The sequence below is a fragment of the Vulpes vulpes genome, chromosome 12, assembly GCF_048418805.1.
Source record: "Vulpes vulpes isolate BD-2025 chromosome 12, VulVul3, whole genome shotgun sequence".
In the NCBI taxonomy this organism is placed as follows: Eukaryota; Metazoa; Chordata; class Mammalia; order Carnivora; family Canidae; genus Vulpes; species Vulpes vulpes.
In genome coordinates this window covers 130,093,740-130,153,780 of record NC_132791.1, presented here as the reverse complement: position 1 = coordinate 130,153,780, position 60,041 = coordinate 130,093,740, and the positions used below count along the sequence as shown (strand labels likewise).

Sequence of the window (60,041 nt, the reverse complement as noted above, 5' to 3'; positions counted from 1 at the left end):
GCATCTTCTGCTCAGCAATTTCTATAGGAGAGGTTAATTAGTAAACAGACATCGTATGAGACATCTTAAGATGGCTTTAACAGAAGTCCATATAAAGCTGCTCATATTAGTTTTGACAGAAGGTTCTGGGGGAGAAGAGACTGTAGAACTGGTCGAAGCCTGTATTTCCTGACCTTCATTAATTCTCCTACCTCCATCATCATTTTTGCCAAATCCAGTGCCACCTTCTAGTTTTATTTTTGTATTTTTCTTGAAATTTACAAGTTTTGCCTCATAGCAGGCTATCCTGTCTGTAAAATCATAGTGTTTTTTTTGTATGCATGTTAAAATAAATACGTGGCCATGTAATGAAAATTGTACATTATGCAACTGTGCTCTATATTAAAGTGTATTGTGGGGGTGTCCTTTCTACCCTTGGTGAGAAAAGATGATGTTAATCTGTGGCTTCCTCTACCCACTTTCCTTCCTGAAAAGTGTTAATGAGACAAGACCCTGAGAGCCACTTGCCTACATTTTCCCCCTTCAGCACCTAACAGGACGTTCTGCCTCTCCCACCTGTCAGGCCAGCTTTCTCGGGACTTTCTCACCTCACCAACTTCTGTTTCCCTTGCCATACAAAAAACAACATCTTGCGCATAAATATTGCTTCAGTGTATTTTGGATTGATGTGAAAGAGCTCATTTCCTCCCTAATTATCTAACCACAATTTCCTCATTTAAGTGGAGTACTTCGTGAGTTCAAGCAGTAAGAGGAATTACAAGAAATTCTCATGAAGTTGAAACTCTCTCCTTTGCAGGGCATCAGATGGAAGATGGGGCCAGGACCACAGAACAGCAGCCACTGAACTGACTTTAGTGCAGGCAAGGGGAATCCTGAAAGAGTCTCTGAGATAAAGTCAAGGAACGACAGACACACCCTGACTCTTGGGGAATCTGGTCAGTGTGAAGAGGATGCATCCCACTCCACTGGGCAGTGGGAATCATGGTCACTGGGTTAACTCAGAACATGTGACCAGCTGGGGCTGGGCAAGGAATTACAGAGGCATCACCTGGGAAGTCTCTTAAAACATTCAATGTGGCAAAAGTTTACATATCTTATGGTCTATAAATTTTCCAACTTTTATAAACTACTATACCCTTTAGACAAAATCCCTCTGGAAATCCAACTTATAAAGCAGATGAAAGCAGAAGTGTCCTGATGGAAGTGGGAAACAGGGCCTGAGAGCCTCACTTCCCTCCTTCCCTCCCTCCCACTTGGTCCCCTGTTTTCTCTCCTCCAGAGAAGTCTTTGACTTTTATGCAACAGTGATGATTCACTTGCGATGAAGCTCAGAAACCATGGGTCTAGCCCAGCACCCTGATTTTCCAGATGAAGAGACTGGAGAGAAGGTCTGCGGTCACACCCCTGCAGGGATAGGGGGACATGGTCGGGGAGGGTACATACAGCTTGGACTTAATCTTCTGCTCCTGGTTTGAATGCAGAGTTCTTGACCTAAAAGCCATAAGTGTTCCATGACAACTTCAGGATGCTGGCGTGGATTGCAAACTGGTCACTAAACTTGCTTGTTGTTAAATTTCTTCTCAAAATAACAAAGAATTTTAAATTAAGTTTTGTTGGGCAGTCAGCCTCAAAGATTCACATGGTCCTGAATCTCGAAATTAATAGGCAAATATTCATAGCAGAACACATGTAACTCCCTGGTTAGTGCTGGCATATGATATGTTGGAGAGTGGAAAAGAAAACATAAAAAACTATACCAGAAAGCTAGGGATTAAATCCCACCAAAATCCTAGCAATGCCTGAACATGGCACATTTCCAAGAAGCTCAAGACATGATAGGATTTTATTGTTTTTCACCTTTGAATGTTTTTTCGCTGGGAGCTGCTTCTTTCCTGATAACCCTCGCTTGGATGTAGTTTTGTGGAAATTATTCCTCTACTGTATCCCTGGAGAACAGTAGATGGAAATGGACTCTAGTGAGGGTGGCTGCATCAACTGGCTCCTGACTATTTCCAAGCAGGCAAACTGTTTCCAAGGTTTCCTTGGTCACTTCATGCCTGCTGCTCTTTGGAAGGAGAGCATGTTTGTGTTTTTCCATATCAAACTCAGTCTTGGAATATCAACCTTGCTTCATATGCTTGGAAATTCAGCCTTTTTAATTTTATAATTCTATTTGAGTGTCAGATAATTTTTTATAGTTTTTTAGTCCCATGAGTCTTGAAATGACCTTTAGCCAGAACCTTTAAAAATAATTCATGCTGTTTTTGTTTTGGGAGTAACATGAGGGAAAGCTTTGCCCCAGCTGGTATGTTCTCCCTACATATGGCCCTAGGTAGCTTTGTGGACAGCAGGTGTGTGCCCAACACTTAACAGACTCTGCGCACCTGCTGATTGCCTCAGTCGACATGGCTACCTTCTGGCTAGAAATGATTGACACACCAGCCTGGAGACGCTTACCGCCATGTGTCTGTGCAACTCCAGTCCACCAGCCTTGTGGTGTGCTGTCACCAGACATGACCCACACGCTCTGGGTGTGGAGGTTCTGCCTCCCTATCAGAGGAAGTGTTGTGAGACATGAGGCTGGATCCATTAGTTCTCTCATGTCCATAATAATGTCTCCATGCCACTACCCTGTCCCTCAGGCCTGAAAGGATCCTAACTGAATCCTGCAGACATCTCTATATGTCTAACCCTGGAATGCATCTCTTCGTCCTAACAGGGAATTGTTGTGGAAAAGCCAGTGAAAGAGTGTGGAGGAGTCCCTCTGGGTGTAAGCTGATGTCTTCCCCTGGGATTTCAACCCTTCTGTTTTCCCGTAAGCATCTCCTTTGGTACAAATTCCTGTGAACTTGTCTGCCCTGTGGAACAGATTGATGACCACAACCTCTCAACCACCTCTTTGCTCTTTACCATCAACTTTACAGTTTGAGCTTGATCTTGGCTTTGACCCCTTGTACTGGGCTCTCAGCAGACTGCTAACTTCCACCACCAGGTCAAATGGCTTTTCCTCAGTTCGTGTTGCCACTGACACTCTCTGGCATTGTTTTGGAGATCTTTCTTTCCTTGGCGTGGGAGTCTCTGCACTTCGCTTTTTCTCCCTATGCTTTTTGATTACTCCCTCATCTTTGCTGGCATCTCTTCCTTTTCCCCCTCTTGAATCTGTCCATTCACTCAGGCCCTGCTCTGAGTCCTCACCTCTCATCTCTGACCACTTATGATCCCAGGACAGTGTTTTCTTCTCTTGTAACTTCAGCCTTCAACCTCACAAAATTTCCTCCCTGAACGCGGACTGGGTCTTTTCCTGGACTCCTATCTCAGCTTCACCTGCCGTGGGGACAGCACCACCTGGAGCTGCAGTGTTATTTCCTTCCAAAGTGAGACTCGTAATCTTCACTGTTTTAACTTCTTACTTGGAACAGAGTTTCAAACTAAACCACAGACCAGAATTCAAACATCAGCAGAGCCCTGACCACATAGCCTATTACTCGGTCTTTTTATGTCTTTTTTTTTAGTTTCAGAGGTAGAATTAGTGATTTATCAATTGTGTATAACACCCAGTGTTCATCACATCATGTGCCCTCCTTAATGCCTGTCACCCAGTTACCCCATCTCCCTACCCTCTCCCCTCCAGCGACCCTCAGTTTGTTTCCTAGAGTCAAGAGTCTCTTATGGGATTGACATTCCTCTCAATTTTCATCTTACCAGTCTTTTTATGTCTTGATTTTCTCCCCTAAAAACTGGAAAAAAACAGTGCCTCAGACAGGTTTCTGAGATGGAGAAACACATGTAGGGTATCCTAGTCTAGTGGCTGGGACATGATGTGCAGTAAATACAAAAGCCTCATAATTCTGTTTTATGAATAAAATCCTTCCGTGATTTCCTTTATTGACCAAAGAGGATGGCAGCGTGGGAGACCTGCTGAGCTCAGGCCTGGAGTGACTTCCCACTTCCACCCCCCGCCCCTGCACAAATTGTTTCCACTGTTTCCCAGACCTGCCCTGCCCTTGATCCAACTCGACTTCTATCTGTTTCCCTCTGTGCCTACTTTACAGACTTCTGCCCATCCTTCTGGGCTTGTGTAAGCACTACTTCATCCACAACGTTTTCTGTCTCCTCCTTAGTCTGAGTTTTCACAAAACGTTACATTTTCTTAAAGCACTTTTCATATTTTCCTTACCTGGACTTGACTGTCCTAATGGATGGTAATTTTTTTAAAAGAGAGCTGTTATTTTATATGTGTTTGCTTTTCTCTCCATTTTCCAGGGCAAAAATAATTGGATACTGATTTTTGCTCTCAGAAGTTAATTCTCTCATAAAATGGATACAGCCTGATTATTGTATAATCATTTCTTGAAGTAGCTGTCAAAAATTTTAAATGTAATTTGTATTACTCCAATGAATATTTATGTAGGCACGTATCTCCAAAATTTTTATGGAAGACAAAAAGAAAAACAAGATTTAAAACACAAAGATGTACTTTATAGACAATTTACCCAGAAATCCACTTAATGACCAAAACAAATTCAATCAAAGTCTCTTTTTTGCATCCCTCTTTTAGTTCTGTACTTAGTTCTTAGAACCTAGCCCTGGTAACACATCTTGTCATGTTGGTGCAAGTAGCATCAGTTGGGTGTTCTTGGAGAGGCAGGCGGAGGGGGTCTTATTGCAGCTGCATTGTTAGATGTTGATTTGGACTACCTTCCAATGAGCTCCTTGGAGGGTCATTTGTTGGATCCCAGGCACCTGATGAGAGTGAAGAGCTCCCAAGCCATTGTGCACACTAAACCATGAGCAAGTATCAGGATTTGGTGCAGCAGGAAGGACATGCAGCTAGTCGATTTCAGAGTTATGTATCGCATTGCAGAGAATTTCAGAGATTCACTCCATGATAGAAAGGGGGCAAATTTGCCAAGTCTTTCAATTGCCTCATGACATAACTTAATCTTAGAGATCAGTTGAAAAGGTCATCAACTTCTGCTTCCCTAATTTTATGTTAGGTGGCAACATAACATATGTTATGTTGGGGTAGCATAATATTATTTTCTAAATATATGCACCGTACCTGGCACCGTATAACTGAGTAAGTACTAAGGAAGAGTTAGCTTCACTGTTTTTATTATTAGGTGTTCTTTACCAATTAAGTCCAATATAAGGTACAGAGGTACCTGTAGCCTATTATTTTTAGCCAGATTCTGTGGGGGCCTGAGCCTTGCACAGGCTCCATGCAGAAGGTCTCAGAAGGCAGTGACTTCCTCTTAGGCATGTGGTTCCCCTCCATGGTTTTGGGAAAGGAAGCTAGGTTCCCAGGCCATACAGCTCTTGAAAGTAGCAGGAGAATGTGTACAGATATAGTCAATAGGGCATAAGGGTTTTTAGAGAAGTCTACCCCAAAGAGAAAAGCCAGGAGCCCTATCCTAAAAGCTACACAACTAGAACATTGGGGTGTTTTCTTCCCTGGTCTCAGAGTTCAGCCTGAGCCTTCTCAAATCCTCAGAGTCCTGCTTCTCCTCCAGCCCAGGATCTGCTTTCTGGGTCATAAGAGCAAATCTGTACCCTCGTTTATGCTGAGGGGTTAGCACAGGCTCCATGTAAAGGGGACAAATATGTGTTGCATTATAATATATATATATATAGAGAGAGATATAGATATAGATATAGATATAGATATAGATATATAGATATATAGATATAGATATAGATATAGATATAGATATATAGATATAGATATAGATATAGATATAGATATATAGATATATAGATATAGATATAGATATAGATATAGATATAGATATAGATATAGATATAGATATATGTTGACCTTCAGGACTCAAAATCTATAAATATGCATATCTAATGAACTTCATATATACATAACACAGTGAGAGAATACACACACACAGTTCTATGGAGAATAAATGTCATGGGCTAACATATTGGGATGTCAATTTTATGTTTTGTCCCATAATTTCCCCTGACCTTGCCAAGAACTCAGTGTTCCTAGTTCAGGGGCGTCTTCAGGACTATAGTCAAAAGGTACCTGATTAAAAGCAGTATTTTTCCAACTTCGGGGAAAGTCTAATATCATTTGGGGAGGTTGTGCCAGGTGTCTTTAACTAAGAAGGGAAAGGAAAGTTTTGAGGGAAGCATGAGAGAGAGCAGTTTCCATAAACTGGAAAAGGGAACATTTGGGCTGTCTCCAGCAGCCTACAGACCCCCACTCTGCTTCCTGCTCCTTGGGAGCTCCTGGGGGTGGCCATGGGGTGGGTGTGTGGAGGCTAGGCCCCTTAGAGCTGAATGCTTCCATGACTGGGCGAGGAGAAATGCAAACACACATTGTCTTCTCCACAAACCGGGAGGTGGCACAGTGGGGATTTAAGCCCAGGGCTCTCCATTTCCCAAGTCACTGTATGTTCCTGGACTAGTGTTTGCTCACAAACCAGTGGCTCTAATTGTAGCTAGTGGGGTTGGTTATCCTGTACATGGGGAGAGGATGCATAAGAGAATTTGCCTTCAGGTACTGTCCAAAAGGCGTGGTAGGAAAAGCACAGAATTTTGAGTCAAATGACATGGGTTTGAATCACAGCTGAGCAATTTCGGCTGTTATCTTCTGCAAAAAGGAGATTATAATGCCTAACCCACGTATTTATGATAGGATCGAACTAGCAGGTATCTTGTAAATGGAATGACTGTATATGGTGATTGTCCTTACCTCCTGACCTTTACGACCATCTCCATGATCAGGTGCTCCACAGCAGTGCAAGATAACCCGAGTTCACAGACAGGAAACTAATTTTCTGGGTCTGTAGTTAGCATTTTCTTGAAATAAAAAGACAAATTTGCCCTTAGAATATTAACCAAAATACTGTACATGCATTACAAATGAACTGACTCCCATTGATTGATACTCCAGACAGCATTATTGCAAAGCAGACTTATTATGGATGTACACAGAAACAGAACACAGAACCAGATGCAGCATTCTGAACATGGAAGAAATCTAATTTTTCTGTAAAGCAGATTTGAACTCATACTTCGATTTTGCAGGTTTTTAGACTTGTAAACTTCAACATGTTAATCTTTCTGATCTCTCATTTTCTCACATATAAAATGCAAATAATAATATCAAGATTTTCCATGATAGCTTTAGGACTACTTGAATCCCCAAATGCAAAAATACATCATGCTTGTCACATAGTAGCTGCTCAATGAGTGTCTATTCCTTGTAGAGGAGAAAGACTCCTAAAATCATCTACGTTAGCCATACAACATTGGACGTGAGAAAATCAAGGTCTTAGATTTTCATTTGTTTTATTTCTTAGAAGTAAAACTCTTGCAACTATGAGTCCTGATGAGAACATGTCAATATGCCAAATATTGCTAGTGAAAAACTATCAATAATGTAAATTTATCACGATTCTCGAAGAAATTGTTATTATGCAGTGATGTACAGCAAGTCAACGTCAATATAGTTTTTGGCTAAAATGCCCATCATAAGCTAACACAGTGAGTTACTCCTTGATTAACTTCAGAGGCCCACCCAAGAAGCAGCCAAACTATGAGACGGATCTCCGGCTGCATGTGCCTCTAACACTAAATGTCGAGGTGGCAGATTTCTCAGTTGCATAAATCATTGCCAGGAAGTCATGTAACAAACATACTCACCTTCAGTTTTATCTTGGGAAAGTGAAACAGCTTCCTCTTACTCATGCTGAGGAGCTTTTATTGATAAGTACAGTTGCGTTATGAATCAGCTGTTGTGGTGTGGCCTGTCACTTCTCGGGACGTACCTCAGGGTGGGACTCCCCCCTAAACTCCCTCACCTCCTCTGAAGCGGCTTTTCCCTACTGACTAACGAGGGTTTAAAGGACTCTGTGGATTCTCTGGTAAATCCGGAAGGCCGGGGCACTTATCCCATGAATGCTGTGCCCCTGTCTGAGGCCTGTTTGATCTACTTCAGAAATGCTAAAGACGTGCTATGTGTGCAGGAGGTAATGCTCAGTCAAGTTACCAGTTCAATTTATTGTATGAAGCCTGATGACTTCCCAAATGGATTTACTGCTGAGTTGTGCATGGACCCAATTAATTAATATGTTTCAGGGAGTGTCTTCTCAGTTGTTACATTTATTAATGGAAATGTAATGTATTTGGTTATGTAATAGCAAGTTGAATTTTTGGTATTCTCTTTACAATAGGATTCAGAAAAAAAATATCTTTTCTTCACTGTAGTCAAGGCAACTCCTTGTGATTCTCCCAAATTGTGTTATCTCTCACATCTTCACACCACTGCACATGCTGTTCCCTCACACTCCACATGCAAGCCTGCTAGACTCTTACTGGTTAAAGAACATTGAGGATCAAGCACTGTTTCCTTCCTAAACTCATCCATCCACCCATCCATCCTCCATCTATCCATTCAATAACAGCTTAATAAGCAACAGTTAAGAGGCAGAGCTGTGCTGGGCCCTGGTGGCAGTCCAATGTAGGACACAGTCGAGAACAGTTACAGCACACATGGATGAATGGATGTACATAAGAGGGAGATTGCACACAGCCAGAGGCAGGGTGGGGAGATGTCAAAAACACACTGTTAAACACAGACAGTAACGGAACAGCCACTGTTCTGCTCACCGACTGTTGGCTTCACTGAGACATAACACTTTCCTCTGCCCTGCTGGGACCCCGCAGCCAAACCCACACATTCTCTGAGGTTCTGGGTTTGTCAACCCGCTTCCAACATAGGCCTAAGCCAAGAGTCATTTTGTTGGGAGGTCAGTTAGAGTAGATTTATAATAAGGAACTTGGGTGAATCTCAGGACAGCCATCCTGAGAAGTGAGAAGATCACAGGCTCTCTCTGTCTCTGTCTTTGTCTCTCACTCTTGTTCTTAGCCTGAGCCTGAGAATTTGCTGGTTTTCCCTTTTCTGCAGACCAGTTTTGCTCCAAGGATGATGCCTCCCTGTAAACAAGCTCATGCAGAACTTTGAGAGACCATGGTCCTAATTCTGATTTCAAGCCTAGGTGACCTTACAGATCCTATCCCCGCCATGGGGACAGGTGGGCTGGAGGAGGCAGAACTGGCTTATGGACAGAACTTCAGGTGGCTCCATGTACCTGGCATCAGCTCAGGGTGTGACGTCATGAGCGATGACATACAGAAGCAAGCAGGTGGCATAAAGATGCCCTGCTTGGGAGCTGGAGCGATTAAAAAGCCAAGTTGTGGAAACACTTCGTATATGTTATGCCGGAGGAGACATTCATGCTCTTCCCCTTTGCTTAGTAAGTATTTGCTGTGTGGGTTTCAGCTTAGCTGTGTCTCCTCTGAAGTCCTGCCTCAACCTCCCCAAACAGGGCTAGCCACGTATGTCTCCCTCCTCTGTGTGCTTGCTGACACTGCTCGTGGCCCACCCTGCATTCCAAGTACCTGTTCACTTTCTGTCTCTTTTGCTAGAATATAAGAGGGAAATCTTATAATCTTATGTACCTTTCTCCCGGCACAGGGCCTGGCAGTCTTAGCATCCAGTAAATATTTGTTTAAGTAATGGATAAATCAATGAATGAATAATCAATGAGCGAATAAATCGATGAATGAATGAGAGAAAGAGATAAGTCAAGCCACAGCCATATCCCTTTCCTTGCTTGAGAGGCCAAGGCCAGCTTTGCTTCTCAGACCAGCTGGAGTATTCTCGAGCCCTAGTCAGTGAGGAATGAACCCCCCCTCCCCCCCGCTGGTCTCAGGCCTCAGCCCTGGGATCCGGATGAAAGTTCTCTTCAGACACCTCTCTCCTCCTTGTACCCCACCCACTTCCTACGTGACCACTCTAGATCACTTTCTTCATGTGATTCCCTGTTCTGTCATCTTAATCCTTTCCCTTCTTCACTCCCTTCTCCCTAATTTCCTCCCTTGACTTGTAGAAATGCTTCCTTACCCACATTCTCATCATTGTATCATCTATGAAGGTTTCTGCACTCCCACCCCGAAGTGTCCATGGCACCCCCATACCACGTTCTACCCTCTGTGTCAGGCACTCTGTGTACATATGATAATCCTGGGCTCCTACAAATAGCAAGAAGAGGCAATCTGTCATTACAGATTCTGAGACACCCTGCTATTCTGCTTTATTTTACTGACGACCATGATGCTCCTGGTCAGTACCACGATGAAGATGGACATCTCAGATATGCAACACGGCTGAAGGTGAGCCTCTGCTCTGCCCACAGCCTGATGGTTTCTCAGGCAGTGCTGACCCGGCAGCCTCATGCTTCCAGCTGCTGTGTCCTTCTCAACCCTTCTCTTGTTCTCACATTTCCCTGGTGGAAGGCATGGCCGTCTCCTGCTGGAGCCCTGCAGGACCTCCTGACCAGAATCTGTGCTCCCCTGGAATCCAATGCAGCAGAACACCCAGACGCTCTTCCGGTCCATACCTTCCACTGGCTCCTCCGTTTCACTCAACAGTAAAAACCAGTTTTACACTGGCCTCCATAACTCCACGTGATCTGTTCCCACCTCAGCCCTTACCTCTCTGGCTGTATCTTCTAGACCTTCCACCCCACCCACTCATTTCATGGCCTCAAGAAGCCCTGCAAACCAAGGACCGTGGGTTCACTCCTTGCTGAGTCATAGGTAGAAATGACATCAGGTAGAGTTGTCGCACAAAGGAAGCTTTATTTGCAGTGAGTAAAGAGATCATGGAGAATGGCTTCCGGAGCTGGGGCTCCCAAGTGGGGGCAAGTGGGTTTCTTTTATTTAGGTTGGATACAGAAGTGGGTGTAAGGTCTGGTACACACAGGAAACATGTGTATACCCATGTCGTATGTTCATGAGGCTCATGTGCTGCTCCAGGGGCCGAGACTTGGGCACTATAATGAGGAAGAGGTAACTGTCAGATACTCCATGGCCCCTCCCTGCAGTTGTGAGTTGGTGGTCCAGCCCCGATGGCTGCAGGGACTCTACCTGGGTTTTGCCTCAGAAAGATAAGGTTAGCATTCCTGTGATGAAGAGGGAGGACCAGGGGGAGTCCTGCTGGTGACACTTTCCATCTCAAGAGCCCTATGGGGCCTGGTCTCAATCCTGCAAAAACAACTCAAGAATGTGCATTAGGTCAGTCTTTACTTTTGAAACAGCGCTGAGGTTTGACCACTGATTATTGTCTCTGATGTTGTTTAGGCTATTTGCTGGCCCAGCAGAGACTGATCATTTTTGGACTCCCTTTGTTTTTGTTTTTGTTTTTTGTTTTTGTTTTTGTTTTTGTTTTTGTTTTACAATACTTAATGACTGGGGTTTTCACATTCCTTTGTTCTAACAGCTCCTAGGAAGCTCTGCAAGTAGTGTGCTGGACGAGTAGAGCTGGTCAGGCACAGATCACAGAGAATAGCTGGGGATCGAAAGTGACTTGCTATATTCTGAAAGCTGTGTCCTGTCTTTCTGTTTCTGGGGAAAAAAGCTCACACTGACCATGTAAATTATGCTGCAACCCACCACCACTCTCAGCCTCCTTCATTTGGATTCCCTTAACTCTATGTTTTTTCCATCGACAGATGAATGGATAAAGAAGCTGTGGTCTATGTATACAATGGAATATTCCTCAGCCATTAGAAACGACAAATACCCATCATTTGCTTTGATGTGGAGGGAACTGGAGGGTATTATGCTGAGTGAAGTAAGTCAATTGGAGGACAAACATTAGATGGTCTCATTCATTTGGGGAATATAAAAAATAGTGAAAGAGAATAAAGGGGAAAGGAGAGAAAATGAGTGGGAAATACCAGAGAAGGTGACAGAACATGAGAGACTCCTAACCCTGGGAAATGAACTAGGGGGGTGGAAGGGGAGGTGGGCGGGGGTTGGGGGTGACTGGGTGGCAGGCACTGAGAGGGGCACTTGATGGGATGAACACCGGGTGTTATGCTATATGTTGGCAAATTGAACTCCAATAAAAAAATAATAATTAAAAAAAAAAAACTCTACGGTAGCCCCAGTGGCGCAGCAGTTTAGTGCCACCTGCAGCCCTGGGTGTGATCCTGGAGACCCGGGATGGAGTCCCACGTCGGGCTCCCTGCATGGAGCCTGCCTCTCCCTCTGCCTGTGTCTCTGCCTCTCCCTCTCTCTGAATAAATAAATAAATCTTAAAAAAAAACCTCTCCAATTGACTTCCTTCACTCAGCAGAATACCCTCCAGTTCCATCCACGTTGAAGCAAATGGTGGGTATTTGTCGTTTCTAATGGCTGAGGAATATTCCATTGTATACATAGAGCACAGCTTCTTTATCCATTCATCTTTCGATGGACACCGAGGCTCCTTCCACAGTCTGGCTATTGTGGACATTGCTGCTAGAAACATCGGGGTGCAGGTGGACCTGGAGGGTATTATGCTGAGTGAAGTAATCAATCGGAGAAGGACAAACATTATATGGTCTCATTCATTTGGGGAATATAAATAATAGTGAAAGGGAATAGAAGGGAAGGGAGAAGAAATGCGTAGGAAATATCAGAAAGGGAGACAGAACATGAAGACTCCTAACTCTGGGAAACGAACTAGGGGTGGTGGAAGGGGAGGAGGGTGGGGGGTGGGGGTGACTGGGTGACGGGCACTGAGGGGGGCACTTGACAGGATGAGCACTGGGTGTTATTCTGTATGTTGGTAAATTGAACAACAATAAAAAATAAATTTATTAAAAAATAATAAAAAATAGGAAAAAACCATTAATATCTATAAATAGGTGTTAAATAAATTATAGTGCATTAATAAAATGCAACACCTTTAATCTAGTTAAAAATGATATTGCAGATAAATATCCATTAGCATTGATAGATATTTATGATGTATGGTTAAGTAAAAAATTCAAGTTACTAAGCAGAATATAATATTGACACTAATATATATGATGGAAAAATGTGTGGAAATAAGTTTGTGAAAGTATTAACAGTAGTTCTCTTTAAGAGGTGTGCTTGTGGGAGATTTTAAATTTATTTCACCTTTGACTTATCTGTAGATTCTCATTTTTCTATGGTCAAAATGTATTGTCTTTGTAATAATTAAAAAAAAAAGATAAACAAAAAAAAAACTCTACGTTTTTTCTTCTTTCCAGAGCATGTATCCCCATCTCACATACAGTACAGTCTATTTATAGTCTATAATTCTAATTCTTATCTGCCTGCCTCATGAATGTAAGTCCTAAGAAGACAAAGATCTGTGTCTGTTCTGTTCTCTGGTGAGTGCAAGCTCTCAGCAGCGTGCTTACGTGTAGGGACGGCCTGGGAGGTATTGCTAAGAGTGAGTGAGCAAAGAAACTAGTGAACGTCTCCTACCGTGTCCGCCCTTTATGCTATCTCCGAATCAGTGGTACCTTCCCCAGACTGTGAGCCCCAGAAGGGTAGGCAACATTTCTGTCCTCTCCTAGCAGAGCAAATTTTGACCTCAGTTTCTGCAAACTGTAGTCTTGTGGCTGTGACTCCCTTTATGCATTTATCACTCACTCACAGGGATGTCATTTGAGCCTGATTAGTCACAAGATGGCTGTGGGCTGAGAACGCTGACAAAAGATGCTCTGCTTCACATTATATGGTGACAAATTAGGGCTTTGTGGGAAAAGAAATTCAAAACAAGTGAACATACAAAAAAGTTTAAGGGTTACATTGTCATTGTCAGATGCAGAACTTGAATGAGGTTCTGTGACAAGTCTACAAAATATTCTCATGCCTTCAGAAACCTCCTTGTGGTCTCGCTAGTCACATGTCACCTCAGTCCCTCAGGAGGGGCTCCACACTGTGCATTTGTGAGTCACCACGCCACTCCCTGTGGTATCGGGTTTTGCAGTGATTTCTTAATGAATTAATCCCATTGGTAAATCATCAGATTTTCTTGAATTATGACATGACTACTTTATTAATAACAGATCTTATTCCTATTCACTGAGATGCACATGAAATATTCTAGTACATGCTTAACATTCCTCATCTAAATGGAAAAAACAGCACTTACAGGAGCTTCTCAAGCAATAAGTCTTTGACTTTTGAATGTCTGTATCATGCAGCCCCTTGTCAGTCAGGTCAACTGACCTGCTGTCCACCACCAGCCCCTTCCTCTCTCTTTTTCAGCTTCTGCCCTATTTCCCCTGTAGGTCTTTGCTTTGCTCCTCATCTTCCATCCTTGCCATTAATCACTTTGATCAATTCATGCCAACATTCAGAGTAGGGGACAGCAGAGAGCACCAAACCCCAGAGTGGGGTCAGGAGCTCTGGCTCTGCCACTTCTCTGCATGACCTTGAGGATGAGACCCAGTCTTTCTGAGTGGCAGCAATCCTATTTGTAAAACTGGTTTAGTAAACGCTGGGACACCTGCACCCCGATGTTTATAGCAGCAATGTCCACAATAGCCAAACTGTGGAAGGAGCCTCGGTGTCCATCGAAAGATGAATGGATAAAGAAGATGTGCTCTATGTATACAATGGAATATTCCTCAGCCATTAGAAATGACAAATACCCACCATTTGCTTCGACGTGGATGGAACTGGAGGGTATTATGCTGAGTGAAGTAAGTCAATCGGAGAAGGACAAACATTGTATGGTCTCATTCATTTGGGGAATATAAATAATAGTGAAAGGGAATAGAAGGGAAGGGAGAAGAAATAGGTAGGAAATATCAGAAAGAGAGACAGAACATAAAGACTCCTAACTCTGGGAAATGAACAAGGGGTGGTGGAAGGGGAGGAGGGCGGGGGGTGGGGGTGACTGTGTGACGGGCACTGAGGGGGGCACTTGACGGGATGAGCACTGGTGTTATTCTGTATGTTGGCAAATTGAACACCAATAAAAAATAAATTTATTATTTAAAAAAAATAAAATAAAATCTAGAAAAAAATGGTTTAGTAATACCTACCTTGTAAATGAGAATTAAAAGACATATTATACGTAGGGATGTCTGGATGGCTCAACGGTTGCGCCTCTGCCTTTGGCTCAGGTCGTGATCCCAGGATCCAGGATAGAGTGCGCATTGGGCTCCCTGCGAGGAGTCTGCTTCTCCCTCTGCCTGTTTCTTTGCCTCTTTCTCTCAGTCTGTATCTCTCATGAATAAATAAAATAAATCTTAAAAAAAGACATAATATATGTAAAGTATTTGTTTCTTTTCTGCATTAAAATAGGACTGGAAATATATGACAAGCTTTCAGTTGGATTTGTTAATGCCTGAACACAGCTTGTTTTGCATGCCTATTAGTACAGTTTTACTTGCATCGTAATTAACATTCAATTCATAAAAAAATAAATCTTAAGGTTTCTTAAGACTTTAAAGTCAACATTCTAATCTTGTTATTCTGTTTTTTAATCTAGGAAATGTGTTTAACATAATTATAATCACTTTCATTAGCTTTTTGATGGATAGTTGATGGATTCGTATGGTTAAAATTTTCAAATATCTTAAACATTTAATGCTATTTGCATTCATAAATATTTTCATCAACACTTCAAATTACGATTATGATATTAAAATAGCTGATTCTTCCAAATAATCCAAATCTATCTGTGCAGACTTAAAATCAGAGTATTTCTAAGTGTTTAAGAAATTCTTATTAATAAAGGGAAGAATTGAATTAATTCTAATCTGAAATCCAGGTTAACACTTTCTTATAATTAATGCCTGCCAATGTCTTCAATTGTACAGAAAATTGTTTTCATAAATTATTCATGCAGCATTGTAATAGTTTCAGCATGCTCTTCCCACTGTTTCTTCTCATGATAGGGGTCACAACTGATTTCCATGTCACTTCTGAGACAGCAACCCATCTGTAAGAAAGGGAGAGATTCTGTACCCTCTTTACTCTTTATTTTCTTGTGGGTGTTAAATCCAAGTACTCATCTAATTCCCAGCTCCTGCTTTTCCCCCTCACCCTCCAATCTAGCATCACTTCCTGCAATGCAGATGTACTCTACAGTCCTAAGGCAAGAGAAATCAAGCCAGTTCTTGAACAGCATCCTGGGATTCAGCATCACGTCACCATCAGGGCTGGACTTGTCCTAACACGGGTTACAAGCCTGGTCCCTAGCACTTGGCCTCTACTTGGTGTCAAGAAACAAGGGTGGATGGCTTGTCAGCATACAAACATAACTCCAGGCCTTCAGGAACAAGATTGCTTGGGGAAACGTATACAGGAGAATGGTAGCAGGTAGGAGATTCCCCATGGTTTTTTATAATTTAGGATGGCTCAGGGGAATTGAGAGAGAACAGATCTCAGAAACGATGCAAGAACCTTGGCCCCTGGGCTGGAAATTTTAAATGCAGGATTGAGGAAGAATCAACTTCCTCTCCTTGGGGTCATGCAATACGGTATAGCACAACCTCTAGCTCTGAAACAGAGTCAAAACTAAGTGAGATAAGGCCATCCAGGCTGATTTATTGCCTGTTATTCTAGACAAAGTAAGAACATGATCTTTGGAACCAGGAAGGAATGAAATCAGATCCTGACTCTGCTAATTTGCATGTCCCCATGGCAGAGTCCCCAAGTCACTCTGAACTTCTACTTCTGCATGATGGAAACAAGCCACTGAGACAACAGCCCTTCCAAGGACTAAGCGAACACTTCGCCTCAAGCCCCTCATGTAGGGCCTGGCGAAAACCATGTATTCAGCCAATAAACAGTTGTTTGCTGCCATTTCCCCAACCAGGAAAAGACATAAAGAGAAACCAGGAATCGAGTCTGTCAGTACCAGGAATGTGTGTGTACTGCTTCCTTCATGCCTAGCCCAACTCCTCCAAAGAATTATCTGCACCTAGTACTTCCCCTTTGCCACCTGTCCAAACATCTTTGTGGAGGACAGACAGGGCTTTCTGCCTCAGTATCCACCCCCGCCCCACTGTAACACATCTGGGTGACATGACTTCTCTTTGTTTTCCAGAATGCCCCAGGATGTGACTGTTCTAGGATGCTCCCTCAATGACAGACAATCCAAACAGGTGGCTCACAGTGTGGTTTGCGGTTGCACAGTGGCCTCCATAGGCGTGATGCCTGGAACTGCTGGAGGTGGCATGCTGCAGTGGGGACAGCCCCCCTGAGGCTCAGCTCCCACACGGGGAAGGGCCAGGCCAGAGGACGGTAAGGCAGCCAGAGCCACGGCCCCCCACAGCTACACCTGCATCATTACTGTGCTTTTAACTAATATCAATCAGCCAACTCCTATATTGTTATTTTCATTGTTTTGGTTTTTAAAATTTTTCCAGCTTTATGGAGGTATGATTGACAAATAAAAATTGTATATTTTGAGAGTGTCCAGTATGGTGTTTTGATATGTGAACACATGCAATGATTACTACAGTCAAGCCACTTAGTACATCTGCCACCACACATAGTAACCTTTTCTCCTGCGGGTGAGTGGGGAGAATATTTAACATCTCCCCTCAGCAAAATTCAAGTCTACAATACAGATTTAGTGACTGTGGTCACCATGCTGTGCATTACCTCTCTAGAACTTATCATCTTAACCTAAATTCTCTATCCTATCGCCAACATCTTCCCAATTCTTACCTTTCCTCACAAAGCTGTGTGTCTCCAAGTCATCCCCCAGCTCAGCAAATGCTGCCATCATTTGTGACATTTGTCCTTCTGCTCTGGGAAGCTGGAAATTATATGGCCTCTTCCCTCTTCCTTCTCCCCCGTAGAGTCCTGCCATCTTGCGTATACTCATCAGGCTAGGCAGTGTGACTGCGTTAGTCCAAGCACGATCCCTTCCCCCATGTCTACACCTTCCCTCAAAACCCCCTCCACTGCCATTCCCTCTAAAGTTCTAAGACAACCCAGGGAAGGGTAGGTCCTCTTGTTATTATATTGAAGACATTGATGGTTTTCCTTTATGATTCTTTTTTTTAATATTTTATTTATTTATTCATGAGAGACATAGAGAGAGAGAGGCAGAGACACAGGTAGAGGGAGAAGCAGGCTTCATGCAGGGAGCCCGACATAGGACTCAATCATGGGACTCCAGGATCAGGCCCTGGGCCAAAGGCAGGCCCTAAACTGCTAAGTCACCCAGGGATGCCCTTCCTTTATGATTCTTATTAAATTTAGAGTTGCATGTATGTATTTGTGGTTATTTGCACATACTTTTTCTTGCTGAGTTATAATCTTGATGAAGGCAGGGGCTGTGTCATGCTCCTATGCATACAACCCAGCACAATGCCTGGCACGTGGAATATGAATACGATTAATTTCTTATTCTCAAATGAATGAAAAGTTAGAGTGCGAATGAGCTCTTACTACATAGAGGATATTGTGCTAGACAAGTTAGTTAGGGGAGATATATCTTAGGATAAGCATTTGCTCATGGACTTTTAGCATGGACAAATACAAAATGAGTGCAAGAGGATATTTTCACATGTGCAGTGGACATGAGCAAACCTATTTGTGAGGGCAGGCAAAGGAGTCTACTGGGGGTATAAAAGTAGAAGGAAAAGATAAAGAACAGGTTTGATTTTCTCCACTTGAAAAATGAAGTATGTGAACCAGGTGATTGATGATAATTCTGAAATGCTGCTTCCCAGTTTTTCCTAGAGCCTGCCCTGCAAGGTGACAACTTCCCTAGGTCTTTCTCCTAGAGTATATTAGGAGCACACATGATGGCTGAATGGTGGAAATAGGGACACTTGTTTGCAGGGTGCTTGGTAAGGGCACATATACATTGTCTTCAGGTCTGGACGAGCCCATTGTGAGGCTTCAGCCATAGAGACCCAAGTCCTAACACCACTGGTCAATGATCTTGGGCTGTCTGCTGTCTAGTCCACACTGAACCCAGGTTTCTTTTCTTTCTTTTTTTTTTATTTACTTATGATAGTCACACACACAGAGAGAGAGAGAGAGGCAGAGACACAGGCAGAGGGAGAAGCAGGCTCCATGCACTGGGAGCCCGATGTGGGACTTGATCCCGGGTCTCCAGGATCGCGCCCTGGGCCAAAGGCAGGTGCTAAACCGCTGCGCCACCCAGGGATCCCTGAACCCAGGTTTCTGAGGACAACTTGTTCTTGAAACAAAACGATAAAATAACTGACCAATTCTCTTTATTAAATAACAAGTAAATAGTCTATATACAGTCACTGGTCTTGCACATGAGTGCTTCCCCTTCTGTGGAAGTTATCCCATGTGATCAAAGCACCAGCTCAGCAGCATGCTCAAATGTCCAATAATAATGTGAATTGGCCAGCAAGACACGCAGGTGACCCTCATACTGTCAGTCACCATACATGCAGGAGAAAACAAACCAGCTCAATTCACAAAGATTTAGGTAAAGACTTATTAGCTTCATTTCAAATGACTGTGTTGTGCATCTCAGCAGCTCAACAATTCAACCAGCTGTTGCTCTTCAAAACATGTGTCACTTTCTTTGCATTTGGGTCAAACTCCAACTGTGAAGATCCATTGAAGAAATAGTAAAACCCTGGAAACATGGACAAGGGAAATGAGATATTTTTTCCAAGAAATAAATTTGGCAACATATAAAACTCAGAATAATAGATAATTAAAATTGCTAAGTGATTAGAGTTTTACTATGTGCAGGGACAATGATAAGCATTTTATATGATTGTCTTTTCATTTCTTTCTGCAATAACCCTATGAGGGAAGCATATCTAACTCCATTCTACAGATAAGCAAGTGGAGAGTCAACTTATGTTTGCCCAAGGTCACTCAGTGAGCAAAGGCTGGAGACAGCCTCCCAGCACTGCCTAAAGGCAAAGCCAGGCTCAACTTACTAGGTTATTCTGCTTTCAATCAGACAAAACTCTGCTTCTTTGGATACTATGATCTCTTTATTTTCTTTTCCCCAATAGTCCTCCTCCCCTTTCCTCACATTACAGCCTGAGGGTCATTTCTGGTCCCAGAGAAGCATGGAAACTCCTTCAGAACACCAGAAAGCCATTTATGGCTCTGCCATTATGGTGCTTGGGTTACCTTTCAATAAGGATCACCAGCTTCCAGCCTTGAGCAGGAAAAAAATATAAATTTTTCATTTTTATTTTTTTGAAAGATTTATTTATTTATTTTAGAGAGAGAGAGAGAGAGAGCATGAGTGGGAGAAGCAGAGGGAGAGGGAGAGAAAGAATCTCAAGTAGACTCCCCACTGAGCACAGAGCCGCTGTAGGGCTCCATTCCACGATGCTGAAATCATGACCTGAGCTGAAACCTAGAGTCAGATACTCAATCTGCTGTGCCACCTAGGTGCCCCCCAAAATTACTTTTTTCAAACTTTGGGTGCATGAAGAAGCAATTATTTACAACTGACCAGTGTGGGCAATGACTGACCACTCAGGGCAATCTCCCTGGGAATGAGTAGTTATAGCAAGATGGAGTGGAAGGGAAAGCCAGCCAGTGTGAAACCTAGCCACACCACTTGAGGGGATTTTTTTTTTTTCACTTGAGGGGATTTTTATACCTGCTTGGTAATTTGAAAAGTCTAGATGTAAGGAAGTGACACTTGAGCACTTCAGGTTTTTTCTGCATATTCAAAATAGAGATTTGTGTTAATTGTCTTTATAATTCAAATCAATGTATTATATGAAGTGGTCATATAACTGGTATGGAATTAGCAAGTTGAAATCTGGGAGAGAGGAAGGAACTGATTAAAGAAAATCTGTCATTACATGGGCCGCGTGGGTGGCTCAGTCTCTTAAGCGTCCGACTCGATTTTGGCTCAGATCTTGATTTCCAGGTCATGAGATCAAGCCCTGCATTGGGCCCTGCGCTCATTGGGAAGTCTGCTTGAGTTTCTCTCCCTCTGCCTCTTCCTCAGTCATTCTCTGTCTCAACTAAATAAATAAATCTTAAAAAGAGAAACTCTGTCTTACAAATTAATCCAATTGTCCCTCTGCTACCATACAATGTTTCAAGCAACCCATTGCCAACAAAACAATGTCCTCTTACCAAATGCTTCAAATGCAGCATCGACCTTCGAGTCAACCCCTGGAAAGTCTTCTGCTATTTGCTTGGGAAAGCCTGGCTCCATGGATTGTCTCTTCTCATCATATCTGCATCCAGTAAAAGAAACACAGCACAGCATCACACAGAGGCCAAGTTAACGAAATTCTTTTTTTTTTTTTTTAGAAATTTTTTAAAAGATTCATTTATTTATTTATGATAGACACAGAGAGAGAGAGAGAGAGAGAGGCAGAGACACAGGCAGAGGGAGAAGCAGGCTCCATGCCGGAAGCCCAACAGGGACTCGATCCCAGGACTCCAGGATCACGCCCTGGGCCAAAGGCAGGTGCCAAACCGCTGAGCCACCCAGGGATTCCCAAGTTACTGAAATTCTTAAGTCATGTTTGGTTTAATGTAGAATTCTAGTAAGCTTCCCAAGCACCACAAATAAATGTCAAACATGTTAAGTATTACAGAAATATGTGCCTTTAATGGTATTGCAAACTTATTTCTGAGAACTGTATCTCCACCAGGAGCAGAGGTAACATCCTGATCCAGCAGATGCTGTCTATTATCATACATCTAAGTCTGGACAGAAAGAACATTAGTTATCTTTCTATTGCAAAGACATGAAGGTATGAACAGATGAATTGGCTCATTCATCTCAAATACAGATTTCAAGTTCTCTACCACACTTAGCTCATATATGTCCTCTGTACCCTGCACATCTGGATTTCCTATGGCAGCCTCTTAGGAAAAGGCAGAGATAAGGAAAGCACAGTGAATGTATTTCAGACTCACTGACTGGACATTGGTTCGTCCACCCAGTCGTCTGGGCAGATGGCCCAGGAATTAGCCTCTGTGAGTCTTGGGTTCTAGCCATAAAACTGGACCACTCTTGCTCATCATCCTCTGAAACAGGCAGCACTAATGAGAGCATGAGGTTAAGGGAAGCCCTGAAGAATCATCTAGTAAAGTGGGGAAGATGAGGCAAATACCCACAGAGATGATGAGTCCATGGGAAAAGAATGTTAACTTGTGGCCTGGATTCTTGAGGCTTCTTTCAAAAAAAATCCAAGCCCATCTAGGTTTGGAGTCCAGGAACAGAGCTCCACAGGGTGGTGGGATCTGAGGCAGGTCTTGAAAGGTGAGTGGGTTGGTGGGGGTGGATTTGTGGGGACTGGGGGCAGAGGAGAGAAGAGGCCCTCCAGGCAGGTGGGGCAGTTCCAGCAGGAAGCTCCTGCCTGCTGCTCACAGGCTTAAGGCAGAAGTGAGGCAGAGGCCTCTGTGACCAGTGCTGCTGCCTTTGAAAGCAAGTGTGACCCCATCCTTCATACTGGAAGGGAGGTCACGCTGAGAGTGACCTGCAGGTTTCCTCCCGGGTGGGGGGGGGAAGAGAAGATAATTTCCCTAATGGGGTTCATACAAAGCCATTCCAACCACATCTTACCGCCAGTATTTGTCTCCTACGAAGAAGTACGTTTTCTTTTTTTCCTTATCAAAAACAGCTGCATCAATTTTCCTCACGGTTGGAGGGAAACCCAGGGTGTGGATGCCTTTTGGATAACCGGCTTGTACCTCAGTTCCTCTCATGGCCCAGAACTGATTTCCTGTTAAGAAAATAATTCAGAGTCACAATGAATTTATAACAGTCGAGTCTGAGTTTTAGAAAATACTTGTCAGCACCTTTGTTTTCATAGTGAAGATTTAATCCCCAGCTCAAAGTGGGCTTCTAACAAAAATTTGCAGATTGAATTAATGAACACAAATCAAAGGAGGGAATTTACAACTTTGAGTGATTTGTATTCCTATGTGCATTTTTATTATCTGTAAAATATAAATAAAATCATACCAGACCCAGATGTTTTTCACTGTCTTAGAATAATGAAGGAGACACAATTCGTCAAAGTAGAGAAAATTCAAGTCCTATTCAGTTTTCCTGTGAAAGCATTTATTTCAACAAGTTAAAGAAATTATTTAATAATTACCTTTAAAAATGAAAACAATATCCTTGCTAGTCTCTTCATATGCAGCATCCAAGCCTGAAGGAAGGGATGGCCAAAATGAAGAGATTAAATAGAACCCAGGTTCAAGTGTCCTGAGGGATTTTCGCCAAAAATGTCTGAAATACATAAAAAGGGAAATGAAGATTGAAAAACAGATTTTCACCTTTAGCATATTTTTCTCATTGTCTTCCTCACCCATCTTCCTCCCCCCTTTGTGTTCTAGGCTCGAAGGCAGGCAGAAATTAGGGATATCGCCAATGGGAAAATATCTTCTTTTTCTTGGGAAGCCTGCACTGGACCTCCAGCCAGAGTATTCCAAACCAGCTTCTTCTAAAGAGAAGGCGACCCAACTGTGCAATAATTAGCAATTCATGCAAACCAATGTAGCTGTCCTCACATCGTTTACAGATTCAAATAGGTAGATGGTGTGTGTACATGCATATGTATATGTCGGTATTTCTGGGGTGATTCTGGAAGTATGTACAGAGTCCTTAGCAGTTGATGGGTGGGGGGATGCCTGGGGAACCCAGTGCCAGAGCAGTGAGGGCTTGCCTTTCACTTTCTTCCTATTTGTGCAGCTTGAGTGTGTTATCATGGGCATATTTATCCAGCTGTGAGTAAACTAATTGATTAAATGTAATGCTGTTCTGATGCCATTTTTAAAGGAGACCAAGATAAAATTCTGATTCTGATGTTCAACTTGAGCCGTTGAAGAGCAAGCCCGGCTTATAGTGACTAGAAACAACAATAAGAGGACAGGAATCAAATCAAGTCTTTGAAAAAGAGCTTGACACTTTTAGGAGAATGTGGAGGGCGAAACACTAGATCTCAATGATTTCAAGCTCAGAGAAAACATTTTTGCTTTCAATATTTAAAAATCTTTATTAAGTCTCTGTTCTCCTTTCTAAACATTGTACATCAAAAGAATAGATAGAGAAATGTAATTTTCTGGTCTGACCTGTCTTTGAAGAACAGGATCTCTCCCCTCAGGGTGCTGATTGCGTCGAAGGACAAAGTGGGGTCACATGCAGCTGGTGTCCCAGGTCCTGGAGGCACAGATTCCGTGGGCACCACGGGGTCACTGGAGGAATCAGAGGGAGGTCCTAAAAGGAACAGATGTGGGGTGCAAACAGAAGGAGAAATGTGATGACAGCCACCCATACACTCTCAGGGTGCTTTGAAATGCATTGCAAATGCTTTATGCAGCATTTTAAAGCTTTCCTGAAGACTATCACTGCAAAGCTACCATGCTTGATTTTTCCAGCATCACTTACCACCATACAGGGACTGGATGCCATTCACATCATCTTGAGAAAGATGGAAGCGGGCCAGATCTGTCAATACATTGTAGACTGGGTACATCAGAGCGCTAGGGTTGGCCGAGTGAAAGAGACCCAGGGAATGGCCAAGCTCATGAGCAGCAACGAGGAATAAATTGGTTCCTAAGTAGGAAATAATAAATAATAGTTACTTCATCCTTAAACACGTGTATATCCCCTAAGTCCTCTATGTATTATACTAGTTTACTTCCTGGAAGTACACAGGGTTTTCTTTGCCTTATTTTTTGGTTAACTGATCAGCTGATTATACACTTCATGGAAAGCCAAGTGTTCTTCAAGGCTCATTCTTGAAATCAATCTTTGAGACAAAATATCCAGCCATGTCCAATCTACCCCCCACTCCTGCCCCAGGCTCTTATTTACTTCCTGAGAACCAGGTCCCTTTTCTTATATTCTGGAAGGGAACCAAACCACTTGTTTAGCACATCCATAAATATTTCTCTTCATTTGTCAACGAAAAGCTAAACACTGTTTCAGCATATTAATGTTTGCCAGTTATGGTCTCAGTTAAATGAATCACAATTTATTCATCTCAATTCTGAAATCCTTAAACAACCATATGCCTATTATTTTCCATTGGACTATTGCCTGCATAATTTTTCCACCTCAAGATTATTATTAAGCATATAGTGGGTCTGGAAATATTAGTAATGATAATTGTCATAGAGTTTTCAAGATTGGCCTAAAACATAGCATGCCTAATCACGCCTAGCATTTGTCACAAAAGAGATTTTGGCCATACAAACACTAGCTGTATTCATATTTTTCCTTCATATTATTTAAACCCCCCCTCCAAAAAAAATTAAAAAAATAAAAATAAATAAGTAAACCCAGAATGCTCAAAATTGGAAGTTATTGGATAATTATGTTTGACATGCTAAGTTTACTTTTGTAAGCATTATACCTGTAACTTGTGATCCTAGAAAGTCCTCATTAGAGACTTTGCAGTAAGAAGTTGTTGAGTTAAAACAAAGAAATATATCCAACACTAATGTCACATTCATACTGTCTACAGAGATTCTATTTGTGTTTTGATTATAAATCCCAATAAATTTCAGAAGTTATATTATTTCTTTTAGCCAATTGTTTTAAAACTTTGGAAGCCAATCCTCAAAGTATACAGTTAAGAACTGAGAAATGTTCTACTATCTAAAAAATTTGGACATTGTATTTGGGGGCTAGTGCTTTATTTCAGAACAAGTCCATTGAAACTCTTGTTAACCTAGAGACAGTAAAATGCTGATTTACCAGAAAAACCCAAACAGGAAAACTCAGCTTCTGACATTTAATTCTCATCTCCATTTTGAAGAGTAAAGAAGAAATTTCCCCCAGTGGGATACAAGTGGTATCAAGCACCTGTATTAGTGCAGAATTAATGCAATGCACCATCCCTTGGATGTCTGTAATTTGATATAATGAGAAAATACTCTTAATGATGTTCCTAACCCACACTAGAGCTGTGGTCATCAAAGAAGTACCTAATGATGTTTCCATACTGTGCTGATCAAGACAGAGAATAAACTTTTTAGATATCTGAAAAATGGTTAAAACAAAAATATATTCTACTAACTCTTGAGCCATTTGGAAAATCTGGGAAGCCTGCTTCTTAAAGATTCTTAGCTATTAAGAATTTTCTAAATCTAAAAAAATCACCCACCAAAATCATTCTGAGAGCTGTGTAACTAACCTGATGTATCTCTTGTCCATTGTTCATCATCGTCAAAGTGGGCATCTCCATAAATGCCAGGCCCAGGTGGGTAGGCATGACCCAAAACATTTCCAGGTCCATCAAAAGGGTTAAAGTCTCCATGATCTAACAGAGAAAATGTTTTTATTGGAAAGATAGATAATTAGGATCTCTTTGGAACATCCCCCACCCTCCCGCTCCCTCAACAACGGCAGCTAAATGGACGCGTTTCATGTTTTATTTGTTTTTGTTCCTCTACCTCTAACTGCAAAAGAAATCTTTATGTCAGCCTCTCCTTCATCAGTCCTGGAGAAAGTAAGTGGAGTCACCTCCTTCCAGACATTCAGAGCTTTCTCAATGGCAGAATCAACAGCATCTCTTGGCAAATCTGGTGTATAATTCATAATTCTTTAAGAAAAAAATGGAATGGGTTATTATTTTCTCCTGTGGTCATAATTTTTAAAATGTCGTTATTATGTGAAAACCTTTGTGGACCCATTACCTGTAAGTAAGGTGAGTTTTCCTCCACTTGGGCATGCCAGGGAAGGTGGTGAAGTCACCGACGTCAGGAACGCCACACCTGGGCCTGCGCATCATCGCCAGGGTGTCCGAGTCCACCTTCCCTGTCACCTCCAACCCGAGGAACTTCTGCATTTCTCGGATTTTTTCAACGACAGGACCACTGTCCCTTCTTCTGACAAATGGTTTCACATCTTTCCCAAGGTTGTAGTAGTTTTCTAGGTATTGCTAATAGGATAATAAGTAGAGTTTTTAGGTCATACTTCTGATTTTTATGTATTTTATAGTAAATGGCAACTGCTGACTTAATCTGTCTACAGTATTCCTCTGGTTTACTGAAATCAAAATAAATGTCATATTCTGTTCAATTCTTCAGTAACAGACTCCTCCTCACTTCTGTTTTATCTTTGTAACCAGAACTTAGTCTACTCCCAAAGCAACGAAAATGAAGCAGAAAATCAAGATAAGTATCTAGTAAACTTAAAGGAGGAGCACAGAGCAAATAGGCTTCTTTGGGCATAATTGTGTATCCCAAGCGCATTTATTCAACTCCCTTGGCTTTCTACTTTATGTGTCTCATGGGGACCTGGCTTAAGGAAAAATGTTGGACAAATCCCTGCCTGCGTCTAAACACGACCCTAGCAATATAAATATCTAGCTAAACTTTCGTTGGGTTAAAATGCCTCAAGAAGTTCCAACCAAGGTATGTTTAATGATGCTCTGCACCTGTTACTCCTGCACCTCAAGCCCCCGTGCCACTGCCGCCACAGTGGTTCCAATCTTAAATAAACACCTAATATTTCTGGCCTTTTTTGTTCCTGTGTGAGAGGAGGCTGCACGGTGGGATAGAAGACTGTCCACATCCCTTACCCTATAGCCCTCGGTCCCTGAACGGCTCCTACACAGTCAGCCTCAAGCATCCCGAGTGTTGGGTGAATGGAAAGCAGAGATGGTTTTCCCACTGCCATGTAGGGATGTGTCCATCACTTACCTGGATGAGTTCCATGCTGTTGTTCTTATCCCCTGCAGCTCTGTCCACTGGATAGGCTGAGCACACAACCCCACAGAAGAGCAGTAGAGCTGGAAGATTCTGCATTTCCACAGTCTCTTCTTGGCTCTATGACGTCTTAGTAGTGCCTTGCTCCCTGCCTACCTTCTTCTGGATGCACTCTCTGGAGCCCTGACTTTTATAGGGCGACAGTGTTGGTTTAGGTCACCCGCAGCTTGACTCATGATTGCTTTCATCCGAGTGGCAGCAGGACCATGTCCAAAATTCCAAATCCAAAGTAGGATGATACAACCTACTTTACTAATTTCTCTCAACCTTTCCAATTTTGCAAATCATAACAGTGATTAAGCTCCAGGAAATGCTTCCTGTCTTTGTAAGAAGAAAACTGGGGCATTTTTTTTTATTATGGAAAAAAAAGTGACCAGAATTTACTAGAAAATTTATGTTTGTATGTTTGAGAGAAGAGGAAACCTGAGTTGGTAAAAAGTCAGAATAGGTTAGAAGATTTAAACGCAGTTTTATTTTAAGGAAAATATGCTTAAAATCAAATGTAATGAGATGTAAGTAAATGAAAAGCTGTGCTTACATAGCTCAAGTCTATACTATTAGATTCTGTTAAAACAGAAGAAATACATCTAGAATAAAATTGGAAGGAAGAGTTTATTTTTTGATTCCTTGATTTGAAATATATGCTATTAGTTTCTGGTTGGATTTGTTAGTTGTTGAGGAGGGAAAGCTTATGGACAGAAGGAAGATTGTGAAGGGGAGGAGGTGTAACCTTTCTCTTCTGGTTTGTCTTCATTCTGTGCCCAATTTATGAGCAGGTGGCAGATCTCTGATGGCCGCCTGGAAATTACTGGTGGAGTTGACATGAAGTGCATCATGCATAGGACCAAAACTCTCTTTCAATCTCTTTCCTTCATCCCTCAGTTCAAATTTGTAGATACTTTGAATTTTATTTTTTTTAAGATTTTATTTATTTATTTGAGAGAGAGAAAGAGAGTAAGCAGGTGGAGCGGCAGAGGGAGAGGGAGAAGCAGACTCCCCGCTGAGCAGGGAGCCCAATGTGGGCTTCATCCCAGGACCCCAGGATCATGACCTGAGCTGAAGGCAGACACTTCACCAACTGAGCCCCCCAGGCACCCCTACTTTGAACTTAAAAAAAAAAAACCCACCCTGAATTATCTCCCAGAGTGCTTATCTGTTTTCTCTTCTCTCTTTCCTTTTACTCCCTTCTCGTCCCCTTCCTCCCCTTTCCCTCCTGTCTCTTGCCCAGCAGAACGTCGCTCCCCACCCCCACGCCCCAACTGAGGAACAAATGCTTGTGGGGAAGACTGGAGACATCCCCAGGGGAAGGGAGTTGGTTGAATGTTTTAGCATCCTCTTGCCGCCTGCCACCCGCCCCTCCCTCGCTTGCCTGGCCTCCCTTAACCAGAAAAAGAGAAAGAAATGCAAATTGGAAAGAGCAAAGCTTGCAATTATTAAATGTCCACCAAGTGAACATTTTTTATTTGCCGCCACACTCAGGTTTTTCTTTCTTTGCTTATTTCTTTGCTGAGGAGCAGAACACCCAGGAATGAGAAACTCAGTGAAATGGTTAATAAAAATGAACAGTTAACAAATGCAAGTTTTGCTCACTGCCTTTGCATTTCTTGTGCATTTTCCTTTTGTTGCTGTATTTTTGTATGTTTCTGAATGAACTCTGGAAAGGTCTCCTCCAACATGTGTCAGAGAAGTAGTAAGACCCCTGTACCTGGCAGCGTCCAGTTATCTGCTGGCTACTTGCCAGGGGTTGAGCATCAAGTGTAAGCATCTGTTTTTAGACTAGATTCTACCTAAAGACATTCGTTCCTTTAGGGGAAAGAATGTGGATCTTGCCTTGATTGAAATCGGGGAAGTGCTCATCCACACTGATGTCTGGATAGCTAAGGGGGCTGAGTCTGGGGAAGGCTCCATAGAGTGAGGCAGAAGTTGTTACCCTCTAAACAGAAGAACCCTAGCAGCCACACCTCTCCATTCCTTCTGGATTAAGGTTGTTTTTGTGTAAATTTTCTCTAGGATCATAACTTGTAAAACATATTTCAAGTTTAGAGGGAAACCTAACAGATACCATGTTTATTTTTCCAGTTGTCTAAACACAGTCAGCAAAGTGGGCCATGTTGTTGCTCCTGAAATGGATGCATTAGTCTGTTCAGACAGTGTCATCTGGTAAAATGATTTCAGAGACTTCTCCAGAAGTCTCAAGCCTCAGAAAGAGTTCACTATCTGTTTTTCAGTGGACCTTGGACTCACCTCTCTTGTAGACTGTCCATGCTGGGCTAGAGTGGGATGGTGTAAACCATGCCACCTTCCATCACTGTAAATTCTCATTTCCCTCTGCACCCCTAATGGTGAACTGGGTGCCCAGGATAAAACAGACACCCTAAGATTGCTTAAAAAATTAATAATATATTTATTATGAATGAAAGGTTCAAAGGAAGAGTCAAAGAGATGAATGAATAGTAAAAAAAAACCTCATGAATCATGCAGATATTTCTAAATCCCCAGATCTTATGTGTCATATTTACCAAGTACCCTATTGACTAAATTTTTTTTGTTTTATTGTCTTTGAAATCTAATAAAGAATAAATTGAAGACTTGTATACTCTTATTCTTCATTCCTATGTCTGTAAAATATTAAACCCGTGCAGCATCTAGGGGTTTCTGACAATGTGTGAGAGTTGATTTGCATCTGGTAGATTAAATTTTAAAAGGCAATGCATTAATGAGGAATAGGTAGATCACAGAGCAACAGAGTGGAAAAAAAAAGGAAGAGAATGAGAACAAGAATAAATCCACTAAGTGTAGAGGGGGTCTGTGAACACTAGAAAAAAAGGTGGGCTTTTCCAGCACAGAAATGAAAATGACTGTTCCACAGAATGATTATTTGTTTTACGGCTAAAAACGTACATCAGATAAGGGCTTGCTGCAAAAGCTGACCTGCAGAGCTCAGAGGACTGGCAGCAAACTTAAATTCAATCTGATTCAGAGTTGGACTCAAAAACTGGCAGACAGTCCCAGTCACATCCTCCCTGATAACTTCTCGCATTTGTCTCCATTCATCATTCTTCTCCAGGACTGATCAGACAAGATAATACATGAACCTGCTTCTCCCTCTCCCTCCCCCTGCTCGTGCTCTCCCTCTCACTCTCTTTCTCAATTAAATAAATAAAATCTTAAAAAAAAATACATGATGTTCGTTACTGCCAGCTGAATCATTTTTTCAGAGATATGTTCATTTATGACACGTCTGAGTCTCCATCTTAAATGCCTCAGAACCCCCAACTGAGAGTGCACATTTGGAGATCACAAGTAACAGAGAAGCTTTGAGAAAACGTGACCAAATGAGCAATTTAAAGATAAGAAGGAAGGAGGGGAGGACAAAATGCAGAGATGAAGGAAGGAAGAAAGGAAGGACATGATCCAGCAGAGCAGGTGGTTCCTGCAGAAGCACTTCTCGGGAGTATAAGAGCAGTTGGAACAGGCCCTGTGCAGAAGGAAGGCGTCTGCTGCAGGAAAAGCCACAGGGCAGTGGACGCAGAGGAAACGCCGGGAACAGAATGAATACCTATGCAGAGTCAAGAAAGCTGAACATCTCTTTGGAAAAATAGTAGAATTATTATTATTATTATTTTAAATAAAAAGTGCCTGAAAGGTAGTGACAAAAAAATGAAAAACGAGGCTATGGGCAAACAGGTTGGAGCTTTTTTGTGAAAACCCATTAGTCTCTGGCTAAAATGTTTATACTGTTTGTGATGGAAAGTCATATTTCTACAGATCTTTTAAATAAAGTTTTATATATTTCAATAAAATTTCATATTTTTATTATAATAAAATACAGAATACAGAAAAATGTGGAAAGTAGAAAGGAGATCACAAGCAGTCATGCCACAAGGAGAAAAACATGATTAACACTTCACTGTGCTTCCTTCTAATTTTTCATTTTTTTATATCATGGTGATTAGGTGAGATTTATAAAATTGTATCTGTTTTTTCCACAATTCTGAAACTCTCCAGCCAGGGAGAAATGCTAATAAGTACTTTTAATTTGAATTATAGGATCTTATTTGAATTATAGGAAAAATATGTTTCTTACAGGTTTAATATATGTTTTTCATAGTTAGAATTTGACTCCAGGGCACCTGGGTGGCTCAGCCAGTTAAGCATCTGCCTACAGCTCAGGTCATGATCTCAGGGGTCCTGGGCTCCTGCTGGCATCAGGCTCCCTGCTCAGCAGTGTCTGCTTCTCCCTCCTCCTCTGTCCCTCCCCTTGCTCGTGCTCTCTCTCTCTCTCTCTCTCTCTCAAATAAATACATAAAATCTTAAAAAAAAAAAAAGAAAGAAATTTGACCTCATACACTAATCTTCATGACTATTTGCTGCAGAAACATCCAAACATTTTAGTTGGAAGGTAAATTGAAAAAGAAAAGGAAATTAGGAACAGATAATACAAGCACGTGGATGGTCAGGTTTCTTTTCATTTATGAAAGCATAATGACTCAGATCACTCAACATGAGTGATAAAAATGTCGAAACCCATCACTGACATTCCTTGGTGGTAGCAACCGGCTTTGTGTGGCTCTGGGCAACTCCGATATTATGGAAAGAAGGAGGGTGTTTTGTAATATTCTTGGCAGAAGTATTCCAATTGTGCAAACAGAATAACACGAATTAAAGTTCCTAGTGGTACTCTAACAGGCAGCATGCTCCATCTAATTATAAAAAGTGTTACTTGAGAAACATGTTTTCCAATGCGAGGATCACAGTGGTAGTAGGACAGGTGGGAGCAGCCGCATGGGGCAGGCACAGCCCCCGACGGCTGAGTCCACCTGCAAGCCAACTTTCTGCCGAAAACAGACTTTGTCAAGAAAACTGGAAAGACAGCTCTGTTACACTTCCTAGAGCCTGATCTATGTATTCTGGAAATGTTCATTTGGAGTCAGTTGGCAATTGTATGCCTTTATGTAATTTTTTTCCAGGGGTGGTTCCACCATGTCTGAGCACGTCTTTTGTTAACCTCTCCTATGGGAAATACCTTGGACAGGCATGAAGTGGGTCATGATTTTCCCCTCTCTTTCCAACTCAACACACATCCAGTAGAGACATGGCTTCAATGTTGTCTGGTGGGAAGAAAGTGATAGGAAGTACATGTTCTGGTGCCTGAGCAGGTATGTGAGGAGCAAAATATCTTCCTAGTTCTTTCTGATTATCAGAGTCCCTGGGCTTCAGTTCATAAGATAGAGATGAGTCATCAAATCTTTTTCTCCAGGGATGCCTGGCTGGCTCAGTGGTTGTGAGTCTGGCTTCAGCTCAGGTCATGATTGTGGAGTCCAGGGATTGAGTCTCACATCGGGCTCCCCGCAGGGAGCCTGCTTCTCCCTCTGCCTGTGTCTCTGTCTCTCATGAATAAATAAATAAAACATTTTTTTAAAAATCTTTTTTTTCCAATGCAACTTTACTGCCCCTCTAAGCCACAGAACAATTCATTATAAAACAGCCAACTTTGTTTTCAATGTCACAGCTTTTTTGTTTCTTTTCATTTTATGTGCAAGTCTGGGAAAGGTTGCTTCAGTGACTACTAGCCAGGGTCGTCTTCTTTATTTTTTAAAGAAATGTTTATCATAGAGTTAGATATAAATATAGAGACAGATAAGTTTCAAATTTCTATCTATTTAGGAGTATAAATTAAAACATATCTGAGCAGTTGCCCTTTGAGAGGTCCTATCCATGGAACACTATGGTTTTAGGAGCAGGATCACTGCATTTTCTAACATTAACTTTTTAAAAAAGAGTTTATTATTATTTTTTAAAGGTTTTATTTATTTATTTATGAGAGACACAGAGAGAGAGAGGCAGAGACACAGGCAGAGGGAGAAGCAGGCTCCATGCAGGGGGTCCGATATCGGACTTGATCCTGAGACTCCAGGATCATTCTCTGAACCAAAGGCAGATGCTCAACCACTGAGCGACTCAGGTGCCCCATAGCTCAGTCTTTTTTAAAAATGAGATTTATTTTTTTATTTGAGAGAGAGAAAAAGAGCATGAGTTGGGGGCTGGAAGAGGGAGAGAATCTCAAGCAGGCTCCTCACTCAGCACAGACCCTGATGCCAGGCTGGATCCTATGACCCATGAGATTTTGACTTGAGCCAAAACCAAGAGTTGGACAACTAACTGATTGAGCCATCCAGGCACCGTTAGATCATTCCTTTTTAGTGAGGAATAATATTCTGGATGTTACCACCCTTTATTTATCTTTTCACCTACTGGAAGACATCTAAGTTGCTTCCAAGTCTTAGAAGTTATGAATAAAGCATCTATGTGTGGGTTTTTGTGTGGACATATGTTTTCAACACTTTTGAATAAATAACAAAGATCGTGATTGTTGGATCATACGGTAAGAGTATGCTTAGTTTTGTTAGAAACTTCCAAACTGTTTTCCCACTTGTACCATTTTGCATTCCCACCAGCAGTGCATGAGAGCCCCTGTTGCTCCACATGTTCTCCTGCATTTGATGTTGGCAGTGTTCTGGATTTTGGCATCTCATTGTTAATTGTAATCTGCACTTCCCTCATGACATGTGACATGGAGCATCTTTTTGTGTGCTTACTTGCTACCTGTGCATCTTCTCTGTTAAGGTGTCTGTTAAGGTCTTTGGCCCATTTTTAAATTGGGATGATTGTTTTTGTATTGTTATTGTTGAGTTTTAAGAGTTCTTTATATATTTTGGATAACAGTCCTTTATCAGATGTGTCTTTTGCAAAAATTTTTCCCGGTCTGTGGTTTGTCTTCTTGTTTCTTGACACTGTCTGTCACTGAGCAGAAATGTTTAGGGTTTTTTTTTAAGATTTTATTTATTTATTCATGAGAGACACACACAGAGAGAGGCAGAGACACAGGCAGAGGGAGGAACAGGCTCAAAGCAGGGAGCCTAATGCAGGAATTGATCCTGGGACTCCAGGATCACACCCTGGGCCAAAGGCAGGTGCTAAACCGCTCAGCCACCCAGGGATCCCAGAAATGTTTAGTTTTAATGAAATCTAGTGTATCAACTCTGTCTCATGGATTGTGTCTTTGACTGTTGCATCTAAAAGGTCTGCCACACCCAAGGTCATTTGGGTTTTCTCTTGTGCTTTCTCTCTGGAGTTTTATGTTTCATATTTAAGCCTACAATCCGTTCTGAGTTCATTTTGGTGAAGGCTTAAGATCTGTGCCTAGATTGACTTTTTGTGTGTGGAGTTGCACATGCTTCAGGCTCCACTGCACTGCCTTTCTTCCTTTCTCAAAGATCAGTTGACATACTGACATGGGTCTATTTCTGGGATCTTTCTCCTATTCCCTTGATCTGTTTGTTTTTTCTCTTATACCACACTGACTTGATCACTGTGGCTTTGGTAAGTTTTGAAGTCAGATAGTATCAGCCTCCCACTTTGTTTTTTTGTTTTTCTCCTTCAATATTGTGCTTGATATTCTGGACCTTTCTCCATATAAACTTTAGAATGAAATTGTCAATATCTATACAATAACTTGCTGGGATTTTGACCAAGATCACTTGTCTAATTAGAATGAAAATTTTCCCAGTTACTGTTCTTGTTCAGATAAGTGACAACATCAGAACTCTGCTTCTATGGGATTTATCTGGTAGCAGGGATTGGCGTGGATTACAATATGAAGAAAGTGAAGTTGATAGGTTTAGGGGCTATAATAATCATCTTATTGAAATATAAGGAAAACCTGAAGGACTACAGATATAAGTAAAAAGAACTGAGAAGGGAAAGAGATGGTCCAGTTAGAAAAAGAATAGGCAGGGTGAAAAAGGCATGACATGGCCTTGAGAAAAATAGAAACCACCTGGTCTGGGGTTAAAGGCGGGTTTCTCTTTTTATGACTTGGCAGATCTTTGCCTGGTGTGGAAATAAATGAAGACCGACCAAAGGGGAACAAGGAATGATTGTTTATTCACAGCTTGCTATAACAAGGGAGTCAGCCACCATCACTTGTGTTTCAGCAGAGATTCAATAGCAGGGAGAGGAATGGGAAACTATTCTGGAAAAAGGTAGGGCTTAGTGGGTATCCTGCCTGGGGGCTTTTGGCATGAGGAAGCTGTACAGGGGTGAACTGGAAGCCAGGCATCTGTGCTATTTGTTTGGGGTGCATATTTGGCTTTTTCTGAGTGGTGTAGATTTGGAAATAGGGACAAATATTAGGGAAGCTACAAGTGTCAGTCAAGTCCTGGACGTTTTGGACTGATTTTCACAGAAGTTATTGTTCAGCGTCCTGGGTTGTTACTAGAGATCACGATCTGGGTTCCTGCAAGTCTGACTTGTAGCAGGCTAACTTTCTGAGTTGTTTATTATAGATAAAGGAATTGGTTTCCTGGGCAGATTGCCGCAGATTGTGGGTCAATGTTCTGTTATATAGAATCTGTATAATAGATTTGTATATTCAGACTCTAATTGGAAAACTTGTTTCTACCCCATAGCTTATGCACCTCTGTGATAGATGAAAGCCCTTGGCTGAATGGCCTCTTCTTTTGATATCCATATTTTCTTTGCTTAAACTCTGGAATTCATAAGTGTTTTATTCTGGGAGTTAGGTTTCTTCACATTTTTCTCAAATACCTAAAACCAGTAATGTTCATTGCCCTGACAGATCTGTGGTAATTGTCCTAGGTACTGCTTTGCCACAGCTCTGGGACATATCATCTTCTTTTGAGTCACGATTGTAAAGCTGACACATGTGTGGAGGGGTCACATTATGTAAGAATGACAAAATGAAGTCTTATATTGTGGTCAAAGCTAAAATGAGCACTGGGTAAAGACCAAGGCAGGATGAACCCACCCAACCTCATGGTGGTGCTCCAGCTTATTCCCCACTAAAAGTATACTGTGAGAAAAATGGAATCAGGGTTCTGAACTTTCATTACTTTATATACTTTTAGGTAATTAATGTCTGAGTCTTCTTGCAGTGTGTAATATGGTCAAACAGATGTATATTCAGACTCATTCTTCAAGAAAGAAAGAAACTATATATGAATCATCTACTATGTGTCCTACATGTTACGGGTAGTACGTCTGGTCTTTACACCTGCACCAACAGGTGAAGATCAGTATCCTCACTTCACAGGTGCAAAAACTGAAGCTCAGGACAGTGTAAAATATTTTCTCAAGTCCATGAACAAACTAAGTAGGAAAGATGATGCAAATGTTGTCCAGTGAAAACTCAAACACACTAAAATACAAGTCTACAGACTGATTCTAATCCCTATATCTCGTCTGTTCATATTCCCTCTTAGCCTGGACTTAACTGTCTCCACAAATGTGATCTTATAAGCTTTCACATTTTTAAAAACTGGACCCTCTATGTGTCTCTTAACACAGGCCTGTCTGATAATCAGTTTTCAGTTTGGGGGGCACCTCTCATCAATATACGACCCCTGACTTCCATGTCCCCTTTTCAAATCCAGGCTTTCCTGCCCGTGTTCTTCACTTATGCTGCCCAGATGTGACCCAGTTAGGACACATATCTGGGAGCAGTCACTATGCGTCACTAAGATCAGAAATACACAAAGCCTCCTCATTCACCAAGGTTGGTTAGTGTTCCAATTCCTGAAAAAGTTCACAAAATCTTGCTGGCTGTGAATTTCCGAGTGCTTGTCAAAAAACCCAATTCTCAGGTTCTCAGCATAAATACTCACTTTGATTCCTTTGTGTCCAAAACATATTTCACAATCCTTGTTTCTTTTCAAAGTCATAGGTTATTCAACTATGGAATGGGAACATGCTGTTCTAAGTCATGAATTTAGGGCTTAAGTGCAAAAATGTCTCTTCAGACCTCACTTATATTCTCATTTCCCTTAAGATATTTTCTTGCTAACTCGACTGCTCCTAAAAAGTACAGAAAAGGACTAGGATTTTTGGTTTTGATGGTAATTTACTGATTATTTTATCTTGCCATTAGTCATGGGGCCAAACAGTATCAGATCATGTTCTTTGTTAATTAAAAGACTATCGGCCAAAAGAAGAAAAGTGGCATAGTAAAAAGAGCTTGAGTTTGGGGTTAAATGGCCCTCAGTTCAAGTCTTAGTCTGGCACTTACCAGCTCTGTGACATCGAAAAAAACTGCCCTTTCATTTTTGTTCTTAAAATGGCTATAAAAATCTACCCTACAAGCTTGATATATATATATATAACAGAAAGTATATATGAACTTCTAGGCATATAATAAATATTATTCATAATCATTGGATAACTAAAGTGATGGCAAAAAATGAGGTGACTCTAACTTTGAATGATCTTAAGTGATGGGGAAGGAAGGAAATATGGAGACAATGGAGGAGGGAGACCATGGGCTCTCTACTTCCCATAAAAGTCAGAGAGGTTGTTGGGGTGTGAATATACCTGTGAGGGAGGACAGAAACAAGACTGGGGAATTCTGGGTCAGAAGGAAGTCAAGATGGGAAGAGACAAGCTTCAGGTGAATAACTAGGAAGTTCTAGGAGCTTCATCTACATTAATCCTTGGAAAAACCTCACAGACATATACTGTTTTCCCTGAGACTCAAGAGGTCAACTAACTTGATTTAGATCAGACAATGAATCACAGTACAGATTTCCTAACTTATCAATATCATGGACTTTGTACAGTGAGTCACTGTCGACAACTCTGCTTTCCAAGATACTTGCAATGGGTTGAGAGACAAGCTACTCTTTTACTTCCTGCAGTATACAGACAATTTATTCCTAAGGGCCTTTTCATGGAAAACAGATTCAAATTTAATGAGACTTACTTTTCAGGGCTTTCCTGGGCTTGTAGGAGATATTTGAAATTTCTAGGGCTTTCCCATTCACCCTACATACATGCACACACACACCATGAGCTAAAGCTAGATTAAGGATGAATGAGCAGCTGGCCAAGAAAAATTGTGGGAAAAAAAAGGGAATTCTCCAAGGTCAAATGCTTTGTTAGAAGGACCCTGAGGGTACTAAATCTTGAGTAATTTATAAGAGAGAGGTTCTGCATCTAAAAGCAACTGCCACAAATCCTAGAAAGAGACCCAGGTAGTTTCAGATGCTTCCTAATAGAAGCAATAACCAGTATCTTTAAAGGGGAAAAAAAGCATGTCCTTTTTTAGACCCTCTAGATTGCGGCAAATTAAGGTTTTTAAAAATGGATGCCATGAATTCACCTAATATTAGGTCACAATACAAGGGAACAAATTCTAGGAATGAAAGTCAATAGAAACCGCAAATAACACATTTCGACCAACAAGGTCTTTGGAAATTTGAATGATTAAATCAAGGCTATAGAATAACAAAAAAATTTAAGGTATAAGGAAACAAATGATGAAACCACAGACATGAACCAGCGACAAGAAACTAACAAATGTCTAGTCCGATCTGAAAATGAATCCAATGGAAATTTGCATTTCCCGGCTCTGGTTCCATTTACTCATTTTTCATATCTTTCATTTCTGTCCATATAATGTCCATGTTTTCCATGGAACCCTGAAACATCTTTATAACTGTTTTTAACATCTTTTTTCTGTTAATTTCATTATCTCTATCCTTCTTGCATATGTTTTTATTGACGGTTTTCTGTATTATGGGTCATATTTCAAACTTCATTTCATAGGTCGTAAGTTTTTATTGGATAATAGACACTGTGGATGATCTTTGTTAGATATTTATATTTTTAATTTTTCTTTTAAAAGTGTTTAATTTTTAGTTGTAGCAGGCAGTTAAGTAATTTACAAATCACTATGACGTTTTGAAGTTTGATTTTAAGCATTTTTAGACTGAGTTCAGTGTAGCATTTACTCTAGGGCTCTTTTAGCCCTCCTATTGTGGTAGCTTTACTGATTGCCACAAATGTCCACTATCTCGCCACTGGCTGGATGGAACTGAAGCCCCTCCCAGTCCTGTGTAACCTCTGGGGATTGTTCAGTCAATAGCTCCCTGGTGGTATATATGCAGCTTTTTATTCATTGACAGACACAAGGGAACGACTCTCCCCATTTCTGGAATGTTTTCTCTGTATAGGGTTATAGTGTTCCCCTCTTCCATGCTCTGTTCTGCCAGTTGCAGCCATTTCCATCTCCCTGAACTTCAATGTCTGTTTCCTCAACTCAGTGAGTCCACTGTGTTCTGTTGGGAATCTCTTCCCATGTGCTGTGTTCTAGAAACTACCTGAAGATAGAAAAGCAAGGAAAATTTGGGGGCCTGCATCATTTGCTTCTCTTCTCTTCTGGACTATATTTCTTGGCTCCCAGTGAATGGAATCAGCTGCTTTATACATTTTGCCCAATCTTTTCATTAATCGCTTGAAGGGCTCCCTGGGTGACTCAGCAGTTTAGTGCCTGCCCTTGGCCCAGGGCCTGATCCTGGAGTCCCGGGATCGGGTCCTGCATCGGGCTCCCTGCATGGAGCCTGTTTCTCCCTCTGCCTGTGTCTCTGACTCTCTCTCTCTCTGTGTGTCTCTCATGAATAAATAAATAAAATCTTTTAAAAAAATTAATCACAGCAGGAAGGAGAATTCAGTACTCACTACTCCAATATGGCCAGAAACAAAAGTGATCCTTACAAGTTCTATTTATTTATTAACACATAGAAAAGACAAAGCCTTGGATTTTAATCCCTATGAGCTGGAAGTTTTTCTTGCATAAGTAAGTATGATTCTTTTTTTTTTTTTCAGTATAGTACAACCTTAGAATATTTTGATATTCTAATAGTAATGCTAGAAGGTCACTCTGAGGGATGATGCATACTGTAAAGACTGTTACTTCTGCTCCTCCTGGGATATCCCATTAACCACTGTGTTGTTACCCTCCACCTACACACTATGGAATACAGGATTTTCATTTCTTTTTACTGGGCCTTGATCCCATTCTGTTTACTGTCACGTGATCCCCACGTGAATGTCCTAAGGCTCCCAGACTCAATGGACTCAATTATCTCTGTTCCATCAACTGCACCACTACCTCCTCCATGACCTGCTTTGCCTTGCCTATTCCCTTACGATAATTTCTTAAACAAGATCCTTAAAAATCAACTTCTATTATTTCTTTTCAGTCATAACCCATGTGCAAAGCAGTCACTGAACTTTATTTACTCTCACTTCTAGCTATTATAATATCCCCCACTTGAATGTTACTTCTGTCCTACCTATACCTAGGATACATTTTTAGATTTTCAATGTTTATTGCATGGACTAATGCAATAATATAGTAATTGTTCTGTTTTGGATTAGCCTTAGTTCCTTCTCATCGACATCCAAAATTCCACCAAAAACATCTTCTACTAAGCAATTTAGTCATTTCTATCTATCTTAAGTCCCACCAATGAAATCATATTATTTTTGAGACCAACATCAAACTCATGACAGAAACTTCATGATCTGGTGTCTTATTCTTGCCATTCCTTCCTTCGTATTGTATGCTCCATTTTTTAAAAGCTGTTCTTTGTGTTTTGTGGGTTTTTGAAAAGGCTTCTTCTGTCTTCAATCCCTTTAGTTTAACATTTTCTGCCTGACAGATTTCTCTCGTGCTTTAAAAACACATCACTAATACTGTTTTCTACAGTATTCTGTGGTCCCTGAATTCTTTGGCAGAGACTGACTGACACTTCCATCTAGTACATACTTCAGTTAATCTACCCACTTAATTATGCAGTGATTTTATTGTTTACATGTCTGTCTTTTTCATGTTTTTACTATATTTTGTGCCTTTGAAGGCAAAAATTATCTCAGTCCTCTTTGGGTCCCTCATGCTTATCACAAGTTCTAGAATTCAGCATATTCTCAATAAATATGTTTCAATGAATGAACAAAGGCAAAAATAAAGGGAAACTGGGAAACTTTATGTCACCCAGAGTGGCATATTTTTTTCCTTTCTTTTGTGCAAGGGCAGTGTCCTTCTCTACACTGTTAGAGTGTAGGAGGTGACAGGATTAGGAGGACTAGATTTGAGTTCTGTCTGGCCTGAGAAGTTGCTGGACTAGCATGTAGTCTTCTCTACCAAAAAATGCACAGCATTCTGCTCTCCTTTGTTGGTTGACTCATAAAGTATAATTTTCAAAAAAGTTTAAAGTGACTTTTATGTAAATATAGAATGAGCACATTAAAGATATTATCCAATTCACTAACTAATGAGGGAATTGGCCTAAAGAAAGATCTGAAAAATATATATTCAATAAGAAATGCTAAAATGAGTTTTCTAATGACATAAATGCATTAATATCTTATAGGGCAATAAAATATAATGTTTGGGGTTGTCTCTTCTACCAGGCAGAAATCAATTATATTTCTAATAGGTAACATTTATTTGCATTGTTGTCAAAAGAAACAAGGCATTAGTACCATTTTTATACTATTTCTGTCCTTCTGGATTTATAAAATAGCCTGGTTGATGCAAAATCAAAGGTGCTCATTCTCGTAAAATCAACTATTCTCCAGAAGATCTGCTAGACAAATGTCCAGCACTCTATTGGAAAGACACTTGTAACTTCCAAGTACTGGATATTTTTTTCCTGACATTAGCAAGAGAGCACTATTACATTTTCCAAGGCAAAGCAATATTCCCTGGACTGGATGTACAAGGAATCCATGTGACAGATTAAAGACCTTTCCACTGAAAGGTCAAGTGAAAGTACAAAGTAGTACAGAGCAGAGTGCCAGAAGGGTCTATTTTGATTTTTTTCCACTTTATGATTTTGAGAGGCAGAATTTTGTGGTGGTTAAGAACAGATTCTAGAGTCAAACTGACTGGCTTTGAATTGCAACTCCAGAGCTATGTGACCTTGGGCAAAACTTTACCTCTCACTGCCTTGGTTTTCTCATCTGAAAAATGAGGGTAGCATTGCCTCATGCTTGCAATGAAACTTAAGTGGGCTCTGTGTGTGTGCACTTATCACTTAGAACAGTGCCTGGCACATGGTTAATGCTGTAAGGATTTGTTAAACAAAATGTAAAGATAGAACACAAATGGAGATAGAGGGACAAAGGATTCCCTTGTAAATCTTTGGAGACATTTCTCACTAGCACTGATGAGAATGAGAAGGGCATACTCTTTCTTGGCTTTTATTCTAATGCAGTCATCATTTAGGAGAAACAGCTTTCCTCCAAATAACTGAAGGCCAAAGACAATTCAACCCAGATACCACTGTTTTCTTTTGATGCTAATCCTGTGGGGAACTTTCTTCTTTTGAAGAATGTCCAGCATGCAGTGTCCTGTGGGGAAATAACATTTCTTCTCAGAACAACTTGACCCTACACCTGGCAAAGACAAAGCCAGGACTATTAAACTGAAGAAGCACATACTTGGGAATGGTTCTAAGCTATGAAGGACAGAAAACTCCATTCCCATCTAGAATCTTCCTGATCCTCATACTTTCTGAACTCAGTTCATTCTATTAATCAAAAATGATTAATGTCAGTCAGGAATTTCTGCAAATAAATTGAAAACTACAAGCATTCCAGAAACCCATATCATCTTTTTTTAAAAGATTTTTTAGAATTTATTCAAGAGGATGCATGAGAGGGAGGCGGGGGAGAGAGAGAGAGAGAGAGCGAGCGTGTGAGCACAGGGAGGGGCAGATGGAGAGGGAGAATCTGATGCAGATTCCCTACTGACACAGAGCCTGAACACCTGATTCTGAGATCATGACCTGAGCCAAAACCAAGGGTCCATGGCTCAACCCACAGAGCCACCCATATCATCATAATTGGAGCTTTGACACATGTATGTACAATCCAGAAAATAGGGAAAACGTGAGTCAAGGCAGAGAAGAAACCTGGTAAAGGCAGTCCAAGCTACCAGCATGATGTGCTCATCATGTATCATTTTTTTCTCAATAAATCAATGAGGTGGCCACCACTACTGCTTTTTCCTAAAGTTAGGGATTTAATGTCTCATCAAGGTCACACAGCAATTAATTATGTGGCTCACATTGTGAGGCCCAAGCTGCAGTGGAAATTACATGGGAACGGGAAGTTTCCATTACAGTTCTCCTCCTCTCCAGGCTCATAATCATAGGCTGGGCATGCTCCTCTGGGGCACATATGGTCTGGAGAATACTTTCTTGACTCAAGACTAGGGATTTAGGTGGTGTTCAATGAGTAGCCAAGTAAATACAACTTCTTCCCACTTGCCTTATTCCCATTCACCTCTTGGTACACTTATGTAGAGGCTTGTTTTACTTAGGAGTAGGTTCAGAACTATTTTTGAAATGGACATTGTTATTCAGGAAAAAATTCTCAGGAACCAAATATTTCCTTTCAAAATTTTTATTTGAGCAAAGGAAAAAAATGTACTTTATATAAGATTTAGAAAAATCAACACTGATAACAGAATAAAATAACAGTATGACCATAATTATATAATTTACTTATATGTTACATTAATTGTCATTTTCTGGTATATTATGTTTGTATTTCAAAAGAATTGAAATTATATACTTGCTGAAAGATTTGATGGCCACAGAAACTAATCATTTCTTAATGGTAGTTAAGGCAAAGAAATAATAATAATTTCTTAGTTTTGAGATGTTTAAGGACCAAAATATTCTGTTGCCCCTTGAAAAAGTGTCTGTTTTCAAGCCTAATAGTTGAATCAAGTAAAAATTGACAATGATGATTTTCAAAATTAAAAAACCTTACATATCGTATAGTGACAGTATAGGAATATATATATATATATATATATATATTCTCCAATGTACTCTCCAAAGTATATATGTGATAATTTATCTATGGCCTATGGATTTTACCTTATTTCATGACACATGTCACTGTTCATGTATACTGGGCACATAGCAAGTATGCAATAATTAAACTGAAGTGAATTGACCAACATCACTAATTATACCATTCCTAACAACGTGACATGATATTTTGTTTCAGCCTTTTGGTGATACGATGGGATATGACATCATATTCAAATATGTCAGGTCCTTGGAAGAAATAGTAGTGTCCTAAAAATAAAAACATATTGAATAGTTTAATTCACTTGCATTTCTTAAAAAAAAAAAAAAAAACACAGATCTGTGCTTTTGTAGATTACCTATATTAGACCAAATTTTAAAGATGATCTATATTAGACATTTGAGAATAAAAACGTTAGGCCCCTGCACTCAGTATGCTGCCTCAGGATATCTATTTACTGCCCAACATTTCACCACTAAATATCTTCATTAATTTAATTGAGAAGATTGGTCTTAAAAGCTGACTATTAAGATGTGACCATTTTTGAAAAGTCACACTCAAGGTGGAGAACTCAAAGTGTGAGGGAAGAAATTGGAGCCAGGTGGGGCACATAGAGGCCTTGATGGAGAAGTAAGAAGCAATTCCCTTGCTATTCCCATGGCAATGGGAATAAAAACAAAATGCCTTGGTCCAACCAACAGTTTGCTTCAGATGACCTTGCCTGAAGATATTCTCAACATAAATGCCAACATTCTCAAGTTTTTCTTATCTCACCCTTAGCCCTAGTCCACATGAGCCCATGCAGTGTGGGAGGGGCTACAAGGAAGGTACAAAATGTAAGGCATAAAAAAGTATGTGAGGCCAGCTTGCCTGAGTCTTGCCATATGCTCTCTCACAGATGCTGTGCAGCTTGACATGGTCAGACATTCTAGAGACTCAAGATGCATGGAATCATATGCTCCCACCAACTAGACCACCCTAGAAATAAACTGTGTACACAACTCATTCTTTGAGCCCACCTATTCTAACCCTAGCAGACTATGAATTTTCCCTCAGGGGCCCTATGGAGAACTGCTGGGTCCTGTTCTGTACTTATTTTGGTCCCCATTCTCTGACTTTGAAGGCTTTATAATCTTCAGTGTTTTAAAAAGGGATTTCCAGTATCTCCATGGCTTCCTGATCTACTTACTGTTATAATAGTAGACTGCATCAATTGTAGGTCTAATTCCTGGGAAGTATTTGGTAATCAATTTGGGATAACCAGGGTCCATGAATTGTGTCTTCTCATCATACCTGAGCAAAGAAATAATCAGTAGGACCTCCATCAAAAACTGTATTTCATGATGAGGAGTTTTATATTTTATGACACAAACCACAAGACCTACCTATTCTCTCTTGAAAGGCTTTTCCTGAAAAGGCAACTTCTTCAGTTGCACTGAGAAGAAAACCAAGGACCTAAACAGTCTAGTGATTTATTCCATGTCCCTACAGGACTCAGACTCTAGGTGTCCTGAGTTCTGGTCAGGAACTTTCCCCATTGCTGTACAATGCCTCCACCCGTGCCTGGTCCTGCCTTGTAGAGCCCAACTGTCAAATTTCCTATAGGTGAAGACCTTACAGGATTTGCTGCCACTCAGAAGATGGTTTCCTCATTTTGTCTCCTTGGGTCAAGTGGTTCTAAAAAGTATCTGAAGAGTACACTCCTCAGACTGTATCAATCCTGGGTCTCATATGTCTAAGCCACTGTTCTCCAATGTACTTCTACTGTGATTAATGACGTGACATTTTACTTAAAGTGTTCCTTTAAAAAACACATTATGTGTTATCTCATATCAGAATCCCAAAATTTAGGGAAGAGAAGTAGGATGACAGTAATAGTCCAGATCTATGCTCCCTTGATACCTCTCCTAGGAAGGTCAGGGATCCTTGGGAATTTACATAGAAAACCTACCTACTGAAAACCCCATTCCCTGCCTGTTTCATGAATTTTAGGAGTCACCATACCAATCATTAAAGCTCACCTCCAAAATTGATTATCTACAAAGAAGTAGGTCTTATAGAGAAATGGGTTAAAAACAGCTGCATCAATTTTTTTCACAGAGTCAGGAAAGCCCAAAGAATGTATGTTCTTCGGATAGTGTGGCTGTGGTCTCATATTGCTAATTAACCAGTACTTATCATCTGTGAAGAGAAAGAGAAAGCATGCACTGGAATCATACAAAAAGAATAATAGAAATACTGACTCACTACAAACAACATAATTCTGTACCCATAGTTCCAAAACATATTGCTCCTTGTTCTTGAACATGGTTTATGTCCAATGGTTCTGTATTTTTTCATAATATCATGATCTTATATTGGACAAACTTTTCCTGAAATCTTTACACATTACCTAGGTATTTAAGCTATTTTTTTAGCTCATAGTTCAGACTTTCCATTAATTAAATCTGGAGGGCTTTTCTCTATGTTTATAAAAATTAGTAGTATTTCCTTCATTTATTCTCTTCCATAAACTTGACTCAGTAGCAAACTAAACATTAGAGTTACCTTTAAAAAGAAAAACTTGATTTCTGGCTCCAATTTCATAAGCAGCTTGAATGCCAGATGGTAAGGTTGGCCACAAAGAAGAAATTAAAGTAACACTGTTCTTTGGACTCTCTGGATGCCTCCACCACAAGAATCTGATGAAAAACATTTAACACATGTTAAAAATCACTATAGACTCAAGAACCACCAATGTTCGTTCACTGGGAAAGACTGTGAAATGGCTTAATGTTTTTATCCAATGTCTTCACATCTTGCTCCATGGATGTCTTGATAGGAGCACCACAAGGAATAGATATTAATAGATTCTTTGGTAATAACACTGATTTTAATAGGCAAGCCACCATATGGAAATACCCTGACACTTGAAATCAAGAGATCTGGGTTCTAAACTATACCTACAATTCCTTCACCAGTTTATAAAAGAATTTATTTATCTCAAATGTCTCAGTTTTTGAATCTCAAAAATGAAGAATAATGAGACTAAAGATCAATGACAAGAAGAAAACTGGAAAAAAACCCATAAGCATGGAGACTGAATAATGTGCTGCTAAACAATCAATGAAGAAATGAAGAAATCAAAAAAGAAATAAAAATAACTTAAGACATATGAAAATGAAAACATAACATTCTAAAATCTTGGGGCTACTATAAAAAAGTTCTAAGAGGGAAGTTCATAGTGACATAGGCCTACCTCAAAAAATAAGATAAATCTCAAATACATAATCTTTTTTAAAAGATTTTATCTATCTATTTGACAGAGAGAGAGAGAGAGAGTGAGTGAATGCAAGAGTAGGGGGAGTGGCAGAGGGAATAGAGATGTAGTCTCCCTACTGAGCAGGGAGCCCAACATGGGGCTCAAACCCAGGATTCCAGAATCATGACCCAAACTGAAGGCAGACACCCAACTGAGCCATCCAGGAGCCCCTCAAATAAATAATCTAAACTTACAGCTGAGGAAACTAGAAAAAGAACAAAGGTCGAAGTTAAAAGAAGGAAATAATAAAGATTGGAGTGGAAATAATTTGAAAAAAAAAGACTAAAAAAATATTTTCAAGATTGGTGAAGCTAAGAGTTTGTTATTTCAAAAGATAAACAAGATTGGTAAGCCTTTATCCAGATTCATCAAGAAAAAAGAGAGAGGACTCAAATAAATAAATTCATAAATACAAAAGAAGTTACAATTGATTTCACAGAAATACAAAGGATCATAGAAGACTATGACTACAATTACATGTGAATAAATTGGACAACCAAAACAAGTGGATATAAATTCCCCAAATCATGCAATCTTCTAAGACTGAATCATGAAGATAGAAAATTTGAACAGACCCGTTATTAGAAATGAAATTGAATCAGTAATCAAAAACTCCCAGCAAATAAAAATCTAAGACCAGTCAGTTTCACAGGTGAATTCTACCGAATAAAAAAGACTTAATCTTTACTCTTCTCAAATTATTCCAGAAGAAGAAGAAGAAGAAGAAGAAGAAGAAGAAGAAGAAGAAGAAGAAATGTTCCCAAACTCATTCTATAAGGCCAGCATTATCCTGATACCAAAACCAGACAAAGACACCACAAAAGAAATTATAGGTCAATATCCCTGATGGACATGGATGCAGAAATTCTCAACAAAATATTGGCAAACCAAATTCAATGATACATTAAAAGGATCATATACCACTATCAAGGGGGATTTTATTCTAGGGATGCAAGGGTGGTTCAATATCCACAAATCATTGCAGTATACCACATTAACAAAATGAAGGATAAAAATTATGATTATTTTAATAGACATGGAACAAGAATTTGACAAAATTTATCATCCATTCATGATAAAAAAAAAAAAACCTCTCATTAAAATTATTATAGAGGGACCAAACTTCAACATAATGAAGACCAGGTATGGCAAACCCACCACTTACTTCATACTCAATGGTGAAAAGCTGAAGGCTTTTCCTTTAAGATCAGGAGCAAGACAAGGAAGTCTACCCTTGCCACTTTTATGGAATCTACTGTCAGAAGTCCTAGCCACAGTAATCAGATGAGAAAAGAATAAAAGGCATCCAAATTGGAAAGGGAAAAGCAAAACTGTTGCTATTTGCCGATGAAATGGTACTATAATTAGAAAACCCTTAAGACTCCACCAAAAAACTAGTGAACTAAGTAAAGATGCAGGATATAAAATCAATATACAAATCTGTTGTATTTCTATACATTAATATCAAACTATCTGAAGAAATTAATAAAACAATCCCATTTATAATTGCATCAGAAAAATAAAATACCTAGAAATGAATTTTACCAAGGAGGTGGACAACCTGGACTTTGAAAACTATAAGGCGCTGATGAAAGAAAACTGAAGAAGACACAAATAAATGGAAATATACATGCTCATGGACTGCAAGAAGCAACATTGTTAGAATATCCATACTATCCAAATCAATTTTCAGATTCAGTGTAATCCCTATCAAAATACCAATAGGATTTTTTTTTTTTTTTACAGAACTGGAACAAAGAATCCTAAAATTTGTATGGCCCAGGAAAGATTCCAAAGCAATCTTGAGAAAGAACAAAGCTGGAGGTAATATGCTCCCAGATTTCAAACTTTACTACACAGCTAAATTAATCAAAACAGTATGGTATTAGCAGAACAACAGTCACATAGATCAACAGAAAAGAATAAAAAGCCCAGAAATAAACTCAAACTTAAATGGTCAGCTAATTTATGACAAAGGATCTGAGAACAGGGAAAAGACGTCTCTTCAATAAATGGTATTGGGGAAACTGGAGAGCTACATGCAGAAGAATCCAATTGGACCACTTTCTTACACCATACACAAGAATAAACTCAAAATGAATTAAAGATTAAAATGTAGAAACCTGAAACCATTACATTTCTAGAAGAAAATATAGGCAGTGAGCTCTCTGACACTGGCTTCAGAGATTAGGCTGCCACCACCAGCTGTGCACACAGCATACACGTTGCACCACAAAGGGGACCACAAGAGTCTTCTAGCTTCTGCTCTGCTAAAAGTCAAATACAAAAGTTTTGATGAGCAAATGTTCCCAGACCCCTGGTTGCTGGGACTACCCCTCAGGAGGGTCACAGGCACCTCCCCTATCCTAAGCTGTTGGCCCCAGCCATCTCCCTACAGACCAAGGCAGGAGCTGCCCTGACCAGCAGAGCTCAGCCCTGCTTCCACTTCTGTCTTGCCTCATCCAAAAATTAGCTAAACTGGGGGACTTCAGGACTGGATCATATTCCCCTACTCTGATGACCCAGCAAAGCCTCGGGGACCCCAAGCTCTGTTTCTGGGGCCCCCATCATTGCCGTTCCATGGGGGAGGCACATGCATCCCAGCAAATATGAGCAGCGTAGCCTTGGTCACAATCAAGAGGGCAGATCTAAATGTAAGCCTGAATTTTTTTTTTTAAGAACAGCATTAAATGTCTCTTTCTAAAAAAAAAGAAAGAAAGAAAGAAAGAAAGAAAGAAAGGAAGGAAGGAAGAAACAGATGTGGTATGAAACAGTCCCCGTGACTCAGAAGACCTGGAACTTAATATGGCCTTATATTTGGGTTTAGTAAAGGATGGTTGGTAAAAACTTTTCCATATCCACTGAAGCCCAATCAAGAGTAAAAGCAGAAAGGAGTAGAAATGATGTAGAACACTGAAAAATTTCTTTTCTTTTTTCTTTCTTTCTTTCTTTCTTCCTTTCTTTCTTTCTTTCTTTCTTTCTTTCTTTCTTTCTTTCTTTCTTTCTTTCTTTCTTTCTTCTTTCTTTCTTATCCATCCCCTCAGACAAGGACAACAAAAGCAAAAATAAACAAGTGGGAGGGACTACATCAAACTATAAAGCTCTGTACAGCAAAGGAAACCATGAACAAAATGAAAAGGCAAACAATCTAATGGAAGAAGATATTTGCAAGAGATATATCTAATAAAAGATTCACATCCAAAATATATAAGGAACTCATACAACTCAATATTTAAAAAAATCAAACAATCTGACAAAAAATAGGCAGACAACCTGCACAGATATTTTTCCAGAGAAGACATACAGCCAATAGATGCATGAAAAATGCTCAGTATCACTAACAATCAGGAAATGCATATCAAAACCATAAGAAGAGATCACCTGACACCTGTTGGAATGGCTAGGATAAAAAAAAAAAAAAGAAAGAAATAGCAAGTGTTGGTGAGGATGTGGAAAGAAGGAAACCCTTGTGCACTGTTGGTGGGAATGCAAACTGGTGCAGCCACTTGTGAAAAACCATATGGAGGTTCCTCAAGAAGTCAATTATAGAAATACCATATGATCCAGCAATTCCACTTCTAGGTACCCATCCAAAGCAAACAAAACACTAGCTGGGAAAGACATATGTACCCTTATGCTCATTGGAGCATTATTTACAATACCCAACATACGGTTACAATGTAAATGTCCATCAACAGATGAATAGATAAAGAAGATGTGGTAATAAAGAATGGAATCTTGCCATAGTGACAACATGGATGGACCTAGAGCATATTACGCTAAGTGCAATAAGTCAGAGAAAGAAATTTCATATGATTTCACTTAAATGCGAAATCTAAAAAAAACAAAACCCAAAAAACAAATGAACAAACAACAGAACAGACTCATAGAGAACAAACTGATGGTTATCAGCAAGAAGAAGATGGGAGGATAGACAAAATAAGTGAAAAGGATTAAGTACAAACTTCAGTTGTGTAGTAAGACACAGGCATGTAATATACAGCACAGAGAATATAGTCAGTAATGTTGTAACAACTCTGTATGGTGACAGATGGAACTGGACTTATTTTGGTGACTCCTTCATAATATATATAAATATCAAATTACTGTGCTGTACACCTGAAACAATATTGCATGTTAATTATTCTTCAATCTAAAAAATGGAGAATATTTGTCACATATACCAAATACTAATCTTCTCCATGCCCCAACCCTCCAATATCTCCTTCAATCTGTGCTCTAAGTTATTCTGGAATTCCTTTCTCTATAATCAAGAACCATCAAGACTTTTAAATAGGTACTGTCTCACCTGTAGTCCTAGACAACCATTTTCACCTGTGATTAAAGTAGTCTGGCTTTACTTCCTGCCTGGTCTTTCCTCACCCCAGATTCTTTTTGCAAATCCATTTTTTTTAACCTATCAGCCTTCTTATCAAACACAAATATAATCACACCACCCTCACCCTTCAAAACCTTCAGGCCATCTACTTCCTATAGAAGTGAGTCCCAGTCTCTCCTTAATTTTCATTTACTTCATTTTCCATCATCTCCCACCAATCTCTGACAAAACATTCTAAAAATCCTAGGACAGAGCCTTTAATATTGGTTAGATATGAAGATGATTTTACCTGTCTTTAAAGAAAAATATTTTATTTCCTACTGTAGTAACAGCATCAAAACTCAAATTGGAGTCACAGTTGGCTGATTCTGTACCATCTGTATTTGATGAGAGTTGGGTTTTTTCTGGACCTCCTGAAAATACATTTCAAGAAGCATGAGGGGAAAAAATATGCATATTAGCTGCTACAGGGAAGAACCATTCTTTTTCAAACATTCCGTTAAAAAATAAATAAATAATAAAACATTCAGTTTTCTAGATGAAAAATGCATAAAAAGCAATTTATGCTTCCTATCAGACTCACAGGAAGCATACAATAAAGATCTTTCCCCCTCACGGTCTCAATGTCACGTCATGGAGGAGAAAAATCTGATCACTCTAGTTTTCCTATTCCAGGCAGATTATTTCTCTGCATGCCTTCTTCAAAGACAACGGTGTACTGGACAGAAAGACCAAATCTGAGACCGGAAGTCTCAGATTCTGCCCCTGTCATGGGATTAGCATACTGGGTCTCCTGTGCTTTTCTGTAAAATGAAGGTAATATATGTGCTGCCTCCCTCATAGGGTTTTCATGAGGCTCAAGACAAAAGACAGATGTTACGGTTTTATTCAAATATAGTTACTATGAGACTCTTCATAAGAGTATCTTTGTAAGGCAAAACAGTAAAGAAATTCAACTCACCATAGAGAGATTGAATGCCGTGTATATCATCAGCAGAGAGGTGAAAGGTGTTGGGGTTAACATAACTGTAAGTAGGGAACATGATGGCTTTTGGATCACTGGAATGGCCAAGACCCAAGGAATGACCAAGCTCGTGGACAGCAACCAGGAACAAGTTTGTGCCTAAGAGGAAACCAACCAGAAGGGGAAAAGAGCAGTGAAATATGTCTGCATCCAGAGAACAATTATGTAACTGAAATCTGATACAGTGAAAAGGAACCCATTTGGGAATACTTATCTCCTTTCCCTCTGACCCAGGCCTTTCAATGTCGGCATTGCCTACATTATAGGCCAAATAATTCCTTGTGGTTAGGGCTCTCCAGGTGTTTAGAAATCTCTGGGATCACCACTTAAATTCAAGTAGCAAACCCCTCCAGTTTTGACAACCAAAAATCTCTCCAAATGTTGTCAAATGTCCTGCTGTGGACAAAAAGGATCTCAGCACCAGCAGATACCTGACACATATTCTGTTGTGGACATTTCCAGAATAATTTGTAGCTCTGTTTAATTGTTCTCATTGTTCCACATCATTTCTGCTCCTTTCTTCTTTTACTCTTTTTTTTTCTGCTTTTACTCTTGATTGGGCTTCAGTGGACATGGAAAAGTTTTTACCAACCATCCTTTACTAAACCCAGATATAAGGCCATATTAAGTTCCAGGTCTGTGTCACACCACGTCTGTTCCGTATGTGACTTGAAAGGAAGCTACTGCGCTCTCCCTTTACAAATGAGGGCACAGTATCAGCAAGATTAATGGACCAAACTAAATGCTTGAACCAAGGTTCAAATCTAAATTTCTTGGCTCAAAAGCTCATTCTTTTACTGTACATGATTCAAAATGAAATCAAAGTCTATGCTTATGTTGCAGACATATTTATATCTCCAATTACAGTCACACCTGTTCATTTTTTTTCTGTATGTTCTAGAGAATGTACCTTTGTAGGTAACAGAAAGGGGTACATATCAAATTTCTCAGTTTTGAGAAGATTTGAATAGCTCCTGACTGCTATTTTATTTACCTATGTTTTAGTCCAACACCTTCATTTTTGTCTTTTCCTATGGCAAAACCAAAGCTCAGAAAAGCTGACTTTCCCAGGGTCACACCCCACTCAGCTGTGGGGGGTGGTCCTGAGCTACTCTCCAGCACCAGGTGTGAACAATAAGGGAACACTTCTCCTGGGGTGGGGGTTGGGTGTGCTTTAGGAACACAGATCCTCTGAGCATTTCTTCTAACCCAGGAGCTCAGCAGCTAACTCACAGATGCTTTCACTTCTCTCAGAGAATGAGAAAGAAGCAAAGGCTCACTCTGCACTCTGCCTAAAACTGGGGAAAGTAGGAAAAACCTATTACAATTTGACCTAAATCTGAATTTCTCCTACTTTCAATTCCCATAATGCTTTATCTCAGAATCATGGGTTTCTGTGTGTGATCTATTTCCCACTAGATTGTGTGCTCTTCCATGGGGGACACTGGAAGTGTCCTCTTTGTCTTTGTGACCAAACAGCACCCCTATCTGATGTTGTGATAGAAACTCAGCAACCACTGAAAGAACTGTTCATTTAATTTACCGGGTCAAAAGTGGGCAGACAGTCAGCACTTTAAGTTATAATTTTAATAAGTAATTTAGCTTTTTGAAAGCACAGAATTGTACCAAGTGAAAATAAGGCAACACAGACAGGTGGAAACTACACACTAGGTTAAAATAAGAGAGCTAAGAAATGCTCATTCTGTCCCAGCTTCTCCAAGAGCTAGCTGCTAACCTTTTTTTGCTCTTAATTTCCTCTCTCCATAAATATCTGTATTAAATTATTTTTCTAAAGTCCTTTAGAATTCTAAAACATTCTGTGAGGCTAACCAACCCAAGTCTACCATGTCAGATGAAAAGACTATACACCCAAAATAACCTTGGATGAAATTAACACATGACCAGCTAAGGCTTTGCAGCTCAATGTGGACCTAATTCTGTATAGCTTGTCTTTTGATGATGCAAAACTCCTCTTCTCAATCAAGAATTTAATAAGCCTTAGGCCACGTGTCAGACTAAAACAAATAGCCTTTCTGGTCTATGAAAACACTGCCATCTGAGGTATGCAATATACAGAGAAGGGGGTGCTGAGTAGAGCCCATCTTGAAGACTTTCCATTTACTTTCCACATGAGCTAGTCATAATCTAGAATTTCCCCTGGAAATATTAGTAAGGCTTGTGATATGAGGGTTTGAATTTTCCAATGGATAGTGATTCCTTCAAACAGGGGAGACTAGTTATTTCTCTCCCCCCACTGTCTGAGAGGGATAGTGAATTATAGCCTCCTCTGTGAATACACACAAGGCATTGTCAGATGATCCCCTGGACATTCTGTTGTTCTGACCTCGGAACCTCAAGAGACCATATGACCATATAATCTTGTGTTTTGCTACAAGGATTTCTAAATTTTCTGCACTATAACTTCATCATTCTGTGTCACTATAAATCTAAGAAAGTGTCAGTTTATAATGGATCATGCAGACAACCCCTACCCTAGCATTGCTGGCATACCCATCCTTAGTATCTGTGTTTGCATGAGTTTATGGACCACTTGGCAAAAACTGACTAAATTATAGTTTTTACCTTTCTAAACTATGGCTTTTAGGGTTCTTGAGTTCACACTAATGAACTAGCTCATCCTCAGGATTCTTAAAACTGATCTTTAAGATAACCTAGCTCAGTATCCTCAACTTATAGAGGGTGAAATTGAGACAAAGTGTTACATTTTATTTAGTGACACATTTTAATCAGAATGAGTCTTTCTACCCTCTAATCATTTTCAGAATACATCCTTTCAAAAGTGGGATGTAATTTAGAATCTGTAAAGGGTTTTTCATGTGTAGTGATTTTTTTTTCTTTGCTTTTTGTTTGGTTTTGGTTTTAGGGTTTTTTAGTGGTTTCTTTTCTTACCTCTGTAGGTTTTAGTCCAGATTTCAGCCTCATCAAAATGCGTGTCTCCCCCGATCCCAGGTCCAGGTCCAAAAGCATGGGCTATGACGCCACCTCTGCCATCAAAAGGGTTGAAGTCTCCATGAGCTTTGTAAAAGGAAGGAAAATCAGTCCTTCACATGCTATAGGTCATGCCAACAATACAGATGAAATAAGTCTATGTTATTTACCTCCAGATGCAAAAAATATCATAATATCAGCCTCTCCTGAATTAACCTTGCTGAATTTCAGGGGGGTCACATTACTCCATACTTGAAAAGCTTTCCGGATGACAGAGTCAACATCTTCAGGCTGCATGTCAGGAGTGTAGTTATTTATTCTTTACCAGCAAAACAACGAAGAGAGAACAATATATTAAAGCCATGTGTTAATTCTTTTATTGTGATACTTCATTTTTGCCTGCATTGGTGGAAGAGGATTCATTTCATAGATCGATAGTCTAGATAATAAAAACCTGCATCACTAGCTACAGAATTGTGTATCCTTAGGCAGCTTCCTCCTGAAAAGGACTCTAATTGGATCTCTTCTCATTTACAATGTATGGGTTTTCTTTGTGAAGGATTTACATTCATAGAAGCTTATGCCTTTTGCCTCTGCTCCCAGACCTCTGCATTTATCCATTTTGACCATCCTATAAAATGTTCTCGTGTCTCTTATTTATTATAGATTTAATTTCATTCTCTTTTTATTTGCAGCCTTTCTACTCTGCTCTGGGCTGACAAGCCAAACAACTCTTCCTTGAGTGAACAATCCCCCCTTCTAGAAAGAATGAATATCAACACAGGGGAAATGCTAACAACTGAGGGAGGCTTCTTATCTGCTTCCAGACTTGGGGCTCTCTCTGAGTGGTTCAGGTTTCTGGGCGTCAGACCTATGGGAAGGTAGAAAAGTGCACAGCTACAATGTTACCTGTAGGTAATTAAATGTTTCTTCCATACTGGTCTCCCTTGCATCCTCGAGAAGTGCTGAACATCAGGCAGTCCGCATCGAGGCATGTGCATCATATCCAGAGTAGATGCATCCAGTTTCCCAGTTACTTTTAGCCCTAAGAACTGCTGCATCTCCTGGATTTTATCCTCCATTAAGTTCCCATTAACTCCCATTTGTGTCTTTGGGATTCTGTCCATCACAAAACCGTAAAATTTTTCCAGGTACCTCTGAAAAAAATGTATTTAGTTGTAGTACATGGAGGGGTTTCTGATGGAGCTCTGTATGTTTGACTCAACTCACATTGACACCAACTCACATTGGTGCTTCTGAACCATGTATCAGAAAATTAATTATACGGAGAAAAAAATCTTAATTCTCTTTGCCGTTAAGGTGAGCCCCAAACTATTACCAATATTGATTACTGGAAGCCCACTGGAAACATGTTTATGTCTCTACCCCTTTGACCTTGTCTCTATCTGTTAAAATATATTTCAGTATCTAGCATATCATGGCATCAAGTAAACAGCAAAACCTTTATTGTCAGGATACATAAATTATCAATTTAAGTTGGGATAAAATTTTCCTGCTTAAGAATCCAATGCTCGGGCAGCCTGGGTGGCTCAGTGGTTTAGGGCTGCCTTCAGCCCAGGGTGTGATCCTGGAGACCCAGAATTGAGTCCCATGTTGGGCTCTCTGCATGGAGCCTGCTTCTCCCTCTGCCTGTGTCTCTGCCTCTCTCTCTGTCTCTCTGTCTCTCTCTCTCTCTCTGTCTCTCATGAATGAATAAATAAATAAAATCTTAAAAAAAAAAAAAAAGAATCCAATGCTTAGCACAACGGACAACCCTGGCAAATGCAAAGTTGAAAGAGTTTTAGAGAATGGGGAGATTGTCCAAACTTATATAATTAGGGAAAAGAAACAAATGGAAAATATCTAATTTTTAAAACATGTTCATGAAGAAATATCTGGGATGTCTGAAAGTAAAAAGTATTCTTGAATCATCATGGTAGGCTGAAGTGGTTACATAACCAAGCCATTGCTCAAATCTCAGATTATTAAATAGCATTAAATGATTATTGTAAAATATTGAACAGAAGTAGAACTCCAATTATTTTGAACTAACTCTCCTCAGCCAAAGCTTTTTAGTAAAAGGGACAAGTTCATCCACCAATTTTATAACATGGTTTCAAAAACCAATGCCTTTCCTACATTCATCTTTGGCAAAGAAAAATACAGTGTTCAGAGCAAATAGCCTCCTAAACCAGTTTTCAACTGGTACTTTTCAAGATAAAACTAGTCAATGCAACAAATTTTATAGACAAAATCAGGCTGGGTAAATACTCTAAGTGTCAATACTTACCTGAGCGTATGTCTCATTATTTTCTTCAGAGTTGATAGAGTTAGTCAGTGGAACAGGTCTGGAAGCAGTGACCTGTAGGACAGTTTCAATTGGAGACTTTTATAACACTCCTTCAAAAACAATATCACTTTCTTACATTCTCTTTGGCAAAGAAACAATATCACTTTCTTACATTCTCTTTGGCAAAGTAGCTGTGCACTTTTCTAGCCCTTTCTACAGGGCTAGAAGCAAGTAGTCTCCTAAACTAGTTTTCAGCTAGTACTTTTCAAGATAAAACTGGTCAATGCAATAAATTTTAAAGACAAAAATCAAGCTGGGTAAATACTCTAGTGTCAATACTTACTTGACTGGATGCCACATCATTTTCTTTAGAGCTTGCAGAGTTGGTCAGAGGAATGGTACCCGAAGCAGTGACCTGCAGGATCAGTACCAACAGAAGAAACTTCATTCTAAAGTTGCGAATGGCTCAACTCAACCTACCCAGTTCCTTCTCAGTACAAAGTTCCTCAAATGTCCTTACTTATATAGTCCTTAGGCCATGTTCTGTGAATATGAAATCCTTCGAGTGACTCACAGTTGATATCATCCCTTGATTTATCTCAAAAACACGCAAACACAAGCACAGATCTTTTTCTAGGACCACAATGGGTCAATAAGCACCAAACTCATCATTCAACAACTCAGAGGATTCTATTATATCCTTCAAAATAAATAAGCCCTGTAGAATAACACATTAGGTGAGAAACACTACACACTGAAAATGTAACAGTAACTTAAAATGTATGTTTAGAAAATTCAGTATCTGAATTTTTACTATAATAATTTCCTTATATTTACTGTAGGTGAAATAAGCTTTTTCAAGAAACAAAATTAAAAATGTCAAATGAATAAAATAAAGTAGAAGAATCCTCTCCAAGCTGACTCTAGCTCCCTAGCGAACTGTGATATATAGAGACTTGAAGTTTAACATAGAAAAGTCTATAACATCCTGATGCTTTGATGTCTGCTTTATGTGTTGTGCAAGCTTAGATCCTCTGCTAACTTATGCCCGATCCCAACTGTGTACGTGGGTCGAGATTCCAGAGGCCACGTCCCATACCTCCCTAATAGGCTGGAGTTGGCATCCTAATGTCAACACTTCAACTGTGGAAGATAGGAAAGGTTTGCCTCTGAAATCTACCTCCCTGTATGCTCAGCTTCCTTTCCCTTGGTCTGGTTGCTCTGTTCACACAGGATCTGCTTGTCAGTCACAGAGAATGTTTAGAGACAAAAACATCTGAAAATCCAGCATAAATCACACAGGTAGACGTGGGAGCTGGGGGGGCTGTCTCTCAAATCTGTGCGGGTCATCTCATAGAGGGGCCACCGGTGGTGGGTTAGGATTCAGTCACTGCTGTGACCCACCTCTCCCCCAACCCCCTGGGAACTGCCAGCTGCTCCCAGCCTTTCCCTGAGGCTGGCATTCCAGAAAATCAAGGAGGCACTTGTAGGAGTATTGTAGCTGGTTGGCATCCTCCCTCTGGCTCTGCCCTTTTCAAGCTCTGTGACTTGACCTCTAGGATCTTCAGATATTCCATTTGAAAATGAGGATAATGATCTTTGCCTCCTTAGGCTTTTGAGATGATGAAACGAGACATGTATTATAAATGTGAGCACGTACCATACATGCTCACAAATATTCATTTCATTTCTTGGCCCAAAAGGAGTGTCATGCAGCTTATGGTTGCAACCAAGTATGGCTCTAGGATCCATGAAGGGGAAGATCATGTAGAAGTATTGTGTAGTAATTCTGTCAGATACTGAATTTAATTCAAGAATCATAAAAGAAGCATAGTGGTTTGGCTAGAAAGCAGGAAAAAGTGGGATTTGTCAGAAAATATGGGTCGGGCTGGTTCTCTACCAGCAGAATGTTGCTCCATTAGAGTGGAGTCTGTCTGCCTTGCTCACCACT

General features: G+C 40.3%; 2 protein-coding genes across 2 annotated transcripts; both read right to left on the bottom strand.

Annotated features, from left to right (window-relative positions):
* Positions 1 to 19,023: 19,023 nt before the first annotated feature.
* LOC112925877 (stromelysin-1) lies at positions 19,024 to 27,798 on the bottom strand. Its single transcript, XM_026006707.2, has 10 exons — positions 27,436 to 27,798; positions 26,428 to 26,672; positions 26,185 to 26,333; positions 25,926 to 26,051; positions 24,173 to 24,340; positions 23,857 to 24,001; positions 22,881 to 23,014; positions 22,343 to 22,502; positions 20,899 to 21,002; positions 19,024 to 19,417 (listed from the first exon to the last, which is right to left on the bottom strand). The coding sequence occupies exons 1-10, from the start codon at positions 27,538 to 27,540 to the stop codon at positions 19,317 to 19,319; spliced, it is 1,437 nt and encodes a 478-aa protein (XP_025862492.2). The 5' UTR covers positions 27,541 to 27,798; the 3' UTR covers positions 19,024 to 19,316.
* A 16,413-nt stretch (positions 27,799 to 44,211) lies between these two features.
* MMP12 (matrix metallopeptidase 12) lies at positions 44,212 to 58,586 on the bottom strand. Its single transcript, XM_072732046.1, has 11 exons — positions 58,434 to 58,586; positions 58,091 to 58,162; positions 56,710 to 56,957; positions 55,971 to 56,119; positions 55,762 to 55,887; positions 52,789 to 52,950; positions 52,117 to 52,240; positions 46,735 to 46,868; positions 46,209 to 46,368; positions 45,377 to 45,480; positions 44,212 to 44,456 (listed from the first exon to the last, which is right to left on the bottom strand). Exons 1-11 carry the CDS (start codon positions 58,536 to 58,538, stop codon positions 44,356 to 44,358), a joined length of 1,485 nt encoding a protein of 494 aa, XP_072588147.1. The 5' UTR covers positions 58,539 to 58,586; the 3' UTR covers positions 44,212 to 44,355.
* Between the last annotated feature and the right edge of the window lie 1,455 nt (positions 58,587 to 60,041).

Bases quoted from the DNA above. Each gene is read 5' to 3' on its own strand.
- LOC112925877 (XM_026006707.2), bottom strand. From the start codon at position 27,540: ATGCAGAATCTTCCAGCTCTACTGCTCTTCTGTGGGGTTGTGTGCTCA. The intron at 26,334-26,427 runs GTAATGGGTCCA...TTTTTCTTAAAG, and splicing joins AAAACTCACCTTACTTACAG to AATTATGAATTATACACCAG. The intron at 19,418-20,898 runs GTAAGAGGACAT...CCATGTTTCCAG, and splicing joins TGCTGCATTTGAAGCATTTG to GGTTTTACTATTTCTTCAAT.
- MMP12 (XM_072732046.1), bottom strand. From the start codon at position 58,538: ATGAAGTTTCTTCTGTTGGTACTGATCCTGCAGGTCACTGCTTCGGGT. The intron at 55,888-55,970 runs GTAAATAACATA...CCTTTTACAAAG, and splicing joins GATATTTTTTGCATCTGGAG to CTCATGGAGACTTCAACCCT. The intron at 46,369-46,734 runs GTAACTCTAATG...TTCTCTTCACAG, and splicing joins TCAAGTTTTTCTTTTTAAAG to ATGATAAGTACTGGTTAATT.